General features: G+C 37.8%; 2 protein-coding genes across 2 annotated transcripts; one reads left to right on the top strand and one right to left on the bottom strand.

The window, feature by feature from the left end:
* Window positions 1-35,315: 35,315 nt before the first annotated feature.
* On the bottom strand, window positions 35,316-39,517 carry LOC18425484 (Pectin lyase-like superfamily protein). Its single transcript, XM_006830027.4, has 5 exons — window positions 39,202-39,517; window positions 38,943-39,111; window positions 36,435-36,641; window positions 36,073-36,326; window positions 35,316-35,566 (listed from the first exon to the last, which is right to left on the bottom strand). The coding sequence occupies exons 1-5, from the start codon at window positions 39,459-39,461 to the stop codon at window positions 35,416-35,418; spliced, it is 1,041 nt and encodes a 346-aa protein (XP_006830090.2). The 5' UTR covers window positions 39,462-39,517; the 3' UTR covers window positions 35,316-35,415.
* A 6,564-nt stretch (window positions 39,518-46,081) lies between these two features.
* LOC18425491 (peroxidase 29) lies at window positions 46,082-48,749 on the top strand. The gene is made up of 3 exons (XM_020662044.2): window positions 46,082-46,292; window positions 47,306-47,663; window positions 48,187-48,749. The coding sequence occupies exons 1-3, from the start codon at window positions 46,095-46,097 to the stop codon at window positions 48,585-48,587; spliced, it is 957 nt and encodes a 318-aa protein (XP_020517703.1). The 5' UTR covers window positions 46,082-46,094; the 3' UTR covers window positions 48,588-48,749.
* Window positions 48,750-72,089: the final 23,340 nt, after the last annotated feature.

Raw genomic sequence — 72,089 nt, 5'->3', positions numbered from 1 at the left:
ATGAAAAACGTCAAACTCGTGCGATGTAAAAGAATCGAGGCAGGTACCGTCTAACCCCATATGACGCAAAATCACGACCACCCTGTTCAATGAAAGACCTCAAACTCATGCGACATAAAAGAGCCGAGGCAAGTACTGTCTAGCCCCGTATGACGCAAAAGGTTGGGTGTATCTAGGGCACAACCACCCTGTTGGATAGAAAACATAAAACTCGTGCGGCGTAAAAGAGCCGAGGTAGGTACCGTCTATCCCCATATGACATTAAAAGGTCGGGTGTATTTCGTCTATCCCTGTATGATGTAAAAAGGTCGGGTGTATTCCGTCTATCCTCGTATGATGTAAAAGGGTTGAGTGCATTCCGTCTATCCCCGTATGATGTAAAAGGGTTGGGTGTATGGTCCATCGCTGCATGACGCTAAACTGCTAAGGGGGCTCTATTGCTGCAGGACTTAAAACTGCTAATCAACTTTGTTTTCAAAATATCTTTCTATTTTCAAAATTTTCACTATATGTCTTGTGTTTTCAAAACTTTAATTTCTTTGTTAAAATCATTACCTGTCCCTGCTCTGGGTTCTATTTCAAATCTCCCTCTACTTTCAAAATTTCTAAAAGACTTTTAAAACCAAGGAGCTTCGACACCCATATATGATGATTACCGTGTTGCCGTGATTGCCACGTTGCTGCCTTGTCTCTCTTTTCGGAATCAGCCAGACATGTCTCTTTCTATAGGAAGCCTTTCCTATAGACAACCTTAAGAAACCCTAAGGAAATCAAAGAAGATGTCAGGGTTAAAGATTCAAACTGCAATACCCCTGAAGTTAAGTGGCATGGCCAAAAAATCCAACTCGAGCTTCAAACTTGTGTAAATCATCGACATCTCACGACGAAAACCCTAGGAGGAAAAATGCCCTAGGTTGGTGAGCTCGATGAGCACAATGACTTGGAGGGATTAGTTGGTGTGCCCTCTGACCACATGACCTCAAGATGAAATTTAGAACGTCTACATTGTCTTTGATGTTCACCTGCCCCTCGAAGGACAGGGGACTCCAAATTGTCTACTTCTTTGCCACTCACCCGTCCCTCGAAGGACAGGGAGTGCCAAAGAGGAGAAACTATAAAGATCCCATTTTAAATCTTTCAAATTGTATGGTTTCTAAACCCTTAGGAGCATATTATCCTAGTAAACCCAAAATCCACAGTTAACAAGCCTACCCTGTGACCCAGAACTAGTTCGCCTGCCCAAAACCTTGCAGAACTCTTGTTTTGACCTGGAATCCGGCAAACGCCCTATTTTACCAAACAAATCATTAAAAATAGTAAACAAATATTTTTTGACCCAAAATTTCTATAAGAGTTTCACAAGAGGCTGAGGAATACACCCAAAGTGAAAAAACTCAATTTGGATAATTTTTTGGTTTGGACGACACCAGTGGTGTCGCCGGGAGACACTAGCAGTGTCGCTCTCACCATCTTGTAAATGCCCTATTTTACCAAAATATTCATTAAAAATAGTAAAAAGATATGTTTTGACCCAAATGTTTTCTAATAGCTTCACAAGAGGCTAAGGAACACACCTCAAAAGAAAATTGTCAAATTCGAATATTTTGGTTTGGACGACACTGGCAGTGTCACCCACCTTAGACTGGGCAACACGCCTAGTGTCACCCAACCCCTCTACCCCAAATTCTTTTTTACCTATTTTAAGTCATTTTTTTAATGTATTTTTTTTTTACACTAGGTGTGTCTCCTAAATTCGTACCCTTTTTTTTTTATATGTTTGACTCGGGATTTGTTGGTCATGGAAGTATATCCTTTCCAACAGGTCTTGGGCCCTTGTATATCCCTTTTTTGTGGCTACTTAAGGGCAGATGAAGTTAGAAATGGGAGATAGACAGACTTCTCTTAAAAAGGATGAAAACCCTACGAAAGAGTTAGCTTCAGAAACCCTAACCTTAAGCCAAAAGCCTAGATCTCTAGGGCACAACCCCAGATCAAAAACTATTTTCCAAGGCATAACAACCCTTCTACACCAGAGATCTGCTGGTCAGCATCCGAATCAGAGAGGCAAAGATGACACTGGTGCTGATACGGGCTAGCCCTCGAAGGCTCGAGTGTCCCGGGCATCTGGCCCTGTTTGGTATTGTTTCTTCACTTTTCGTTCTTCTTCGTCTTACTATTTTTATTTTATTTAGTTCGCTTTAAAAATCGTATTTTAGTATCTTGGATCATGCTGGCTCTACTACAGGTCTGAGAGTAGATCTACTCGTTTTCGGGCAGATCTGCCCTCAGATCTGAATTCGATTTGTCCCACTTTTTCTACCATTGCATTTTCATAAGTTTAAGGCATTAAACTACTAGAGATATTTATCGGAAGATCTGTCAGATTTTCATCGTAAACAGTTAGGAACCAGAGAGTTTTGATGATCAAACTAGGTATGGACCTGGACTGGATCAGTGGGGCATTTCGAGCTAGATCTGTTCAAGAAAAATAAAAATAAAAAATAAAATAAAAACGGCCCCCTATCTCCTTTGAAGGCCTTTCTTAAAAAAAAAAAAAAAAAAAAGTCTCCTTTTGAGGGCCATATTTTGATTTTTGTTAAAAAAATAAAATAAAATATTGGGGTTTAATATTCTTGATAACATTGTTTGGATGTCCTTCTTGGACTTTGATATTCTTGATACTCCATTTGGATCTCCTTTAAAAAGCACAAATATGCGTTCGTATTTATCTTATTTTTCATAGAACGTTTCTTTAGACCTAATCTTGCGTACAAACAATGCTAACAAGCAATTCTTGGTACAAACAATGTTAACAAGAAACTGTAACAGGAAGATCCTCCACACAAAAATTTGTTTGCCTCATGTCATTTTATTTTCTTTGTTTGCTTCATGTCTCCTTAACTAGTTGGTTTTATTTTCTCCCCTCTTCAATAAAACATGTAAATGTACATGTGCACCTTTTCTTACCGTTTCTTTCCTTGTTGTGCATGTTAATTTCCTCTACTTGATTCACCCCAAAAACAAAAAAAGTCTCTTTGCTTCTCAACAAGGTGTCTTCAATAGTTAGCCTTTCTTTTTCTTCTCTATTTTGATAGCTTCCTCTACATTAGAATTGCATTCAAATATATAAGATTTTACTTTTGCTTTCGCTTTATCTGGAAAGAGATTAGATTTTAAAATTATTTAATCTCTTGTTTTATCCGTAGAGATAGATTAGGTTTTTTTTTTTCGTTTTAATTATTTATTTTTTCCTTTATCCATATCTTGCATATTAGACTAGATTTTTCTCTTATCTTATCTTTTTAGATTGGACCTGATCTTATTTGACTTGATATTATCTTTTTAGATTGAACCTGATCTTATTTGACTTGATATTATCTTTTTGATCCTATCTTTTATTTTCAGTCCTATTTGTATAATTTTAAACTTTCTTGACTCTATCTTCTTCAAAAAGTATTTTTACCTTTTGAATTAAAAAAACAAAAAAAAACTCTTTGTTTCAGAAAGAAAGAAAAAAAAAACACTTCTCTTTTACCAAAAAAAAAAAATTAGCACTTTTTTAGACGTCTTTGTTTTCAAAAAAAAAATTATTTTAAAGCCCATCTTTTTCAAAAAAAGAAAACAACGAAAATCCTAAAAATCAATTTTCTGAAAAATAAAATTTCTTTTAAGGCCATCTTGCTTTAAAAAAATATATTAAAATTTTTAGGCCTTTTTCATTTTCAAAAGAAAATTTTTCTTTGCAAAAAACAAATTTAAGGATTATTTTGTTTCAAAAAGAATATATCACTTTTGCTACAAAAATTGCTTTTTTTTTAAGCCACTTCATTTTTTAGAAAAAAGAAAGGAAGAAGATAATATTTCTTTAAAAAGAAATCACCTCTCAAGCCTCTCCCTCTCAAAAAAAAAAAACTTCTTTCATTTCTTTGCATGTAATTCGGCATTTGCTACTTCTTTCTCTTATCACTGAAAAAAACAAAAGAAAAAAAAAAAAAAATGCTGGGTCACCTGCACCATCTCTAATTGTGCCTTGATCGAGTCACCCTCGACTCGAGGTGCGGTCAACTAGGTGCGTGTTGTGCCTGGTTCCACTTTGATTTATTGTATACCATCTTAGGGGTTGCTTATCCCCACATCAGAACTGTGTTGTTGGTCAGTCAAAAACCCACCCGAAGCACACTTCATTTGGCACGATTTGTGCCAAGTGCTCACATTTTTCTTGCAATGTGTGCCTGCTTGCTTGCTACTTTATTTTTGCTTGTGCGCTTCTTTATATACTCTTGTACACACCGGACCAAGAATGCCTAGGAAACCAAAAAATATTTTCGAAAACCCCCAAAATCTGCAATAACTACATGAGGGGACCCTAGCATTGAGAGCCGAGGCGGTTGGGATTCACGTAACTTTAACTGTGAGCATCCCTCCATAATCCTTTTCCTCAAAGCAACTCCACAAATAGTAGGACCTGGTGAAATGTTGTAACAAGAAGCCAGAACCTACGTGGGGACCTACTCAGCCTAGCCACATTTAAATAGTTAGGAACCCACTAAGACCAAACCTACCCATAATCTAGGTCAAAAGTTTTCGAGTGTTGTGCTTGTTTATTTTAGTAGCTTAATCTCAGATCTCAGTCTGGATCCGCTTCTGGTCTGACCTGAATCCTCTGGGTCCAAGCCCCTGCTTGTACCCAGCCTAGCCCAAGTCCGAACCAGGTTCACACCTAGGTCCGAACCTAGGTCCACTTTTGGTTTAAGCCAAGCGCTCGTGCCTAGCTCAATCTTGATCCAGTCCAGGTCAACACTTGGTTTGATCTTCAAACCTCGCTCTTGGTCCTAGCCCCGGCTTGCACCAAGCTCAGTCCAGGTCCGAACCAGGTTCACCCCAGGTCCAAACCTAAACTCACTCTTGGTCCGAGCCAAGACTGGTCCCCTTTCAGTCTAGATCTTATTATAGGTTTTAGTATCGGTCTGAGCTTAGAGTTGCCTCTAGAGCTAGACTAGGCTTCTCTTAGTTCAAAGTCTGAACCAAAACCCATTGAGTCTAGTAGGTTTCATCCAGCCTAGTCCTAGCATAGATCTTACTTATTATACTAGGTCTACCTTGAGGCTTCGAGTCTTGATCTCACCGAGTTTAAGAATCATGGCCCATGATCATAGCAAAGCAAGGTCCAACCCTATGGCCCCAGCTTAATCTAGTCCAGAGAACCTAGTCAATCTGAGAGGTACAGACACAGTGCTCCCTCACAAATCATCCATAGCACTCGTGTCAGTAAGCCGATTCTTGACCCACATAGAACTAAACCTAGCCGTCTAAGCCACCTTCAGGGCCTTCATTTGGATGTCACGAGCCAACAGGTTAATAAGGCTTGTAACACCTTGAGTAGTCAAGGGGTCAGGCCTGGGGCAATCCTCCAAGACATAGAGGTTAACCTCAAATCCAGTCAACACGACAAGAATAAGGCCCTAGCCCAAATCTCTGATTCAGCCGATCTCAGCCATATGAACCCTGATGGTCAATTAGCAGCCCAACATTATAGTCTTGACAATCAGTCAGTTAGTTGGGCCCTTAGGTTCACAGACAACTAGGGAAAGTCTACCCAAGCAACCCATCACCAGTAAAGATCAGGGTTTTGACCTAACTCGATATAAAGACAATTCTAAGGTGCATGCTTACTTTCAAGATCTGTTGAATAGAGGGTACACCATCCAGCGTGGTCAATCTGGGAAAGTGAGGTCGGAAGCTCAGGTCATGGGCCAAGTCCAACATTTTGGCTCAAACCAAAATAATCCTAAGGCTGTTAGCTTGCCGATCCAATCCACTACGGCCTAAGGGTCTAGTTCTAATCATCACTCGAGCCCAAGACTACCTAGAGGGCAGACTCCCTCTAGCAGTAGTTATGGCATTCCTTTACTCTTTCAGTTCAGTACTGGCATCAGAGAATACCCTAACCCTAGGGATAGATCATCCAATCAAGGTCAGGGTCAGGTAGACCTAGCCACCCAAGGTTAGAAATCTAGTCATCATAGCAACTATAATCATCCATCTCAGATTCTATCCTGCAGGCCTCCTTGCATGGCCAAGTTGTAAAACCTCCGAGTAATAGGTATACTCTGACCCAATTGAACTCGAGTAAGTCTACAAGCTGACAACTGGCACATCAAGTTCAACACATTCCTCAGGATCAGTCCTTGGGGCAACCCTCTACATGGGTCCCACAGCTAGTTTATATGAGTCGCATACTACAACGTCAAGTTCAACAGACCATACAATCGAGTCAGCTCACAGCTATAACGACGGCTCAAGTCGCTCGTATGAAACACCTCCAAGACTCTTTAGAGAAAATGGGAATATGAGATTTCTCAACTACTAAGAGTTATGTACAAGACATTCTAGGAAACCTAGAAGATCTACCAGTGGGGTTTGTGATGCTCCAGTTCAGAAATAGATTTTCATTGAAAGAGGATCCTGAGGCACACATCAACACCATCTTATTGATGGTCCACAAACTACGAGACCGGCCCAACCAACTTAAGGTCATGTTCTCGCATAGCTTATCAAAAGAACCCTTGATGTGGCACCTAAGATTCATGAATGATAACCCTCAAGCAACTCCTGATAAAATGTTCAGGCAATTTTCCTCCTGCTATAGGGGAGGAAGGCCAAGACTCGTCACCCTTGGTGAGTTAACTTCCACCAAAAAGAAGTCGAGTGAGTCTCCTCCTTATTTATAACCAGATTTAGAGAGGCCGTTATGCGAGTTATTGAAACTCCACTCCCTGAAGCCACTAAGGTAAGCATGGCATTAGAGAACATGACTCCGAACTATGTCATGTTCTTCAGTATGGGGCAGTCCCTTACTCATTTGATGTTATTCTTGAAAGAATATCACGATATGAGTGAGCCAAAGAAGATAAAACCACAGCCGAAAAACCCTCTCAAGAAGGAGAAGTGAACATGATCAAGAAAAGCGACCCTTTTGCAGACCATTCACAAGAAAAGACTAAAATTTATTCTACCATTTAGAGAATGGAGACTTTCACACCAAGGGGATTCACTCCCATTGATGAACATATGACCGATGTCATTAAGAAGTTTCTTAAGGCAAGGCTCATAGAATTACTGACAGCGGCCAAGATTCCTCCTTTCCGTGGAGGTGATACATCTCGATGGTGCGATTGGCATCAAAACTATGCCCATAAAACTAAGGAATGTCGATCTTTCAGACATAGAGTTCAAGATCTCATCGATAATGGCATGATAAGTTTCAAAAAGGAAAATTTTGACGACAAAGAAGAATAAAAAACTCTAAATGTCTTGACAAAGAATATTGATGTCAACTTGATTAACTCAGGAGAATCACAAGCTATGCCCAAACCCAAAGAACATCCACAAAGGCCTTGGATCATAAGAAGAAATCAACTAGAAAGCCCAGTAGATGAAGAACAAAATGAGTATAAGCTCACCTAGGAGTTAATAACTAAGGATACTCAAGATCAAAGCATTGAGGAGGACCTTAGCTCCAAGCCCATAACCGAAAAAGGAGAAAAAGAAAGGGGTATCGTATATGGAATTTCACTCCAAGACACATTCCCAAAAGTGGCACAAGAAATCCCCATCATCAAGAGTCACACTAGGGCATATGAACCCTTCAACCCATACTTCCAATTTAATACAATAAATGGTTTATATGTGTGTGGTAACGAATCAAACTCGCAAGAGCAATATGAACTCGAGCATAAGCTCAACCAAGGTTTTGAAGCTATGAATTTTGAAGCCCATGATGATAAGAAAAACCTTAATTCTGGGATTACAACTCATGAGGGAGCAAATGAGCAAGTGCTAAAAGAAAGCTCTTCACCCCAAAACTTAGACGACCCACCTAACTGGGATCAATATGATGAGGACGCCGTTTTAGAAATTGATGTGATCCAAATCAACGAGAAGGGATCATCTTCCAAACAAGGGGTCAACACCTCAAAATCTCCCATTACGCTTCCAAACAAGGGGCCAACACCTCAAATATCAAAAGAAGTCGAACCTTTGGAAATTCTAAGGGGGCCACCAGGACAACCTTCACCAGACGTCTTCACCAACCCACCTATATGGGATGAGGAGCCAAGCTTAGAACATTTATCCAAGTCACCTCTCGAAGTGAACCCAGTTATAGATGATGAAGAAGCAAACAGCCCAAATTTGATTATTCCTAAAGATTTGACATCTTCACTAGAGTTCATAAAACTCGAACCTTTGAAAATTCTAAGGGGCCCACCTGGGCCACCTTCACAAGATTTCTTGAATGATCCACCAATCTGGGATCAAGAATTGGATATTGAAAATCCGACCATGTTACCTTCTCAATAGGCAGGCTCTCTAAAAGTAATTAACGACATGAGCACAACTCCGATAACCAAAGCGCCGCCATGTCAAGAGAATTCATCCTGTGAAGAACAAGTTCCCAATGGAACAAAAAGCCTTGTAGGGACAAACCCATCACAATATTCAGTAGGGGCAAACTCCTCTCATGAAGAGGATACAATAGGGGCAACTAATGAGATTGAACCCTTGTTTGTTGATTCCCAACACGTCATAAGGTCATTTAGTACAACAGGGGCAACTAATGAGATTAAACCCTTCTTCGTTAACTCCCAACATGTCGTAAGGCCATCTAATACCATCTCAACCACTCATCTTGTACGAGAGTCTCACCTAAGAAGGAGCCTACCACGGAGTTAACCTCCGAAAAACAATTCAAAATTTGTAATGAAAAAGACAACCGAAAAGGAGTTGGGTGATCACTCACCCCTTGCAAATAACCAAATGAGGCATTTATGCCTCACACTTCAAAAGGCATTAACGCCTAATGTGTAACATAAAGTACTCCATTAATAGGAAAACCCTGATGAGCTTATCCGTCGATACAGAAGACTGAGGGATTAACAAACTGAGAGTGATTTTTAGTCCCAAAATCAAGGTTCAAGTGGAGCAGCAAAAAGGAAACGTTCAACAGAGATTCAGTAACCATTGTCAAAGGGATTTTGGACACCAACCTAGGTCAAGGGAAATCAGAGGAAGACCGATATTAGAACCTTCTTGCCACTTGGAGGAGGGAAAGATGATCGAATTCTTACATGATCTTAAGGAGAATTGCTAAAAAAAAAAACAAAAGGAACCTTTGACTCTTCTTCTTCCTCCCCCTCTTTCGTTGTCATTGTTTTCTTCTTCAAAATAAAAATAAAAAAAAAATCTGCTAGACTGAAAATTCGAAAGGAACCCCAAGCACTAGAAAAAAAGCTACCGGGCGAAACACCTGAAAAGGACCTCGGAGCAATGTAAAAAAAAAAAAAATCCACTGGACTGAAATCTGAAAGAAACCCCAAGCGTTGGAAAAAAGGCTACCAGGCTGAACACCCGAAAGGGACCCTGGAGCGAGGAAAAAGAAGAAGTTATCTCCTTCCTCCTACTCTCCAAAGTTTTTTCTCTCTAAACATATTCTCTTCCTCCCCCTGAGTCAAAGTGGTATTAAAATAAAATCAATAAGCATTAGCCTGACGGAGCATTGTTAAGGACCTAAATCATCTGCAACTTCTAAAGGTGAGTTGTGGAGGAGCGAAATCAGAATTCCAAAGAGATTCGAACACCCAAGGGCGGTATCCTGTATTTTCAATACTATGTTTCGCTCGATACTCCAAATAAATCTCCTTGAATTGCAACACAATAGCTGAGGTTGGAAGATAAAGAAATACATGAAGATTCATCATCTCGAAGATTCAAGTAAGGGCTCGATACGCTCACATAAGGTCCACCAGAGGGGTCACAAGTGGTTAAATTGTAAGACCTATATTAAAAGAAAACCACCCCCCAATAGGGGTAGCAAAAAAATAATAGTAATAATAATGAAAAATAATAAAAACTCCACGATCATATGAGTATAACTACCAACTACACCGTCCATCGTTGGATGATGTTAAACTACTTAGAGGGCTCTATGGTTGCAGGAGTTAAAACTACTGACCAAAGTTTGTTTTTCAAAATATCTTTCTCTTTTCAAAATTTTCATTATATGTCTTGTGTTTTCAAAAACTTTAATTTCCTTTCTTAAAATCGTAACTTGTCCTTGCTCTGGGTTCTATTTCGAATCTCTCCTTCTTTTCAAGATCTCTAAAACATCTTCTAAAATGAAGGAGCTTGGACACCCGTAGATGATGATGTATCGTGTTGTCGCCTCATCTCTTCATCTATCTCTCTCTTCAGAACTGGCAAGACAAGCCTTTTTCCTATATAAGCCTTTGCCTAAATAGGAAAGACTTATAGAAAGCCTTAGGAAACCCTAAGGAAATCAAAGAAAATGGCAGGTTTAAGAATTTGAAATTGTGAAAATCCCTGAAGTTAAGTGGCATGGCCAGAAAATCCAACTCGAGTTCAAGCTTGTGTAACTCACTAACATCTCACGCCGAAAACCCTAAGATGAAAATGCCCTAGGTGGGTGAGCTTGGGAGCACAATGACTTGGATGAATTAGTTGGTGTACCCTCTAACCATGAAATATCCAGATGAAAGTTAAATGACTGCATTATCTTTGCCGCTCACCTGTCCCTTGAAGGACAAGGAGGTGTCCTTAATCTCCCACCTTTTTAAGAGGTGCACCAGCTCTCTTCTTTTTATCCTACACGTCCTACCTTTTTAAGAGGTGTCCCTAGTCTTCCACGTGCCACCTCCTTCCCCAAAAAAAGACTTCAGTTTTATTTTTCTTAGAGACCTAATAGGGATCTAAAATAGATAACTACTAAAACATTGGGATTTGGTAGCTGTGGAATGGATAACTTCTAAAAGCTGGGGATTTGTTAGGTGTAGAATGGATCACTACTAGAAGTTGGGGATTTGCTAAGTGTGGATCATAGGATGGGACCATTGATTGTGGTGGTCTATGGTTTAGGGGTCTACTAAAATAAGGTGGTCCTATGGGTTTAGGAAAACCATTGAATTTGCTAATTTTAAAATGGGGTGTCTACAATACCACAGACAGGGAACGTACCTCGAATTATAGAGATAGACACCTTGGCTTCTTGCTCCGTGAGCTCAAACACCTGACTTTGAGTCCTTGGTCGGTTCTCTGGCCCCTTTACTAAACAATCCTTGATCAGGTGACCGGGCCTACCACATCGAAAACATGATCCCGCCTTCTTATAGAATTCGGTTGCAAAGTGGTTACTCAACCCACAATATGAGCAGGCTAGGCGTTGGTTACATCACCCAAGAAGGTCTCTTGGATTTTTGTATTTCCCTGATTGTTCCTTTCCTGATTGTAATACATCAAATATCTTCTCCACTTGCCTCCTCCATCGCTGAGCTTTTTCCATATCCCCATGCCCTAAGAACACTGGAGGTGCTAGCCTTCAAAATTTCTCAATTAGACCACTATCTGTCTGGTCTGGGGCAGGGGTAGCCAGGGCCGACATATAATCTTTCATCATCTAAGTCATGGCCCCTAAGGTATTGAAGAATTCTCCAAAGGCCTCGGGGTTCTCATTACTAGAACTCGCATTGTTGGCACGCGTCCTCGTCATCTTGACCAAAAACAGGAACACCCAGTTACTAGCCTATCCAAAGACTCTTCTAAGACTCTCTAGACCAAGAATCCTATCATGGCTGCTTTGATACCATTACTGTCACAACCCCACCCCCAGACCCCTGTTGTACCAACCAGAGAGCAACTGAGTCCGGGACTGCGACAAGAGGTAGCGATTGCCACTCAAGTGAGAGTGCGCTCAACGCCTTTAGAAAGACGGAATCAAAGCAAACCATGAAAGAAAACAAAAACCCAAGCACAGGGATACAAAAAGCTGGATAAAAATAAAACCAATTTCTATATATACAGGCTCCAAAACATTTTATTTACAAACAAGTACAAGGAACTACAGTCCCAACAAAAAAAATACAAGACTACAAACAAAACAACTAAGAGGCCACCACCAATAAACACGTATTATTTGCATAAAACGTTTCTCGTCGAGCCCTAATCTTCAACCGCTAGCCACGATATACCCAACCGCCTGCTTTCAAAAACCACATGCTATCACTCTACACAGAGAAAATAAAAGGAATGAGTTATAAAGCCCAGTAAGTAGATCAAACATCATGTATTCCCGTCTATACAATAACCATCCCCCAAGATTCATACAGGTGTCATAACATTAAGTCATGTAGCACAATTCTTTAGCAATGGAGGAAGAAGTGTAAATTGGATGTCAGAAAATCATATATTGCATAAGCTAACAATCTACCAGATTTTTATTTTTTATCAAAAATAACTCTTAGTAATTCTAGCAAAACACATAGTGCATACAGGCAATCCTAGTGTCACCTACTCCCGAAGTAGAAGTCAAGCCAATCATGTTACATGGGACTTCTACCTAGACTCAGGAGGGAAGACAATGGAAAATAGATGACCCAGTTTATATTGTCTTTACACACACACAATTCCCAATACGCTTTGGGGGCTTTTGATAGGTTGTGGTGTTGCAAGACACGACCCTCTCCTCATGCCTTTCTGGGGAAAGGGTGCTACACTACCAATGGGTAACCCAATGCGTAGTGCCCATAAAGATTTGTGCGGCATGACCCTTCCAAACTTTCATATTCACATCCTAACTCCCTTCCTATCATCGGGAGTCAGGGCAAGATGTTAACTGCTGGAATAACATTTATATTATGTCACAACAAATTATACTACCAACAGATGACCTATTGTGTAGTGCCTCATTTGGTAGTTTCATATCTTGCTACCAATGGATATCCCATGGTGTAGTGCTTCATATCACAGTTTTCCACCACCAATGAATGTCCGATTGCATAGCATTTCATATCACATTTTTATCATATCAGATCCACCACCAATGGATATCCCATGGCGATCACTTTCTTATTATAGGCATGTCTTATAACAATCATGTACATGCATATCTCAAAAGAATTCATTCAGTCATGCTTAAGCATGACTCATCACAATTATTCAAGAGTTCGTGAGCATTCACTATATCATAGGCATTCATTCATTCATGCTCAAGCATGACTCATTACAATTATTCAAGAGTTCATAAGCATCCACTATATCATAAGCATGCCTCATTTCAACTATGCATATTCAGTAATTTATACCATAACATAATTTTCAATATGATAACCTCTTAGAAAATTTGGCCTAACTTCTAATCCATAAAGAGTTTTGTCATGATCCCAAAAACTATTTGATAATAGAGTCATCCACCTTTTATTTAGAAGTGGCTTAGTATTAATCAAAGACAATGGTTAGTGAACAGTCTCTCATAAAATATATAACATTTCTGGAAATTCATTGCAACTAGCAGCAGTGATATTGTCATACAAACTGGGGTCTAATTCTCAAACCATCAAGAATTTCAACATAATTCCAAAACAAATTTGAATTAAACACAACCATATTTTATTTAAAAGTATATTAAAATAATTTGAACACTATTTGGTCAGTAAACAATTCAGTACAATACATGCAAAGTTCTGGAAATTCATTGCAACTCATAACAGTGACATATCATACATACATAATTCTCAAACCATCAAGAATTTCAATATTATTCCAAAACAAATTTTCAAGCAGACACACTCATATTTCATTTAAAACTGTTTTGAATTCATTTTCATATCGTTTGGTTTGTAAACATATCAGTACAATGCATGCAAAGTTCTAGAAATTCATTGCAACTCATAACAGTGACATAGTTATACAAATTGGGACATAATTCTCAAACCATCAAGAATTTCAATATGATTCCAAAACCAAATTGGAAGTAGACACACCCATATTTCATTTAAAACTCGTTTACATTCATTTGGATGTCGTTTGGTTAGTAGACAGTTCAGTACAAAATATACAAATTTCTGAAAATTCACTGCAACTCGTAACAGTGACACAGTCATACAAACAGTGGTATAATTCTCAAACCACCAAGAATTTAAACATGATTCCATAAACCAATTTGAATTAGACACACCCATATTTCATTTAAAATTAGTTTTAGTTTATTTGGACACCGTTTAGTCAGTAAAACTTTCAGTACAAGACATGTAAATTTCTGAAAATAAACCGCACCTTGTAACAGTGACATAGTCTAAAAACAGGGGCATCATTCTCAAACCATCAACAATTGCAACATTATTCTAAAATAAAATTGGAAGTATACACACCAAAATTTCATTTAAAACTTTTTTTAGTTCATTTGGACATGATATGGTCAATGAAAAGTTTAACAGAAAAACCTATAAAGTTCCTTGAATTTCATTTCCAAGTTTTGGCATACTTTAAGGAATGCCAAAACCAAAATAACAAGTTATTTTTCTTATTAAAATAGATTCACAATGGTGCCTTCCCACCATTTTTCATAGCCAACAGAAATAAATTCAATGCTCAATTCATCATGCTATTAAGAATCACAGTCCTGAAAAAACAGGCATATCTAACATAAATATCATAAGATGCAACCACATCCATATTCAAAAAAATCAAGCTTATAACCAAAACTATAAAGACATGATTGTTAGATACTTACATACACCCAACAGTGTCCAAAAAATCCCCACACAGTCCAAAGTCCCAACCTCCCGAAAATGGCTTCAAGAGGTAGGGATTTCTAAGTGTTTTAAAAAGGGGGCTCATGAGTGAGAGAGAGCAAAGTCCCAAGAGGGGTGAGAAGGGCTGTATTTATAAACCAAGAGGGGAAGACAGCTGGTAGTAGCAACCAAGTGGCTACAAGTAGCATTCAGTGGCATCCAAGTGGCTTATTGTGGCATCCAAGGGGTAGACATGCATAAAAGTTCCCTAGGCATGCGTGCTTCAGCAATAACACTCAGGTGGTGTTCTCTCTCCTCATCACGCACGACAACATTCTTTCTCCTCATCGTGCACGGCAGCTTGCTCTCTCTCCTCGTCGTGCATGGCAGCCTTCTCTCTCCTCGTCGCGCACGACAACTTGCTCTTCCTGTCCAAGTCATGCACGATGACATCACGAGCCACCAGGAGCAGAACCAAGGACACCAAAGCCCCCATGAGAATGCTGCGAAGCTCCGCAAAAACCTAGACTAAAAACAATCCTCTTCCCTCTCTTACCTGCAACATGTTCCAGGACACCAATCTTTGGCTTCGCTTTCCATGCTTCTGGAGGCGAGATCCCCAAGAGGAAGTGCTCGAAGAAGCTGGAGCACGACGAGAGCCCGAAGAAGAGGATCTCCACAAACCTGGAGCCCAGAACCTCATCTCTTGTACTTTCTTTTCATTGATCAATGAAAACACCGTTACTTGTTCAAAATAATAATAATAATAATAATCCAAAGATTCATGCAATACAAAATTGGGAGTTAAATTTGTGAATATTGGGAGCACAATCGTTCTCCAAAAATAGGAAACATATGTTTGGTTTGCTTCATGTTAGGCGCTCCTCGGCGTGACCATGCATTTCGAGTATTGCGGGTTAAATTTCATCGAAGACAGTATCCGAGATAGTGACGTTCAAGAGATAAGAATTGGCTGGAACTAAATTGGTTCTCGGATGTTACGAGGCTTGGTTTGTCTCTAAAATCCTTTTTGTATATCCAGTTTTTTCTTGCTTTTTAGCCTATCAAATGTTTTCGTAGGTCCTTTTAAATCCCCATCTCATAAATTTTTATTTTTTTTATTTATCTATTAATATTTTTTAGATTGTTGAATCAGACTGATTCAGATTAGCCTCGGATCTATTAATATTTTTTTGGATTAAACAAGGTTGCATCCAATGGCCAAAATTTATTATATATACATGAAATTTAGGGTGAGAATTAATTTTTATAAGGAGATTTAAATAATAATAATAATAATAATAATAATAATAACAATAATAATAATAATAATAATAATAATAATAATAATAATAATAATAATAATAATAATAATAATAATAATAATAATAATAATAATAATAATAATATATGTTGAATAAAATTAATTTACAGTTTAAATTTCAGGTAAATATACTTGTAAAATAAGAAAAATAAAAAATAAAATAATTTTATAGCCTGAGATGATCTTAGATTTAATCAAAATTGTATAAGAGTGTTTGTGCATCTTTAAGCGACGCTCTATCATCTTTTTCGCAAACCGAGGTTGACTATACCTATTGATCGATAATAGATTATATGAGTTGGTATTTTAAGCTATTTAGAAATTACACATACCGTCCCTTTTGAAAAACCGATGTAGACTTTATCTCTTGATCGATAAAAGATTATATGTATTGGTATCTTAAGCTATTTAGAAATCATAGTAACCTTTACTCTTGTGTAAGTTTGAGAATGCCATTAGTGATTAATCGCAAGGGCAGGAAGACTTGATTCATGTGTTTTTATTTGTGTCGGTATTTTAAGCATTTCTTGATCGATATAGAATATATGTGTTGGTATTTTAAGCAATTTAAAAATTACAGTAATCTTTATTTTAGTGAAGTTCAAAAGTGCCATTAATGATCAATCACAAGGGCAGGAACACCTGATTGACGTGTTTTTACGGATGTGGAAAGGCATACTCTTGGTCAGGCTCCTTTTCTTGGCTTAGACCAAAATGGTGGTTAGTGACGGGGCAAAAACGTGTTTTGGCATGGTAAGTGGCTTGGCAAATGTACCCTCAAGATCATGTACCCAAAACTCTACAAGAGGTTCAATCAAACAAATGTTAAATTCCAAGCATTGGCCACTATTGGTGGAAATGGAGTTTTATGGGACATCACGCTTGACATGAGAAAAGTCGACAGAGAATGGAACAATAGTTCCTAACCCTACTATCTTGGATATATATAGCTTCTACTATTGTCCGAGGAGGCCGGATAAATTGTTTTGGATATTGGTACCCAATGGCGTCTTTACGGTCAGTTCTCTATACGATAAAATCTGCCGGGACTGCTATATTGAAGATAACAAGGTATATCATTTGTGGAATTGCAAGGTACTATACATAGTGAAAACTTTTATGGGGTTACTTGGACAACAAAGACCTCTCACCATAGACCAACTTCATAAAAGAGGTATTATCATAACTAAAGTGTGCTTATTCCGTAAAATAATAAAGAGACTTCCGATCATATCTTTATTCACTGCCTTTTTGTGTCGGCTTTATGGGAATGGATCCATAATTTATCAAGGTTGGACCTGTATCAGCATAGATGCATAGGTCAAATGTTACAGCATATTTGAACTCTTAACTGACTGATTATTTCGATAGTCTTATTAATGGCTATTCTCAAGAATGTTTGGAACGATAGAAACTTTAGGACTTTTGATGGCAAAAGGAAAGACATTTCCAAATTTCTTAAATCCATTAAGTTTTTGTCACAGCGTGGCCACATGCTATATCTCCTTTTTATCCATTAAAAAAGAAAACCTCTTTACTCACTTTAAGGAGATATTATAATTTAATCGAAGGCGCATATTCGATCAAGTTAGTGCAAGCCGCCACCAGTAGGCTTGGTCAAATTAAATTTTGATGGCAAGAGCAAGTAGTAGGATATGTAGGAGTTTTGCGAGACTCAAATGGAGCCATTTTGTGGTACTACCATGGTCGTACGCAATATTGTGGTATCAATGAAGCAGAGTTATGGGCTATAAAAGTGGGTATGTCCAAGTTAAATCCTATCCATTCTCACTTGATTATTGAAGGTGACTATGCGAATGTTATTGCATGGTGCATCTATAGAATTTCTAGAGAAAGAGTTCCCTTTTGATAAAATAATTATGCCCCACATAATTCTTGTGTTAGTTCTTTCAATGCTAATACAATGATGTAATATACACTTTATTATCTTTTTTTGGATAATTCAGTGGGGATAACGAGCCCCTACCCGTTTTTTAAATTATTAATGGTTTTTTAGTGCTTTAGGTGAGAATAGAAGCCTAGACCTTAGCTGGGGCACAAATAGTGCTACCACCATGACCCTAACCCGATTCTCTCAAAAGGTAATACACTTTCTCATCTTGTTTGAATTTGGTTTCTATTTCTCCCCTTCAAACTTGGCCAAGGAAGCATTTGAAGCCTGAGTTTGAAGCAAAGATGTTGAAAAAAATTGTTAGAGGAAATAAATTGAGTGATGTAATACAGGGGCAACCTTTTCACACACAAAATAATGGTCTAACTCAATGTGCTTTGTGTGAGCATAAAAAACATGATTAACTGTCATATAGAGAGCACTAATATTGTCACAAAAAAGTGTTGGTGGTTGAGGAAGAGGTATCCCAAAATCTCGAAGAATAAAAGAAAATCATATCAATTCTCTAGCAGTGGATACCATAGATCCGCATTCCGCTTCAATACTTGAATGAGCCACATTAAATTTTTCTTAACGCACTCCAAGATATGCAGTTGGAACCAAGATAAGCGCAGAAACCAATGGTTGGACGGTGAATGTTTGGACACCCAACCCAGTCTGTATCAGAGAAAGCATATAACCCGAGGGAACTATTAGATAAATTTTTTGTACCACAAGACTGTGTATCACTGAGATAATGAAGAATTTGCTTCACTATTTGAAAATGTACAATTGTTGGGGCATGCATAAATTGAGAGACTGTATTTATACTATGGGATAGGTCAGGCCATGTTATGGTAATGTATTTGAGTGCACCAACAACGCTCCTATAAAGAGATGGATAAAGAAATGGATCAGAATTCTCATGAATATTATTTTTCATTGCTATGAAATAGGTTTGGCACCAAACATCTGAGCATGATCAAGAAGATCCTGGGCATATTCACTTTGCGATAGAAAAATTACACCTGAAAAATAAGATACCTTTATGCCAAGAAAATAATGAAGAGGTCCAAAATCTTTCATTGCAAATTCCCTTCCAAGTTGGGAAATGAACCAATCTAGACGATATAAATTATCACCAGTAACAATTATATCATCAACATAAAGGAGAAGGATAATAGTTCCTTGAGTAGTGCGATAAATAAATAGAGATGAATCAGCTATGTTGCAATAAAACCCTAATGATAATAAATAGGCACTAAATCGATCAAACCAGACTCGTGATGCTTGCTTGAGACCATACAAAGCTCTTTTTATTTGCAAATATGATTTGGATATTTTGAGATCACAAATCTAGGAGGTTATTCCATAAATACAAGTTCCTTAAGAAAGACATACAGGAAAGCATTTTTCACATCAAGTTATCTGATAGGCCAGTGGCGCACAATAACTATAATGAGCACAATCTGAATACTAGCAGGCTTAATAACATGACTGAATGTCAAATCCAGCTACCTGATTGTATTCTTAAGCAACTAGTCTGACCTTATGTCTCTCTAGACTACCATCATACTTTAATTTAGTCTTATAGACCTAACAATAAAAGGGATGCAAAACTTGAAAACCAAAAAAAAATTGCTGAGAGAGAGAAAGAGAGACGAACCTTCAATAGAGGAACAACTAACATGGATGCTGAGATTGGGATCGATGATTGATCTGATACCATATAGAATTTTTTGAGAAAGGGGAACTCTTTGATAAAATAATTTTTCCCCATTCAATTCCTGTGGTGGATCTTTTATTGTATATATAGTGGTGACACAATGATATAATATACACTTTCCTATTTTGTTATATGCAAAATACACTTTCTTATCTGGTTACATTCTCCGTTCAAATGGAAAGAGAAATACACTTTCCTATCTTGTTTGAATTTTTTTTCTATTAGCATCGACCCATAGCATACAATTTGGTCATGGACTTCAATCATGGATGAGATTGTTCAAGCCTTACAGGGTAAGACAATTAATTTTCAAGCATATAAACAAGGGCGCAATAGAGATGCAGGTCAATTAGCCAAAAAAGCAATGTCGTCCTAGATATTTGTAATCTTGCTCCCTTTCGTCCTATCTCACCTATTTCGTCTATTCCCCCCTTTTTTCGTCTCTTTTAAAGGGCTTTTTCTCAATTTTTTTTTTCATGTTTTGTTTAACCTTGTACCACTTCATTATCTCAATAAAATCTACTTACCGTTAAAAAATAATAATAAAAAAAAGACGTGATTTTATAAGAAATGTATATAAAGAGACTATTTACGTTTCGTACAAGGTGGTCACAATTAATCTTCACCATAGGATGTGAAATTGGGTGGTTGCATTTATTTCATCGACCAAGCTCAAAGTTCAAAATAAATTTTCTCAAAATTTGTGACACACCCAAGCTATCAGATTTCATATCAGATGGTTGTATGTAATGTTTTTGAGAAATGATGGTTGTAGGTAATTCCTACCTCCTTATACCAAATGTAAATGATCTCATTGTATATAATCTTGTTTTTATATGTGCAGGTATTTTAACCTATTTTTTGATTGATACAGACAATAGGTGATGGTATTTTAAGCTATTTAGAAATCACACTATCCTTTATTTTTGTGTAAGTTTAAAAGTGTCATTAATCACGAAGGCATGAAGAACCGATTGACATGGTCGCTATTTTAAGCAATTTCTTGATCGATATAGATATATGTATTAGTATTTTAAGCTATTTAAAAATCATACAACTTTTATATTTATGTAAGATTAAAAGTGCCATTAATGATTAATTACAAGGGCAGGAAGACCTGATTAGCATGTTTTTATATGTGTCAGTATTGTAAGTAATTTATTGATCCATATATAGCTATGTATATGTAAAGTGTGAGTTTCCTTCATAACTACGCATCTAAAGAATAGATCTTCAAAGGTACGGAGTAGGCTCGTCCATATACTTTGTCGTTATGAAATGACTCTCTGTGGAATTAGGGACTCTCTGTGATGAATGGTGGGTGCTCTCTCTCTCTCCACCATGACCACCAAGGGTTCTCTCTCTGCCGATATCTTAGAGAAAGAAAGGTGGGAAAAGAGAAAATGGAACCAAGGCTTCTCTTTCTGCGGATTTCTAAGAGAAAGACAGGTGGGAAAAGAGAAAATGGAGGAGTCGACCATGAAGGGTTCTCTCTCTCTCTGTGGATTCCTTCTTTCCTTAATTGTTGCAAGCAACAAACAGATTAGATCACTTCTCCACATGAGAATATATTGGGGTGAATGCATTCTAGAGAGAGAAAGAGAGGGAGGAGAGAGAGGATAAGATCTTCAATCCACATTCCTCTTACTCTCCTGGTGTCCTCAACTTTGTCCCTCTCTATCTTCTTTGGACTTAGAGACAAGTGTGGGTCTAGCCTCTCTCTCTCTGCTTTGCACTTAGAAACCAATTATGGCTTGAATCCGTTGAATCATCAGAGGGAAAGCTGTAAGTGTGTGAAAGGAGATAGCTTGTATTACAAGACTTCTCCAGAAAACCCACCCTTTCTCACACTAAAATCAAGTTCATAATAAGTTGTGTGGCTGATAATTTTCCCTTCTTTTCCCCTTTATTTATTTCTTCCTTTTTCCTATAAATTACTTCTTTACAATTGATACTTCTTTATCGATTACTGTGGGATTTATAGCGCATTGTATGTGTTTTTCTGAAGCATTTCTTTGAAAAACTTCTTTGTTCGAAATTTTTGTTTCTTTACAAACATCTTGATTGAATGTCTTAGACATTATACATGGCTTTTATTGAAACTGAGAAGGTAATTTAGAACGAAAATGTGAAGTACTCATTGGAGATGCTTTGGAAATTAAGCGCTTGTATATGAGTCTGTACTTTTTGATTTTTTTGCATGTTGGAAGGTAATTGCTGGAAGCGATTCCATTTGAAAATTTTAGTTATTTATATGGTTTTAATGGTTATTTTAGCTAAACTGAAGAAACCTTTGAAATTTAAGTTTCTATCCTGCACTTTCAAGCTTCTGGCCTGCATTTTTGGGCTTTTAACTCTTAAGGGCTAAAACATCTGTAAAGTAAATTACCTTTTCTTTTTTATTTTAGAAGGTACAAGATGAAGTACACAAGGGTTTACTGTGTTGGCATTTATTGATCATAGTGATGGTCTAGAGATTCCCCTGTTTTCCCGCAAATAATATGCATGTTTCCTATTCTAGAATATCAAAGATGTTTTGTTTGTTGTGACCCTTTTCTTCTTGAATAGTTGACTTGGATTGCTTAATCTTGAATTTAATGCATTAGAAAAGTATGTAGCATTGCATAGTTAATGTCAACATTTGGATTGGGAAATATGAACTTTAGAGTTGGTGGTGTGGTTTCAGCAATTCTGATGAAATGGAGAAATTTTCCAAGAAGGGATTTCATGCTAGAGAAACACCATTCAAAATTGCTGAGTCAAGTGATGTTATAGTGACTACGCTACCTTCCTCATCCAATGTAAGATCTCATGACCCATCAAAAAGATGGTGCAATGGCCATGTTTGACCATGTTCTTGTATTTTTCTATACTCATAATGTTAATATGAAAAGTTGTGAGTGTTCGCGTTGATTTAAACTTTGACAAGCTATGTGTGTTAGCATTGGTCGTGCAATGGCCATGTTTGACCATGTTCCTGTATTTTTCTGTACTCATAATGTTAATAGGAAAAGCTGTGAGTGTTCGTGTTGATTTAAACTTTGACAAGCTATGTGTGTTAGCATTAATTTGACCATCTCAGAAAATTGCTCTTTTGATTGAACTTGTGATCTCTCATTTGCACCACGTTTTTTAAAGAATGCTACCTCACGCAACATTGTTTGTACATGTTTCCCAGTACTTTTTTTTATATAGAATGTTGCCTCAAGCACTATTTTTTGTATATGTTGGCCTTTTCTAAGGATAACCTTTTTTTATAGAGAATGTTGTCTGAAGCACCATTTTCTGTATGTGGCCTTTTTCCATTGGGCTTCCAACAAATGTAATTTTCAACTAAATAGTAATACAATCAAAGATTTATTGCATTGAATAGTTGGGGTCTTTAATGATTGGAATGCATTCATGGATTTGAACAGTTGGGGTCTTCGACGAGAAGCTTGCCATTTACTTTGAGTTGTCACTCAGAGTTAGATGATTTGCGATCCATTAAATTTATGATAAGATCTCTCTCTCTCTCTCTCTCTCTCTCTCTCTCTCTCTCTCTCCATGTTGTGTGGATCATCATCGTATTTTATGTTTGGAACAAACCTCTCTCTCTCTATTCACATGTAGGGACCACACAATTGCATGAATAAAATTCAAGTTGAAAAGAACTAAATAATCCAAATGAAAATATATTGATAAGAAAACTTCTTTCCAATGAAGTGATGCAACATAATTCAAGCTGATTGCCGTAAATTTGGATGAAATATAAGAAGAGAAAGGGCAAATCGTTTAGTCATTTCTCTCAAATGCTGCAAATGTAGATTTTCAATACATGCTTCTTAGAATCCTCCAAGAGAGAAGCTTGTGTGTCTGTGCCCCTTTTCCTTTTCAACACATGCTTCTTAGAAACCCCTAACAAAGCCTTGCTCATTGACAAATTTCGTTAAGAGACTTGCTTGATGGATTGGTTTGGAAGAGACCAGCTCATAATTGTCATATGCAACCAAAAAATTGATATCATCGTGAAAGAACAACCGATAGCTTTTCAATCTGCAAAAATCTACATCAATTGATATCATCATTATTTATGGAATTCCCATGAATAATTACATTTTCCACCTTTTCTAGAAAAAATGTGTGATTAGAACCATCCAATAACCAAAGAGATATGGCTTATTTCAACATTTCTGTGTGGAGTTAACAAAGCTATTTTGCTGATTCTAAATGGGAACTAGATCAATTGACTTAAATTAAATGAAAGAAACATAACATAAAAGTCAGGTTTCCAACTTCTGCACCAACAACTCCTCCAGAGACATGAGAATCCAGCATCATGCGGACATCTAAAGAACCTAGATAAAACATCTTTTATCAATACATGACCTATGCGTAAGTAAAACTAACTGGAACCGTGCCCAAGTAAAACACCCAAAGGCAGAGAATGTTTTTATTTTTTATTTTTCAGTTTCAAGGTACATGCTATTAACAGTAGCCATGTAGCGAATTATAATTCATTTTATAACAAGCTTAGAAAGTTCCAATTCCCATAAGGAAATATTGAAGAGGAACTAACTACTAATTAAGTTGTATGAACCTACTACCAGATATGAAGCAATGTTGCTAATGAAATCGCTTAATAGTGGACAAATGGTTTGCAGTGAGAGATCTTGCATTCAAAGCGCCTAATTGTGATGTTCTTGTGATAAATGGCCAAATTGAATGTATTGGATATAGAAATTATGGAATGCAATAATTTCAAGTCCATTATAATAAGGAAAAAGAAAAAAGAAAAGGACTGAAGGAAAATTAACTCAATTTTCATTTGTACAAACCTTTTTTCTATTTCAAGGTATGTTTGGAAATAATTGAAGCAATCCTTCTAGAAATTAGTGGATCAATAGTAGAAGAATCTATCAGCAACCATGGCCCCAAGAGTGTTCCACCATGAAGCAAACCATTTGGTCCAGTATATACATCGAACACCTGCACATGCATCAGGAGCATTAAACAAGTCTAGGGAAGAAACAAGGTATAATAGAACAAAAAATAATAACAAAATATTGCAATGGTGCATCACAACTCCAGCTGCGCAAGCCTTTTGATATGCAGGATCAAGCTTATTGACGAAAATGAAAAATAAAATTATTGATTTTAGGACAATCAATTGTTCTCCGCTACATTCAAAATGTTCCTTATACTTTCTAAATAACGGCAAATATCCAGCATGATCACTAAATCTAAAACTATTGTTTTCATTTGTCAAATATATACTTGAAAAAGTTAGCCATGTTCCGTTTCATGCTAAAAGAGCATTGATAAGCAAATCCAAGTATGAAGCACCCTCAGAAAGGAAAGCAGTAGTCCTAGATCCTTAAATCAATGCTAACACTCACCGCTTGTCATATTAACATTATGAGTACAGAAAAATACAGGAACATGGTCAAACATGGCCATTGCATGATCGTTTTGAAGGGTCATGAGATCTTACATTGGATGAGGAAGGTAGCGTAGCCACTATAACATCACTTGAGTCAGCAATTTTGAGTGGTGCTTCTCTAGCATGAAATCCCTTCTTGGAAAATTTCTCCATTGCATCAGAATTGTTGAAGCCACACCACCAACTCTAAAATTCATATCTCCCAATCCAAATGTTGACATTAACTATGCAATGTTGTATACTTCTCTAATGCATTAAATTCAAGATTAAGCAATCCAAGTCAACTACTCAAGAAGAAAAGGGTCAAAGCAAACAAAACATCTTTGATATTCTAGAATAGAGACATGCATATTATTTGCAGGAAAACAGAGGAATCTCTCATTTTGATCAATAAATGCCAACTCATTAAACCCTTGTGTACTTCATCTTGTGCCTTCTAAAACAAAAAAGAAAAGGTAATTCACTTTACAGATGTTTTAGCCCTTATGAGTTAAAAGCCCAAAAATACAGGCCAGAAGCTCGAAGGTGCAAGATAGAAACTTAATATTCAAAGTTTTCTTCAGTTCAGCAGAAATAACCATTAAAACCACATAAATAACTAAAATTTTCAAATGGAATCGCTTCCAGCAATTACCTTCCAACATGCAAAAAAATAAAAAAGTAAAGACTCATATACAAGTGCTTAATTTCCAAAGCATCTCCAATGAGTGCTTCGCATTTTCATTCTCAATTACCGTCTCAGTTTCAATAAAAACCATGTATAAAGTCTAAGACATTCAATCAAGATGTTTGTAACGAAACCCAAATTTCAAACTAAGAAATTTTTCCAGGAAATGCTTCAGAAAAATCCATACAACGCTCTATAAATCCCACAGTAATCAATAAAGAATTGTCAACTGTAAAGAAGTAATTTATGGGAAAAAGGAAGAAATAAATAAAGGGCAAAAGAAGGGAACATTAACTGCCACACAGCTTATTCTGATCTTGATTTTAGTGTGAGAAAGGGTGGGTTTTCTGGGGAAGGTCTTGTAATACAAGCCATCTCCTTTCACACACTTGCAGTTTTCCCTCTGACGATTCAACAGATTCAAGTCAGAATTGGTTTCTAAGTGCAAAGCAGAGAGAGAGAGAGAGACACCAAAGCAGAGAGAGAGAGAGAGACCAAGACCCACACTGGTCTCTAAGTTCAAAGAAGACAAAGACGGACCTAGTTCTCTCTCTATAATGCAATCACCCCAATATATTCTCATGTGGAGAAGTGATCCAATCTGTTTGTTGCTTGCAGCAATTAAGGAAAGAAGAAATCCGTAGAGAGAGAGAGTACCCTTCGTGGTCGACTCCTCCATTTTCTCTTTTCCCACCTATCTTTCTGTAAGAAATCCACAGAGATAGAACCCTTGGTTCCATTTTCTCTTTTCCCACCTTTCTTTCTCTGAGAAATCCGTAGAAAGAGAACCCTTGGTGGTCACCGTGGAGAGAGAGAGCACCCACCATTTCTCATGGAGAGTCCCTAATTCCACAGAGAAAGAGAGAGAGCACCCACTATTCATCATGGAGAAAGACCCTGCTGGTTCGAAAGAGGGATTCGATTTCAAATTCAAAATTTGAAATTTATTGAATAATTTTTTGTTGCTTGCATGTGGACTATCAGATTAAAGTAGATCTTATGGTTGAAATAAAACTACCTTACCGTCTCATTCTACTATAATACAACCGTTGCATTAGATCATTTCTTATATATATATATATATATATATGAAGATACTACAAAATGCCTATAGGCGAAAGTGAACAGTGATTTCGCCTACCTTCATCACCATCTAAACTTTATCGCATTGTCAATATATATATATATATATATATATATATATATATATATATATATATATATATATCTATGAAAAAGATAGGGTGCACAACTTAGCTTAGATAAGCTAAATACACCAACGGTCCAGATTGAATCTGGGCCGATCTAACAATCACGGATATCCGATAGTATTTGAATTTTAATTTTTTTTTTTGCAAATCCAAATCGCTTGAAATTTTAGGCTTCTGTTCATAAATAATAGGTGAATTTTAAAAAATTATTAAAAAATATTTTACATGAAAACCATTGAGCAAAATACCCCAGTAAATATTTGGGGGTATTTTGGTCAATTAGTTTTTTGTAGATAATTTTTTTATATATTTTTATTAGGTGCGCCTTGATGAGAAGAACATAACCTAAAATTTCAAGTGATTTAAATTTGTAGAAAAAAATTAAAATTCAAACACTGTCGTACATCCATGACCGTCAGATCAGCCCAGATTTAATATGGGCCTTTGGCGCATTTAGATTATCTAAGCTAGGCTGCACACGTTAGCTTTTTCCATATATATATATATACCTTTGTTTTTTATATTTGTTATTTCCACTTTGCTATATTTACATATATACTTTTTTCCTCTTTGCTATCTTTACATATATATACTCTTTTCCTCTTTGATTTCTTTACTTATATACATTTTTTTCTCTTTGCTATTTCCCCCTTGTTATCTTTACATATATACTTTTTTCTCTTTGATATCTTTACATTTTTTTTCTTTATTGTGCAGAGTTGCAGAGGTAAAAATGGATCAGAAATATACGGCCATCTTGGCCCATTGATCATGTCCCATTGCAAACTATTCCTTGTGATTTAACCTCTTGCTCATCCTCCTAGTTGGGACTTTAATCTTTTCTAAACTAATTATTTTGATTTCTATTGTTTTGTTGATTTCTAAATTACTTATTTTTGATGTGTATGCAGGCGGCAAAAAGAGATCCAAAAACTTCAATAGAATAACCATGCAAAACATAAAAGAGCAAAAATTGCCTCAATGTACCCATATAGAGGTAAATTTCTCATTCTCCGGAAAATAATGTGGATTTTAAGTCTTCTAATACATCTATGATAATAATACTATGTGGATTTAAGTCTTCTGATTTGTCTTTTGATAATAATATGGTACTGATGGTTAAAATCAAGGATGCAAAAAAAGTCCCAGGGCGTAGATGCCCAAGATAGTTTTGATGGCACACCTAACCTAGGCGCCCCATTCTGGGCGGATGTACCTAGGTAGGCCCTCAGGTTAGGCCCCAGGCCAGGCAGGCGCAGGCTGTGTGTGGGCTGAGCCGGGCGGGCGGGCGGGTACCAGGGACGTGAGACTTTTTCGACAAATTTGTCAAAAAGACAAATTCAAAAAGGTAAACAACGTTTGTAATAAGTAAAACAATTAGTCTCGTGAACAATAGAAATGTCAACTGGAGTTTACCTTAAAACGTTAAGTGCTTTCGGATCGAAGAAATCCATGCCAAGTGTAACATCTGTTTTTCTTTCTTTTATCCCAGTAGGATAAATATTATGGGTAAAGGTATTAATAAACTTTGACTATTTCAGGAATCTATCCTAGATATGAAGTTGATGGAGTGGCATAGGACACAATATTTTTAGACTTTTGTGTAACACTTGCCACCGCTAGGCAATATTTTCTCATTCTGTGTATCATTCCTCATAATCCACCGTAGTCTTGCATATGGAATATATGGTTTTCTTGTGCTTGATCACCGTACTGCCCAAACATTACTTCCACAGTATTCTCCTTGATAGAGGTGTATAGAAAATGATCAGGAGAAATAAGCACCGGTGTGTTTGACAAATGGCCCCTGATTTGGTCAAAGGCTTCTTGGCACCTACTGTCAAGAAGGGCTTTTTCCTCTCTTTTGGATTTCTCAGACAAGGATGAAGAACAAAACCCTATCCCTTTCTCATAGGCGCTACTCCTTTCTCTTTTCGGAGTTCGCATATTTGGTATATCTTTAAACATGGATGAAAAGACAACAAAAAGCTCTATAGCCTTAATGCCACTCATTTCTCCTCTCTCCCCTTTTTTTTCTCACTCATCCCAAAACCCTAACCCTCTCTTTCTTCCCTGAGGTGAAGACCGCCAACCACTTGATGCCCTAGAGTTTTAGCAAGTGGGAAACACTTTACTTCAAATTGATAATGGGATCCCTTCTTTAAAAAATCTTTTTATGGATAGAATAGATATAAAGGGCACTTGTCTTGTAATTTTAATGAGAGACTCAGTGTGTGAGAATGCTAATCCTAGCCATCCATCTCCTGCCCTACCATCATGAATCAAGGGTACCATTTTCCCTAAGAGGATTTCTGACCTTAGATCCAACTCTTAACCACTTTGTAACCAGACTTTTCATCCTACAAAAGGATTTCTTAACTTAGGTTTGACTAAGCAAACTACTAACAAGACTTCTCGTCTTCTTCTGAGCATTGGCCTGTGCACCTCGCGGCTCAGAAGACAATAAAGCTTGTGCACCTCGCCTAGGCCAACGCCTAGCACTGTGTAGCTGCCAAGTTACTGCACCCCGGGGCCGAAATGTTCTTTGTTGAGGATTTTTTTGGTTTTTTGAAACAAAAAAAAAAGAAAAAAAAAAATTTAAGGTGGGTTAGGGGTGCATTTCAAAACTGGACCCAATTAAATCCCATTTTAAAGAGAAAAACCTAAAACAAATAGATTTTTGCTATTTCCATAAGATCGAAGGGTTTCTAGTTACGAAAAATCGATCCAAACATCATCCACTTAAATTATATTTAGTTTTGGAGTGTTTTTTAGGTTTATTAGAGGGTGTTTGAGAATATTTTGACACTAGAAAACATCTCTAAAGTGAAACGAATAATTGAAGTAAGTGTAAATTTTTTTTAGATTGATTGTATTATTTTAAGATGTCTTCTTAAGGATCTAATCGAAGTGATGATTTGGTAGGAAATATGGCTATTACCCAAATCCTTTTGATAAAAATTGCATAAGATGAAATATGGCTATGACCCTAATCCTTTCGATAAAAATTGCATAAGATGAACCAGACAGTTTTTGTGAATCGGGTAAGGTTTTCAACAAAATTCAAAAAATTTATACAAAACCCAAAAAATAAGGAATTTTGTTTGTAATACATTTTTTAAAATGTTTTTCATCATTTTGGAAAATATTGAAAAATTTTTTGGCCATTAATATTTAATTTTATATTTTCCCATCATTTTTAAAAATTTCAAAAATACCCTTGAGCACAAATCGATTCTTTAAAATCCATCTTTTTCATTAATTTTCAACTTCATTTGGATGTGTTTTATTTAATCATGCTTTAAATATATTTTTTATTTTTTTATTAGATTTTTGTATTTTTTATTTTATTATTTTTAACACTTTTTTTATCGCCGAGGACTTGTCTAATTAAGCCGGTTGAACCGGTCGGTTTACGGATTAGTACCGAGTTCGGCCCATGCCGTAACCCTTCCAATTCGATTTTTCCTATACTGGTGGTGAGTTTATTTGGAAGTTGATTTTGATTTGGCCTTTTGGATCTTTTATTGTGGTTCTAAGGATCATAGTATGGTCTATGGTTTAGCAGGGGTGTCAAGTGGTCTACAGTTTATGGACTCCTCAAAAGGAGGTTTATCACCCGTTCTTACCATCAATGGAGGCTGGACCGCATGACTACAGATGCGGTCCAAAAAGAGCAAAGCATTCATCTTAAAGATGGATCCAAGTAGGTATTTCATTTAAAAACAATGAAAACTAATAGTTCAAATGGGTTTTTACTAGAATTATTATTTTTAGTTTTTAAAATTTACTTATTTTTTAATAGTAATGGTTTCCTTGTTAGAGATTACATGTCATTAAAAATTAAGTCCAAAACTCCATCTCATAAATAGATTATTAATAGACCCGCATTTCTACTTATGCGGGCTTGGCCGCATAGAAACCGCGTCCATCTATCAATCTGCTTACAATACATCGGTCGTACTTCGTTGGCTCAAAAGGCTCACAAAAAGCATGAATTGAGCCATGTGTAGCATGAGAGAAATAACTGCACTTGCAAATACCACCATCTCAATAAACACCACTCTTCTTTTTGATTTGGGCTTTCCTTGACTTGATATGGTTTTAAAAACCACTTGACAAACACACTTACATTTACACCACGAAAATGCCTTACGACGTTACAAAAACCAAGAGCCACAACCCCCTAACCCCTGGTTTTTTTTGGCTTTCTCCATCAAGACCATTAACTTTGCCAGGAGGAGAAGTAACAAATGACTCGTTACATCAAATCCTTTAATTATCGGGAGTGATTTATGTATGGACCCTAAAAAATTTTTAAAATATGAAATGCTCCATTTATAAGTGGAAATTACCATAAATGGAAATTACAAATAATGGTAGTCAACCCATCTTTTTATTTTCAAAATCACCCTTCAGTCCGAGGACATCCTCGGACCGAATTTTAAATTTTTTGTTAGTAGGAGACTACCTTAAAGCTTAGTGCACTGACCTACTAATGAAACAAATAAAATAAAATAAATTCGGACCAAGGATTCTTCTTTAGACCGAAGGGAAATTTTGAAAAAAAATAATAAAAGGTAACTTGACCGACCTTCTTTATAGTTTCTGCCTATAAATGGAGCATTTCATATTTTTAAAAAGAATTTAATGTCTGTATGTAAATCACACTAAGTGTTATACGCATGAACAAAACAATATCCATCTGTGTGTTTGTGACATGGACTATGGCCCTAATGCAGAACACTAAAAGCATGTCCCTTGTGTTGTGCTGCCATCTCACAAGACAAGCATGGGCATTCTTACTAGCTCTTTGTACCCTACAATACCTTTGACAGTGTCCTAATTTTTTGAAGTTGTAGCCACTTGTATTAGGGAGATAATGCTTCAGGTTACATGCTTCGATATTCAGACCAGAGATAAAAAGCTTGCAAAGGGACCCTAGGGTGATTCACAGTGTACAAAAACTCCATTATCCATGGATTTTATGAGCAGTTAGGGGTATCGCATACTCCATTACGCAGGACTTTGCCATTATGCAATGATCATGTGTTGTTATCTGCTTCTTACACTCTTAACGTAATGCGTCTCAAGATTTCAAATGGGTTGGGCATGAAGCAATAAGAGTATTGTCGAAACTAAGCTCATGCAATATGGGTGGGGCATGGAGCAATAAGATTATTATCGAAACTAACCTCATGCAATATGGGTTGCTCAATAGCTTGCGTTAGAGACAAGTTGAACCATCTAACTTATCTTCTTTCAAAGCACCTCAACCACAAGAGTCTTAGCAGACAAAAGTTTTTAGAGTAAAAAAATAAAAGAAACAACAAGGTCAACTAGCTACAGACGTGGAGCTATCTAGATGATAGAGGGTGTTACTTCCAAAATTTTCCAAAGCAGACACAACATCTTTGAAAAAGGTTATATAAGGGTGGGGCCCTAAACAATCACATTAAGGTGCTAAGGTGGGGCCTAAACAATCAAATTAAGGTGCAACTCAAAAATTCACTAGAAGAGGTGGTTTTGACGATGGAAAACCCTCAATTCGATCATCTCGGCTTCAAGATCTATGAACATAAGAAAAAAAATAGTCTCTGAAATACTGCATCTTGTAATGTGTATCTAGACCGTCAATTTTTAATATTTTCAGGTGCCCATAGATCTACTTGATTTGCACTATTTTTTTATCTTTAAATTTTATAATTACACTATTTTTTTATTTTTAAATTTTATAATTAGAGTTAAAAAAAAATTTTAGGCCATCATCATAAAGAATTTTTATACTGAAACAATATATTTCGGCATTATTTAAAGGCACACCGCACTTTGATTGTTTAGGGCCTCAGCCTTATGCAAACCACACTCTTTTATTAATGCCCATGTATCTTTTGGACTTACACTTGCTTGCTCTAAATTTTTTATAAAAAGAAACTAGACTATACTTGAGCAAGTCGCAATTAGAAGGTCCTCAAGTTCGGAATGACATCTGTACACCCCAAAATTTAGGGATCGAGAGTTCGAGATCCAATATGTTGAGGAGCTTGACCCAACTTCTTCTTTACTTAGCCTTAAGTTGAAGCTCTGGTTCGCAAGAGGGAGAATAGAATCAAGCACAAAAGGAATCTGGATCCCATATTGGTGGAAACTCAGTTAATTTACCTATGAACCCTACTATGATGCAAAGGAATTTGGATCACATGTAACTCAACATCTTGATCCCCAAATAGGAAAGGTTAAAATCCCAAAATTTAAAAAAATTGTAGACGAGCTAGATCCCCTCCGTGAAGCACGAGGTGATCCATCCCATGGTTCGGAGATCCTAGTAACTAAACTAGACTAAAAAACAAAACATATACCTTACGCTAGGAATATTTGCAGCCATGTCCAAAAGATGGTGCTCTGAAAGTTGTCAAATCTGTAGGAAAATCAGCAATCCAGAATGTGTCGAGGATCACACCTATGCAATCTCCATGTATCAATGGCACAACTTTTAGAAACCAATTCCCATACTTCAATGCAGAGTTCTAAGACTCGGACGAGATCACTCGGACTCGGCCGAGTAATTCTGCCTCGCTCTAAGGGCGAGCCCAATTTTGGGCAAGTAAAGTGTACAACAAATTTGAGAAGTTTATTTATATGATGTGGCGATATTTAGTAATTGATTATGTTTGAGTGGGTCTGTGGGTAGCCCTAACCAACCGCTTTTTGGTTGAAAAATCTATCGCCCAAAATATATATATATATATATATATATATACATAGAGAGAGAGAGCCGAGGCTCTAAACAATCAAATTAGAGCCTACCTAAAAAATTTCATTAAAAGAGGTTTTTTTTATTCCCTAGTATCCTCAAATTCATCATCTCGATATCAAGTTGCATGGACATAAGAAAAAAATGGATTTCAAGTTTTGAAAATAATATATTTTGTAATGCATTTTTGGACCGTCAATTTTCAAGATTTTCAAGATTATCAAGTTTTTCATAGATTTGTCCATCTACAATATTTTTTAAGCTTTAAACTTTATAAATAAAGTTGAAAATATATTTTAAGACTATCATAAAGATTTCCAATATTGAAACCACATTTCTCGACACTATTTGAGGGTAGGCTCTAATTTGAATGTTTAGAGCCTAGGCTCCATACAAACCACACCCTTTTTTTAATACTTGAATTTGTTTTCCCCATATCCATACGTCTTGAAAATTGGGAGCGTGTATAGGAAAAGTCTTCTCAATGCCTATAGGTGAAAATGAATAGTGATTTCGCCTACCCTCATCACCGTCAAAGTTCTTCACACGGTCATGATTGTCCAGTAGTATTTTATTTTTCATTTTTTTCTACAAATCGGAATGACCAAAAATTTGGAGCGTGTATCTATATATATATATATATATATATATTCTAAACTTCACAACCCTTCAAATTATAAAGTTTCAAGTTATATATATATATATATATATATATATATATATATATATATATATATATATATATATATATATATATATATATATATATATATATATATATATATATATATATATATATATATATATATATATATATAGGGAAGGTATATAATGAGACCATTTACCTTTTGTACAAGGTGGTCACAATTAATAGCAACCATTGGATGTGAAATTAGGTGGTTGTATTTATCAAACTTATAGTTCAAAAGAAATTTTCTCGAACTTTGAAACACACTCAACTATCAGATTTCATATCGGATGGTTGTAACTAGTTGTGACCTCCCTAGACCAAAGACAAATGGTCTTATTGTACAAAATGCCTATGAGTGAAAATAAACAGTATTTTCGCCCAACTGCTCGGCGCCGTCCAATTTTTTCGGACAGCGTGGATTAAAGACCGTCATGGACATAGCATATCCATGGTGGTTTGTCATGGATATAGCATGTTCGTGGCAGGAATATTTTTCACACAAATTTGATGCAAAAAATAGATGGGGACCGCCACGGCTCCCATAGGTCCATGGCCGTTTCTAGGCAAAACCATCACAGACATAGCATGTCCGTGACAGGGCGAAAACACTGTCGCAATTAGCTTATAGATGTCTTTAAGACTTTTCCCGCAAAACACCTATGAGCGAAAATGAACAGTATTTTTGCCCATAGACTCGGTGCTGTCCGATTTTTTCAAACGGCGTGGATTAAAGACCGTCACTGACATAGCATGTCTGTTGCGGTCCGTCACGGATATAGCAAGTCTGTGACAGGATTTTTTTCATACAAAAACTGTACATGGACTGCCACGGCTCCCGTAGGTCCGTGAGTGAAACACTGTAGCAATTATCCTATGGACATTCTTAAGAATTTTTCATATATATATATATATATATATATATCAGAGTAACAACAGTAGCACAATAGTGTCCTTATGCTCCAATGTGGCACAACAAATTGTAGATATGTAATTGCCTTGAAATTGGTCCTTTGATCAATCACAAAAATATAAGGGAACATCCAATCATTTATGAAATCCATGATTAAATATAAAAATATTCTTTTAATGAAAACAAGATATTAGGTCAATTTCAAGCTGCACATCAAGAAAGCAGAAGAAAAAAATACTAGTAAATAGGCAACCATTCTTTGCCATTAATGAATTTGATGCCCAGAAAAGGAGCGACCTCTGTGTCATTCAGCTGCCTCGACCATGTAGCTCTGAAGGTGCGGTCGGAGCCAGGCCCATGGCATTTGTATTCACCATACAGCAATTTGCTACAATAGTACAGATTTGATTAATTTTCCCAAAAAAGAAAGTAAATATGTTCATCTGTGCCAACTAATGAAATACCTAAAAGATAGTCTAAAACATTAGAAGAAAATTTTAATTTTTACTAGCTGAAAAATAACAAATATCAGTAAACTCATAAAAGGAAGAATAAATTTCTAATACAAAAATGTTTTCCATATTTCTATTAATTATTCTTGTACATCTGTAAGCAATTTTCAGGGTTGATAAAATAGAATTGAAAGCCCAAACCTATATTGCCATAAACAATGAATTCCTCTTAACTTGCAGAGGATGATGATTAAGAGGGTAAGAAAGGAAATGGTATATTGACTCTCTGAATTTCAAAGGAAACATAAATACTATATTTGTAATCCTCAATCAAATATCAAGATTAAATTCAAAGATAAAAGGTAAAACAACGAAAAACAATTGATTATGTAGAATAAATAGAGTTCTATCAATACACAAGGGGAGGGATAGGAATACATACTCTGGGTTTGGACTTCCATCAAAGCTCCAACTGCTCCATCCCTCTGGTACAATTGTTTTGGAGAGATAAGTCTTAGCAAAAATAACCCTCGCATGCGCGCTTCTTACACGGCCTAAGTAAACATATCCGACCCCGTAAACCCTGCCTTTTAGGAAAACAAAACCACTAGTCTCATCTGGGCCTTGTCGATTTTGAGATGTTATGGATCCATGGATCTTCGACCGCTTCTCAGCAAGAACAAACACTTCATTGCTCTGCACATGCCACCACAGATACTAAATTACACGATAGAATTCAAGACATAATTGCAGCACAAAACATTAGTGTTTGTGCATATATGTGTTCGAATTTTGTCGATATACCAAGAAGAGGGATTGGCCGCGGCCGAAGATGAAATCAATGGAGCCTTGGATATAGCAAGATTCATAGAAATGACGACCCTTGTAGTCGAAGAGTGTGTTGTGAGAGCTGTAGAAGCCACAGTGATAGAATGCAGACTTGTCTCCACCAACTAGAGCTGCCACTGATTGGTTAAATGGAGTTCCTGCTGTACCCACTGCTGCATCGTTCTATTTCGTTTTCCAATATATAACAAGAAAAATAAACAATTGTTAGTTTTTTTTTATTTTCTCGTAACAAGAATGGAGGTGCTATATACTTATCAACCAAGAGAAAACGCCACCTCCCATTATGAAAAAGAGAGCATTTTCTATTATAGAAGCATGGAAATTTGTGAAAATATGCCTAATTTATCAAGTTCTAATATTTTGCTCTTTTTCAAGAATCTCAACTATGTCAACTCACAAACATGTGTGTTTTGATTAGATCTTTGAAATTAAGTAAAAAATAGAAAAGTATTAAATAAGGAAAAAGTTTATGTAGAGCCGAGGCTCTAAACAATAAAATTCGAGCCCACCTCAAAAATTTCACTGGTTGTTTTAATGCCCAAATATCCTTAAATTGATATCTCAACATCAAGATGCATGGACATAAGGAAAAAATGGATTTCAAGTTTTGAAAATAATGCATCTTGTAATGCATTTTTGGACTGTCAATATTCAAGATTTTCATATTTTCTTAGATCTGTTCAATTTATACTATTTTTTAAGCTTTAAATTCTATAATTAAAGATTAAAATATATTTTAAGGCTATCACAAAGATTTTCAATATTAAAACGATATTTCTTGATGCTATTTGAAGGTAGGCTCTTATTTGATTGTTTAGAGCCTATGTTCTATACAAACTGCACCCATTAAATAATTCATCTCTTACGTACATCTTGATAAATTTCTCTAATGTTTTTTAACTAACCTAACAACTATGACTCAGCCCTGGTCCGAGGAGTAACTCAATCAAACTTGGTCAAGTAGGGTATGGTGCACAAAAGGCCCTAAAAGATAAAAATAAAAAATTCTTAAAAATAAAATAAAAATTGTAAAAGTGAATCAAAACCAAAGGCAACATAAAACATCCACCAATTAATAAAAATACATAAATAACATCAAGAAAAAAAATGAATTATGGTTTGAGATATTTTAGAAAATCTTTATATATATATATATATATATATATATATATAGAAAGCAGAGCAGCTCCAGGGAGATGAACTATATATATATATATATATATATATATATATATATATATATATATATACAGAGAATAATGATCCTATGAGACCCTCCCACACCCATGTGTGTAGGACCCCAAAAAATCACCATTAAATTTGGTACAGATCTCTAGAAAAGTCAAGTCCCACACCCATGTGATAACTTTTTTAGAGATCAGCACCATATTTAATGGTGATCCTTTGAGGTCCTACACACATGAGTGTGGGAGGTTCTCATAAGATCATTATTCTATTAATATATATATATATATATATATATATATATATATATATATATATATATATATATATATATATATATATATATGGTTTATGACTAAGAAAACTCACAAATCAATGGAAAAAATCCAGATTACATATAACTTTTACACATTGATTCTATATTATATATTTAGAACAATTTTTATTTTATTTATTTGGTCCAAGTTGCACTCGAGTACTCAGTTGGGCAAGAGGCAGAGACTCACCCAAGTTTGAAACTAGTACATTTCTTATAAAAGAAAAGGAGAGATAACTAAAATTTCCATTAAAAAGAAAAACAGAAGGAGACTAATAAAAAGGGAAAAAGAAAAAGATGTATACCCCCTCTTTAAAATCATAATCTCAATGGTAAAAAGTAAATGGTCTCTTTATAAGCTTCCCCATAAAAAAAAATAGGTTGAAAGAGACATATCAACCTCCATTTATACAAGAAAATTTGTTTCATGCCGTAGGGACCGCATTTTTGTATTTGCGGTCCCTGAGGTCAAGGATGGATGCAAATAGGTGGTCCATCAAAAAACAATTGAAACTATAAGTTCAAATGTTTTTTTAATAAAATTATTATTTTTAATTTTCAAAATTTATTTATTTTTTCATATTCATGATTTTCATGTTAGAGATTACATATCCTTAAAAATAGATCGAAAAATCCATCTCAAAAATAGATTTTAAAAGGATGACTCATTTCCATATGGACAAATAGAAACCGGGTCCTTTATACAATAGGTTATTAGAGAAAGACAGGTCAACATTGTAATTAAGACAATAAAAAAAAAAAATTGTAAGGTAGGCGTTAAGATCATTTTCTTTTAAGATGTACATGCTTTCTATCAACCTGATGGTTATTTGGGATTATGATTTTAAACAGAGAAATAGACTATCTTTTTTTTCAAATATAAAAAATGAATGCAAAGTTTTTCCCATATGAATAATGAAAAAATGCCACAAAAATATAAGAAAAGCAAAGGAAACACAAACCTTAAAGCTAATACCCCAAGCAATGAAATTGGGTGCATAAACTGCAAAAGTTGCAGACTCAGATGTCTCATTCTTAGCCCCACTGTCATTCCAAACTATCCACGTTTTCCCCTTCCCATTTCCTCTCAAGAAAATGTAAGGCTTCTTCTCTGGTATAATCACCTTCTCTCTATAAACAATAATAAGCAAAAAAAAGAAATAAAATAGTTTTATTTTCCATTTTTATAGAGAGAATAGATTCGAGGGAGGTTAAAATTACCTGTATACCCCTGCCCTGACGTGAATGGTGACCCAGTCGGAATTGCCTTCGGGCACTGAATCCACCGCCTCTTGCACGGACTTGAAATCTCCATCGCCATCGAGATCGACCTTAATCGTATGGCTACTAGGAATCTTGGAAGAAAGCAATGGCGAGTCTATCACCCTCTTCTTCTCGGAGTCCCCCTTCGCCGGAAAACCACAATTTCCGGCTACCAACACTGCCAGGAGAAGCACGGAGACCGCTTTGAAGGACTGCATATCGCCGGCAAGCTCGCCGGGAAAGTCCGGGATAGGGAGCAGAAAGATTTTAAGACGGGTTTTCCCGGCGACAAGAGGATTTAAATGCGGGTCCCACATGTTGGTTAAAAAAGCAATTAGGGGACGCCACGTGGTCGTCTGAGAATTAGAGGCGAGTTCAACGGCGAGGGTAAGGGGGATTCTGCTGGTGGGGCCCTCGCCATCGAAAAATAGGCCCTGTGTCGTTTGTCCCAACCTCTCAGGTTTGGCTACGTAACACTTGTGCTTGAAACGGATTTCGACAATGCCATGGTGAACGGACCCTATAAAACAAAACTTCCCAGGTTTGGCTTAGACAATCAGGCCGCAATCTCTTATAATTGTCGAATGTGAAATTAGATAGTCAGATATATATTATAAAATTCAAAATTTTACTAGTCACACCTCCAAATTGCTATTCTTCATATGTAACAATTAAGATTAGCCGTGACTTTTTTTGCACTAAAAATAGTTGTCTTAATGCATACTTTTGTATAGTATTTTGAAATCTTTCAATCTAGATTGAGAATCGTTGATCTAGAATAGAAAATTCCCTAGACCAAATTCATTCTTTGTCGGAATTGGAAGAAATTAGATTCTTATGGAATCACCCTGTTTGGCTGGGAGAGGAGCTCATACATTGTATTTTTTATTATTTTTCGTTTTGTTATGGACCAATCTCACATTTGAGAATTGGTCTGATTCACTAGTCTGGATAGATAATTCATCAATCCAAACCGGATTTATGGAAGACTGGTTTACTCGAACGATTTTGTTTTTCAACATTACTTTTACCAAAAAGTACATGAAAAAAGAAATGGCAAAGCCCATCACTCGCCCTACATGTAACATGTCAATTACAAATTATTTTACATGTTACGTATTTCTTAGATTAGACGTACTTGCTAGTTTGTGCCCCCAATGTTATGTCACATGCACGAAAATGCCCATCATTATTTTATGGAAAAATAGTTTATGCGTTGTTATTTCGTATAAAAATAGTTTCTATGCTAGGGATGCAATTCTACATCTATGTTTCTTGAGGCATCAAACATCCATCTTTAAAATAGATGACAGGTCCTCTTATAAAAACACAAGAACTAATTCTAAAATTCTTTTTTTCAAAACTTATATTTTGAGCTTTGGAAGTATATTTATTTTGCAGATTAATGATCTCCATGTTGGAGATTATATATTTCTATAAAATAAAGTCCAAAATTCATTTGAAAAATATATCATAAAGAGGGGATTCATATCTGTCTTTTCAGTAGGTGTCTCAATGTGAGTCAATTTTTTATTCCTAAAATATATCTTGACATCTTCTTGAGCTTATTTTGAAGGATCCATTGAATCTATCTCAGTTATACACTTGATTTTATTAATTAAAAGGTTTTTTCTTCAATGAATAGCCAAGATGGGTTTCTAATTGCCCTTACATAACATTGTTTGTGTTCTACTTGCTTTAGGCATCATCATCATGTTCAGATACTTTTTCAATTAATTTGAGTCGGCTAAACAAATCTTAATCCATCATTCTGGCGACTTTAATCCTTGACAATAATAGTTTGGTGCTTACCATTTGCTTTATATTTTCTCCCTTCCCTCAACGCCACCACCTATAGGCTTGGCCTATCCTAAAGTCACCAGGAAAAGAAAGTGTAGTGATCTTGACTGGGTCTCTATAACCATAGATGCTCCCCCTTAAATTTCAACAGAGGGAAATTTCCATTCAAAAAGCAATTCAAGTGATCCTGAAGGGCAATTCTACAACAAAGACTAGGTCTCCATGAGATTTCAGCAAAAAGAAATATTGCTACTTTTGATGCCATTATCTCTTCGTTATGTTCTTTAGAGATGGGAAAGAAAGCAAGTGGTCTTTAGGAACAACAGGTGCCTGTGAATTTAGATTTTGGGTATATAATCAGAAAAAATTAAACACCAAGAAGATTCCGAGAGATGAAAGGCTGATAGCTATAAGATTCAATAAGTAACCAAAAGTTTTGTCGAAATCCAAAAGGCTAAAAACTCCTAGACTAGAGAGAAAACAGGCCCCAGATTAAGATTATTATGATTGTTAAAGCAAAATCATGGGTGCATCACAGGCTTATGAAGTTTACTTTTAGCATAGATACAAAGATTTGAAAAGAATATAAGAATAAGATCTGGGTTGAGGGGTGCCACAACATGGCGTCTAGAAATCCATTCACACCAATTCTTTAAATACAAAAAAATGGAAAAAGGCAACGATAAGACAATGACCAAAATATCAAACATGCCATCCATGTCCTATCTTCTCTTCCTGAAATCAACGTTGAAGAGTTAGGGTGGATCGTACTCATGCATGAAGAACCCCATTATGATGATCGCCCCTTAGAAGGAGCACAACCTATGATACAAAGGCTACGGATATGGATGTTAAGAGACGAATATAAAAAAAGCCATTTGAAAATCGGCTTTTACGGCATGGAGTTGATGTATCGTTTAGATGGGAGGTGATATATTAGTCAGTAGAAAAGTACTTTATAGGGAGATTCCAACAAGAAAAATTAAGAAAAAATGTCTAACTTTCGTTTTTGTTATGGACCAATCTCACATTTCAGAATTGGTCTGATTCACTAGTGTGGATAGATAATTTGTCAATCCAAATTGGATTTCTGGAAGACTGGTTTACTCAAACGATTTTAATTTTCAACACTATTTTTACCAAAAAGTACATGAAAAAAGAAATGGCAATGGACTGGTGGCCCGGCCCATCACTAGTCGTACATGTAACATGTCATTTACAAATTATTTTACATATTACGCATTTCTTAGATTAGACGTACTTACTAGTTTGTGCCCCCAATGTTATGACACATGCACGACAATGACCATCATTCTTTTATGGAAAAATAGTTTATGCGTTGTTATTTCGTATAAAAATAGTTTCTATGCTGGGGACGCAATTCTACATTTACGTTGCTTGAGGCATCAAACATCCAGCTTTAAAATAGATGACAGGTCCCTCCTATAAAAACGTAAAAACTAATTCTAAAATTCTTTTTTTCAAAACTTATATTTTTAGCTTTGGAAATATATTTATTTTGCATGTTAATGATCTCCATGTTGGAGATTATATATTTCTATAAATATTCATACATCAAAACAACCTTCTATAATGGGTATATAAAGTGCACCTTAATCCTACATTTTTAAGTTGCAACCTTATATAGATCGTATTCCAAGTTAAATTCTAGAGAAAAGTATATATAAGGTTGCAATCTTATACTATTGAAGTAAGGTACACCTCAAAAAACTTACAGTTAAGAGTATTCCCGCATAGGGGAACCCTCCAATGATGATCACGACTTGGAGAAGAATGAACAAAAAAAGAATTTCAAATCCAAAAAATAGTGCATCTTGTATCAAATTATCTGGACCGTCTATTTTCAAGATTTCTAAATATTTCTTGATCTACTCGATTTGTACCATTTTTGAAATTTTAAATTTTATAACTGAGGATAAAAAAAGATTTGAAGCCAACATAAGGTTTTCAAAGCTGTAACGGCATCTCTAAGTAAATTTTATAGGTGCACCGTACTTCTACATTATAACGAGGCAACCCTAAATTCTATTGGATTTATGTAAGAGAACATTAACATAGGCACGGCACGATGCCCTACACTAAAACCTATATACATCAACGTCCATTTACCTAAGAAAGCCATGCAATCAATTGGTCCTTTTCCATCACCATTTCCCATTTTTGCCCATCTACAAATTATTAAACTCCAGACAAGCATTAATTCGCACCAGTCCCAAATTTGCCCACATATTCCCATATACCTACACCACGTACCCTTCCAATCAACCTCAATTTCCATTTAATGTTCTTTTTGTTCGTGCAATGCAAGAAAACATAACCAAATGGGTTGGTATTGCATGCTTAGAGGTTCACAAACGCCTTTTAATAAATCCAGATTGAAGCAGGCACATCTAAGGGCCAACAATGCATTTAGTTTTTATTTTTTCAAAAATAATATTGATCATAAATTTTGATTCTAGCTTCATTTTTTTAAATTAGAATCAAACAAAAATAATAATAAGTATTCTGATTAAATGATATTAACTAAAATAAATTTAGAGTTATTTTGGTCATTTTTATTTAAAAATATTTTTAATTATTTTATAGATATTGACTAAAATAAATTTAGAATTATTTTGGTCTTTCTATTTAAAACTATTATTATTATTATTATTTAATTATTTTTATAGAAATAAACCTACACCCCAAAATTTAGATAAATATTGTCTTTAAATAACCATAAAAATAAAATATGACATTGCTTTTTGGCCATCAGATATGACCTTGTGAAATCGCATTCGTTGTAGTCCACATGATGTGGGCGAGATATTTTTCCTAAGTGAATTACCCTTTGGTACGTACTCTCAAGGCTCAATCACCAAATTGTAGCATTGTCGATTACACTAGAATATAAAAGGTATTGGGTACTGTGAGACTATTGAGTGTACAAGGATGTCATAATCATTTTTAGCTATTGAATGTGAAATACAATAGTTGTAGGTGTTTTACAAGATTTGAGAAATTTTATTTTAGATTTTGTGTCAAAACAATGACACATCCTCAGCCACCTGATTTCAAATCTAATGGTCAATGATGATTGTGACATTCTAATATAAAAAAGATAAATGGTCCATTTTATACTTTTCCGATATAAAAACACCCACCTAAAAAGAACAAGAGAAAGCTCGTTTAGGTTATGAAACATGAGATCAATTGAAGATTAGTTAGCGATTAATTGCCAATTTGAATTCTTGCAGCCTTGGAACCCATAGCTAAGAGCGGATTGGACTAGCAATTCGACTAGTCGGACATCTTATTGATGCATTGGCTATTTGGCTACAGATTAAAAACTGGGATTGACAATTTCGACTGGCTAAACAAAATGGGCAATTTTTTTCTTAATATATTTCATAACTTTTATTATTCACTCTCTTATACATTTAAAATCTAGTCAAACTAGTTTGACCAATACTGAGACCAATTTTTTGACCATACCCCTCACAAGTTTGTGGCGGATCCCATCCTCGTAGATTAGGCCCAAGCTGGTAGATACCTATTATAAAGAGAAAAAAAAATAAAGTGGTTTCTTTTGGAAAAAGAATGTGGTTTTATTCTCAAAAATCAATGGAGAAAGAGTTGATAGTTAGTCCACGATTAAATGGGGATTCCATTATAGAAATAAAGGCAACAAGTGGAGGGATCCAAAAATGTGCAAAAATAATTGTAGTTGGTGGTGGTTGGAGAAGTACGGTGCAGGCACAACTGTTGGCTTCTCATGACTCTCTATGTCTCATGAAAGATGACAATAGCTTGCCTTTTGTGTTTTCTCTCACTAGAAAGCTGTTTTGTTCAAAATCAGACATAATTTCCCTTTTCTTGTCTCAAATCAATAAGTGTCCTGCTTCTCTCTGCGTGTCTTCTCTGTGTGTGTGCAGCCTTAATTTCATTCCATGTTTTATTCAAACTGTTTGGGTTAGAGGCAGAAAACATAAGGGATATATATATATATATATATATATATATATATATATATATATATATATATATATATATAAAAACACCTGGAGCATATTCTCCAAGATTTTTTTTTTAGTTTTTTAACGATCTCCTCCCAAAAATTTTTTATTTAAAATTTTGGGATCCACCTTGGATTCACCATATTATTACTTTCTATCGGTGATTTAAAATTGGCAGTTTGGATCAAGAGTTGTTTATCCGGTTTAGGAATTGGTTTAGACGAACCTGATTTTTTGTCAAAACTAGGAATCAATCTATTTCGTATGAACTCATGGAGTTCCGTTAGGAAATTGGGCGAGTCTGTCAGGGAACTGAGCCATCCATACGGACCACAAACTTGCCACACAATATTTTTTTATGTTTTTTCTTTTTTCAAATTTTCTATATATATGGGCCGATTATCACATTGGAGAATTATCTAATTCGCCTACCCAAATCAACATTTCGTCGACTCAGACTGGTTTTCGGAACAACCATTCATCTGGCCAAACCAATTTTTTAAACAATGCTTTCAATGATAGAAAATTTGAGTTTTGAGTACCTAAAATCTTAGATATAAGTATATAACCATTCAATTTATGGTCTTTGTTAAATCTTAGGATGATATTTTGTTGGGTGTGAATTTTTATTTATTTATTTATTTAATTTTTTTTTTGAGGTTTGTCTCTAGATTTATCATGAAAAGTTTTTGTAAAATTTGACGTTGGTAGCCTGCTTAACACAACCCACCTCCTCTACTCGTGCTTAAAATGTGTTACGGGAAAATTTAACGTCCTCACGTTTCTTGGACTCGGTTGGCCGTTTCTTGGACTAGGTTGGCCGGAAGATTACATTTCCAAAATTTAGTGGGGTTCTACTTGAGGGTTTTTTTTGGGGAGATAAAAGGGTAATAAGGTAATTTTCGTTGGAGTAGTGAGTTAACTCCATCTCTACGAAGTTGCTGTAAACAACTCATTCATCTTGTCCGTATAAATATTTGAGCGCATGCGGCTTTTAGAAAGAGAAAAGTGAAGACTGTGTTCTCAAAAGTTGGAATGGCAAAGCTTTTGCTCTTCCTTTTGGTGAACTTTCTCACTCTAGGCAGTGGGGGCTCTTTGTCTTATGATTTCTACAATACTTCTTGTCCGGATGTGGAAGATGTAGTGAGAGAAACATTGGCACCCATCTTTCTCACTCATCCTACTGCTCCTGCAGCTCTACTCAGGCTTATGTTTCATGATTGCCAAGTTCAGGTAGACCCATCTCTCTCTCTCTCTCTCTCTCTCTGTGTGCCTGTGTTGCATGTGTGTGTTAATGGCTAAAGTAAAGGAACAATGTTGATTTGCATAGTATCACCAGAGTTCAAATCTCTTCGTCGAGTTTGGAGAAAGAAATTTTCATGAAGTATAAAACAGTTATACCTACCATATTTAAATGGGTTGTTTCTCTGTCAAGTTTTTGAGTCTTTTTTGTTATCTTTTCTCTATATATAAAGGAAGAAATTTCTTTTGAGAAGGCAGATGCATCAAGCTACATAAATGCATAGTTTTGGAAAATGTTAGTTGAATCTAGGCATAAGGAAATATTTGAGCCATTTTATGTTTACCCAACTAGAATGCCATGATCTTCACTTTTTGTTTCATAACTATGGTTAGTGGCCAAAATATGTCAGTTAGATCACTATGGGTGAAACGGGGGCAAAAACCTTGCTGATTTGTTCCAATCTTGTAAAATCATAAAGTTCATCATTTTCAAAACAATCATGGCATTCTCCTTATTTTCATCAATGAATATTGTCTTGAATCTTGATTATGTGCATCTTCTAAGTTCTATGCACATGAATTGTATATGCACCAGAGTTTAGTATTACAAATGTCATTGCTCATGCGCGCATAGCACACTTTGCATGTTCCACACATTCTATGAACACAAGGTAAGAAAATACCCACATATTTATACCACTCAATCCTCACTCTTCTTCAATGTCGGACTAAAATCCACACCTTTCTCTCCCTCATGGCTACGTGAAACTTAGGTAAACTACAATAAAAGCTCATGTTATTTTGAAATACTTAGAAGTATTTCCCAAAATAAAAATACTAACAACATTTACATCATTAATTATGCATAGTATCTTTAAAGCATTGAAATTAGCCATAAAAATAGTATTATTAGAAGCAAGTAGTAATAGTATTGTTGTTCTTTCTCTATCAGTTGAAATGGATCCATATCCTTATAACTTTAGAATTACTCTAAGTCTCCCCAGGGCTGTGATGCATCAATCCTGTTAGACACTGATCACCCTAGAATAAGCTCAGAGATGATCTCTAGCAAGAACTTCGGAATCAAGCATCGTGAATCGATCGGGATCGTAAAAGAGGCGGTTGAGAGTGTCTGCCCTAACCAAGTGTCATGTGCTGATATTATCGTCCTAGCAGCAAGGGAGTCTGTCGCCGTCTCCGGTGGGCCCTATGTCGAGGTTGCACTAGGCAGACGGGACTCGACCATTACAGATGCCACACTTGCCGACACGTTTCTTCCTTCTGCGAATGTTGGCGTAGATGAAGCACTTAGGATCCTAACCGCTAAGGGGTTGAATCTCGAAGAGTCCGTCGCCATTTTAGGTAAATTCAAAAATTCAAAAATAACTAATAAAAAAGTAGTTAGACTTGTTCTAACATGCCATTCTCTTGTTATTTGAAAATTTCAATCATAAAAAACCAAAGCTAGGGTTTGAACGTTGGTTTTAATGATGTGAAATTTCATAAGTACTGATTTATGGTGTTTTGAGTTTTGACAATAAAGTTCCTAAAACTTGCAAACTGAAAAATGTAAAATTTGTTTTCATTTTAAGATGATTACATCACTGTAATGAAGTGAAATATTTCATAAGAAGTCTTCTTTTTTTGTCTTTTTTTTGTTCTTTTTGAGAATATCCTTCCCAAAGAGTCTTTTCAAAAGAATAGTGTTTGTCATAAATGAGCATCAAGGGAATTTGATCATATCCTCTGCTAGATGGAAGCATAAACTCAGAAGTGGCCCCTTCTTGCAGCTTGCAAGAACTTAGAAATCTCTCTCTCTCTCATTATAACAATTGTACAGTACAATTCAACATCTCTCAATGCTGAGCATGTGGAGCTCTTGCAGGTGCACACACTCTAGGAGCCACGCACTGTGTGAACATCATTAACAGATTGTACGGCCCGAAAGCAGACACCGGCATCATCTTAGATTTCAAAATGTTGCTCCAATTGAATTGCCCATTGGGGGTCACATTGGCTAGCAACGCAACCTTCGTGGCTAATGATCCGACGTCCTTAGCCTTCGATAACCAGTTCTATCAGCAGATTCTTACAGGGAAAGGGTTGCTAAGGGTCGACTCCGAGATGCAGCACAGCGCATTCACATCACCTCTCGTCGCACGATTCGCGGATCACCAAGATTACTTCTTTCGTGTTTTCTCCTCTGCATTTTTGAAGCTCTCATCTTATCAAGTCTTAACAGGAAACCATGGCCAAATTCGAAAGTGGTGTGATAGAGTAAATTGAGCGCTTGTTTCCTTAATTATTTTTTTCCGTTCTTTGAATTTTGGAAGTTGGTATGAGAAGATAATTCAGTAGAACCTAACTGTTTTCTGCTCTCCATGTAATGCACCCATATAATTTAGGGTATTTTTTCCCTAATTTAAGCAACCATAAATTTCATCTTTATACATTTTTTTGGTGTTTTACTAAGTTTAAACTTCTTTTCTTTGCTTCTCTTTCTTTTCCACAACCCGCTTAATCTCTAGTCGCCGAGAATTAGGGTTTGGGAGCCATCAAACATAAGCTTCTCCATTGTCAAATATGGAAATAAAGGAGAAACCATTAAATTTACAAAGAGGGTGTGAAGAATTAAGTGAGAAAATGAATATTTATTTTTCCATGTAGTTTAGTTGGGATTCCGGCCAAGAGCCAATGACTCTACTAGTCGAAGAAGTAGAGAGAGAAATGGAGAGACAAAGAAAGGGGTCATATTTTTGCCCCTCGTAGTAGAGGGGGATAGAGGGAAATGAAATAAATAGTACTTGGTCGGTCGAATATTGTGCTTACCTGTCTCGGTACTATAGGACTTGGGTATGCCTTCCCATGTGCCTCTCGGTACTATAGGACTTGGGTATGCCTTCCCATGTGCCCAAGGGGGTACCTATATTATGTGAACACGGACATGTGTGTATATTTATGACACGTATACGAGTATTCGAATCATGAACTCAAAAAGTAAAATCTAGACAAGATGCATCCATATAATATACAAGTATTTACATAGATACATACGTCTATATATACATCATCATTGGAGCATTTTTCAACTTATTTGGGGTCGACTACATGAAATCATAGTCTATCATTGTGCTCTATCAAGGGCCACACCGTCAATGAGGCCATAAGTCCCAATATTCTTTCTCAATACTTCTAACCATGTCCTTTTGGGCTTACCCCTTGTCATTTTTTAGCCTTCCACTTTTACTAATTTGCACATCCTAACATGTATTGTACTAGGTCTGCACTGCACATGGCTAGTCTACCTAAATCTATTTTGTCTCATCTTATTGCTATTCGAGTCATATGTAAGATCTCCTGAATGTATTCATTAATAATTATTTCTTTTTTTATCTTGCCACTCATCCATCTCAATATCCTTATCTCAGTTATACTCATCTTATGGGTATGTTGTTTCTTGATTCCCCAGCATTCCGTCCCATAAAATAAAAGCTGGTCTCACAACTGTCCTATAGAACTTCCCTTTTAGCTTTATTGGTATGTGGCGATTGCATAAAACTTTGGTTACACATCTCTATTTCACCCATCCAGCTCTCATTCTATGTGTGACATCGTCTTCAATCTTTTAAAGTTCCCAGATTATCGACCCAACATATTGTATATCTATGTATACATATATTAAAATATGTGTTGTTCACATATACATTTAATACATATAGCAATTCATGCCATACAATAATAGTAAAGCATCCAAAAAATAAATATAATTAATTGATAGTCCAAGTTGAGGCAAGAACAAGTTCAACACGTTATATAATAAAAGTACTACAAGCTTTAAATTCCACAAAATTCTAGCACAACTATTTCTATAACAAGAGTACTACAAAGTTTAAAGAATATCAAATATTAATACAAACTTTCAAAATTGGAAAAATTCAATTGTTACGGCAAGGCCATGTACAATAAAATTTATGCTATTAGTAGAAAAAAGATAGAAAATAAAGAAATTACATGACACATGGTACAACGAGAATGGAAGAAAAAAAAGTTGAAGAAGAGAGATGAATATCCAGTGGTCAACAACTTTGAGAGGGAGAAACCAGTGGTCCGCAGCTTGCAAAGGGAGAAATTAATTAGGGAGGGAGATACTCCAAAATGTTTCATGGTAGTTGAAATAAATTATATTTTTATCTATAGTAACAGTAATTTATGAAAACCCAATTTTAACAAATAAAAATACTTCTTATTTTTTATTCTAAACTACATATTTTATTCTAAAATAATTTTTTTTAAAAAAATAAAATACTCTTCAATACAAAATGAAGTTTCTAAAAAAATGAATTACTTTTTAAAAACGGAACATGTCTAAAAAAGGGATATGGTCGTGGGCACTTAATAGAGGTGTCGTATGCATGTCCAAGAAAGTTGACACGTGTGCAGGTGCCAATCAATTGTCTACACATTTTCAGACCCCTGTATACGGTGTCTATGTTTCATACATGGAAACTTGCCTAGACTGAGTCCAAGTCAACTGAGACAAGTCCCTTATTATTGATCTATATATATTTTTAGTGGATTTTGGGCATTTTGTAGGTTGCGCTTAAATGTCATAGACTCTGATCTTGCTCGGCTCTTTAATACGAAAATCCAAATTCTCTGCTTCTATTTGTTGAAAATTGATTATCTTTCTTCTAAAAGGACCCAAGTTTTTTATCTATTATGGCCAAGGACTCAGGTCTCTTCATTTGGTTATCTGATTTGAAATAGCAAACCCAAAAAATAAAGATTTTTCTTCTCAATAGATCTTCAAAAAATATTAATCTTAGAGCTAAAAAGATTGTAAATTGTGGAAATATAGAAACTTGCACTAATTTTTAGGAACAATATTTTCCTTCCTTCTATGTGTACCCACATTAGGAAGGTGGTTCATTACATATGTTAGTTTCTTTAGTAGTACACTACTTTATAACCCTATAAAGGGCTCTTGTTCACATCTCCGATAAACTGAATAAAATATCTTCCATGGGGGCTTAAGGCCCAAAGATACAGAAATACAGTTTCTAACATGGTATCAGAGCCAAGTCACGATTTTGTATTCGTATCTCAAGCATCGAGCATCTGTTTCCAGCTTCTCTGATTGGTGACGTCCTCAATTTGATTGCGTCACTCTGTTCATTAGGCACCGAAACCCTACCCTAGGTCAGCGCTTCATTCTCTCTCTTGTTCACCCCACCAAGTTTCTCCCTCATCGTTGTTCTTCGAAGTCTATGCCACCAATCTTTTTTGTTCTTTCAGTTGTACCAAATTTCGTAGGCTTATCAATTGCTCCATTACCACTTGTCTTTTGGCATTTATCATATAAAAAATCTGAGTCTGAGGAATCCTCAGATGATATCGTTTCCACTTGACCAAATGTTTTAGTTCTCTTCATAATGAACTCAACCCTCAATAGCCAGCGCAAAGCTAGGGTTTCTTGTGCTACCTGGTTAAAATCTTGCCATTTGAAGGGAGTCTCTCTTGGACTCTCTGTTCTGTTTTATGTGGTTCTTGTCAAACTAGCCTTTATCTATAAATTGCACCTTTAAACGTCAATGGTTCAGATTGGGTCCCTTGTTCAGTGGGAAGAGAATTGGCCTCATCTGTTCCCTTTTCTGCTATTGATCTTACATGCCCTTGGGTTTGAGTGCGACTTAAAATTGAGAAATAAATCACTCCGTCTTTATCTACCTTTGGAAACTTTGCAAGACCTCTCACAAGAAGTTGAATCTCACAAGAGTACGTAGGGTTAGTGGTCTATTGTATTACTTTGGTCTTGCACTTATGACCTGTTTTTTTCTCTCTTCTCCTTTTCTGTTCTTGTTTTATGGTTTTGCCCTACTCTGATCTGGGTTGTCTTCTATTAAGCCTTCTTTTCATGGATATTAAACACTCCGAATCTAAGGTCCAACTATGCTTGTTGATCCGCCGCTGATTTCTATTAGCTCTTCCAAGTGCCTCCTATTTGATGATTTATTTTTTTAATTCTGGTTGATAATCAAGTTTTCCGTTACTTGATCATGTTTAATGATTGAGCTTTTTGTTACTTAATCCTATTGGATGATGGAGTTTTCTGTTACTTCATCATGTGATGATCGAGTTTACTCGTTCTTGTCGATTTCTGATGCCTATGTTTAATGATTGAGTTTTTCGTTACTCAATCCTATTGGATGATGGAGTTTTCTTTTACTCGATCATCACAATATGTTTAATGATTGAGTTTTCGTTACTCAATCCTATTGGATGATGGAGTTTCCTTTTACTCCATCATGTGTGATGATTAAGTTTACTAGATCATGTCTATTCCAGATGCCTGTTGATTTACTGTTATGCGAGACTGCTTTGTTCGAGATATCAGTTTCTATGGATAGCTAACTTGCCACTGCTCAAGCTTCTTCTTGCTGAGGCTTGCCTTCAGATGTTCAAACTCAAGTTGCTCTCTCTTAACTCATCTTGAGTTTGAGGAGAAGTGTGGAAATATAAAAATATGCACTCATTTTTTGGAACAATATTTTCTTTCCTTTTATTTGTACCCATATTAGGAATGTGGTTCATTACATATATTAGTTTATTTTGTAGTACACAACTGTATAACCCTATAAATTGGAGCTCTTGTTCACATCTTCAATAAGCTGAATAATGCATCTTCCATGGGGGATTAAGGCCTAAAGATATAAAAATACAGTTTCTAACATAAATAAAAGATTACCATTTACTCAAGATAGGGAGAGAAAATAATCCTATTCAAGATGTCCTCTGTCTCATTTATTCAATCTTAGAAAAACCCTCCTTCAAAGCTAAAACAATGAACTCACATATATGATAAACATGAGATAAATATCATTGGATTTCATTGGTAAAGATAATCTAGGGGATTAGAGACAATTTTGAGACCATAATTATCCCTTACTTTTCTAATAATAATACTAATAATAAATATAGGGAAATTTATCGAAGTAAATATGAAGATTAACAATTTAGAACTTTACCCTTATCTTTTGATTTAATTTCAAAATACCCATAAATAAACGACCTTGAGTAGGAATAGTTCCAAAAGTGTAAATTATTAAATAGTTCATCTATTTAATAATAAATGAGAAAGCTGTCATATTTTTAGTTTTAAAAAATAATTACATGTAAAACATTAAGGATTAGCTTAATACTTTTTTGGACATGGACCTTATTCATTAGCTTCTATAAGCATGCTTTCCAAGTCCATTATTTGGAATTAGGAAATTTTATGAAGATTTGTATTTGAAAAATAAAAAGGTTAATTGTTTGCTAAATCTATCCATGTATCTATCTATATCTATAATTATAATTATGATTTTAAATTTATTCCTTCATCATAGACTTTTTCTAATGTTGTCAAATTCGCTTTGCTTCGGTCGAAGATATCGAAGCCTTTGATTTTAGGCATAGGCCAGAGCGAAGCGCAGCCTGGTGCTGCCGCTTCGGTGTCATATTCAGGTTTGCTTCAGGCTGGTCAAAGCTTCGGCCACTTCGGCCTAAGCAATAAATAAATAAATAAATAAATAAATAAATAAATGAATATATATATATATATGTACATGTATTTTTTATTTTATTTTTAAAATTATTTTTAAATTTTTTATTATTTTAAATATTTTTATATAAATATTTAATTTATTTATATTAAATTTAAAAATATGAAGTCTTCTCCTAATTGTCTGAAGCACCGAATTGCTTTATTTTTCTTACCAAACTGAAGAAGACTTTGACACAAATATGACAACATTGGTTTTTCAATCATTTGGAAAATTAGGAAAAGAAATTTCATGAATCTACTTCAATGATGTTTAAAATTTAAATTGTATTTCTAAATACATTCTTGGTCTAAATTTCTAATATCTTCTTACCTTAATATATATAAATTTAAAATGTTCTTCATAAATAGTTTAGAGTATAGTAATCAAAGATTAGTGAGTGGTTGATCTCTCTCTCTCTGCACACTCCGAGTTCTCTCCTTAAATATCTCTCTCTTAGGGCAAGCAACTCTCCATGCCTGGGCCAGGACAGCCTTGACTCTAGCCCTGCCGCTGAGAGCTAGCCCAAGTCCAACCCTGGCCTTATTAGTATATTTAAATTATTAGTACATGAAAATAAAAAACTAAAACAAATAAGATAGTATATTTAAATTCTATATCTGTATTAGAACCTTATTTATTAGGACTCTACAAGGAGAAATTAATTGCATGCATTTCAATGCTTGATTTGCAAATAGCTGTAAATCTATTTGTATCAAGATATGATAGTTTTATTTCCTGCGATTTATGATCAAATCAAGTAAAAGCCGATGATTTGCACCACGATGATGGACAACTAAACATCCCAAAAAAATTTCATACATAATATGGATTTATTTGAAATATAAGTCAAACATTCTATTGTTAACAATGTGGAAAATAAATTAGAAAAGACAATCCATTTCTCTTCTCAAGTAATGGGTGAATGTTCTAGGAATCTTTTTTGTATTCCATTTTTGGGTCTGTTCATGATAGCGGTCAGACATTTTGATACATTTCAACAGGTTAGATGAAACACAGATATATTGCTTACTTGAATAAACTAATTACTCAAAAAATCAATAAATTTCTATGAACTATAGAAAATAGGTTTAATAAAAAGGGTGTGGTTTGCATAAGGTTGCAACCTTACACAATCCAATTAAGGTGCACCTCTAAATTTTATTATAAATGTAATTTTTCTATAACAAATTCTTAGAATGGCTTGAGAATATATTTTTATCTCTAATTATAAAATTTTAAATTCTAAAAATGGTTCAAATCAAGTAGATCTATAAAAACATAAAAATCTTGAAAATGGACGGTTCAGATAATGTGTTGCAAGATATGCTATTTCTCAGACTCGAAATATTTTTTTCTTTTTCATATTCATACATCTCAATGTCGAGATGAACAATTAGAGGGTTTTTCAACATCCAAACCACTTTTTATGATGGAATTTTTAGGTGCACCTTTAATTCTACATTTTAAGGTTGTAAACTTATACAAACTTTTTTCTTTAATAAATGACAAAGTATTCAAAGATACCATTTAATTTTGATATAAGGAGGTCATAATTACTCTTGTCCATCAAATTTCAAATCCGTTGTGAGCAGTGTTCGCAAAATCGAACTGGAACGGTTAACCAGACATGGGGCTGGAAGTGATTTAAACGGCCTAACTGGTAAACCGACCAATTCAACCATTCCAACCGTGCAAGTCCCAGGCGGCCAAAAAAATGTTGAAAAAATTAAAACATATGTAAAAACAAATACTACTAAAATATGAAAAGCATATAAATAATGATTAAAACAAAACGCATTCAAATGAAGTTGAAAATTAATGAAAAAAATAGACTTTAAAGGTGAGTATTAGTGACCAAACTAATGTTTAATATTTACCATAATGTAAAAAATATTAAAAAATATTTTACAAATCAAATTCCTTATTTTTAAGACTTTATATATTTTTTACAATTTTTTATTTTTAAAATACCGGCCGACCACCAGGACCGCCCGAAACTGGAATCGGCAAGGGGTCGGTTCCAATCTAACAGGGCGGTTACCGGTTACATCTCCCTATTTTTTTAACAATGGTTGTGAGTGTGTCATTGACTAGACATACTTTAACAAAAAATTCTTGAAAACTTTGTGACACACCTCAAGCCATCCAATTTGACATTTAATGACTAGTAGCAATTGTGACATCCTCGAACAAAGATAAATCGAATTTTTATTTGTCATTAAATTTCTATTTAATTGAATTTCTATTTAATTTTTATGTATATTTAGATTTTGAATTATTTATTTTCTATTAGAATGCAATTAATTATTTCATTATGTTGAAATTATAGTTAGACTCAACTATAATTTGATTAATTATTTCATTTTAATTAGGGTAGAGATGAAAGACCAACTTATTTTTTCTTTTTCTTTTTCCAAAGAGAGTTTTTGAATTTTTTTTATTTTACATTTAGCTAATAATATCATTTTGATCAAACTCCACTTTATCTACCGAAAAGAGCAACTTTCAACTTCAAGGTACAACAACTCATTTGCATTGAGCTGGGAGGGTAAGCTTGTCGATATAACATCAGAACCGTCCGTTTTGATTTCTATCCCATGGCAGGAGTTAAATGGACGGTCCCTGGAACCCAACCGTTATGCAGGACACCAGACGGTGAACCTTGCTGACTGTTAATTAAGGTGTGGTTCTTTTATTGAGAAAGTGCAGAGCCTTCTTTCTATGCTAAAAAAATAAGGATTTCAAAGCCACGGAAAGGGCATAGTTCTTCTAGTTTTTTGGATGGGCAAGCTTTCTAGCCCCAAAATTAGCAGAGACTTATTTCTAGGTTCAAAGTTAGGGTTTCTCAGTCATGGCTGTATCATCTTCTTCAATTGACCTCTATTAGAGAGCACGCCAATTCTTATTTTTAGGCCCAAAATAAGATTTTTGGCCATGGAAGGATCACAGTTTTACTATTTCTTCCATGAAATGTAAACGTTGACTTCCATGAAATGCCAGACAAGATTACGAAATCTATGAACCTTATTTATGGGTTCAAATTTAGGGTTTCTCAGTCAGGCTGTATCATCTTCTTCAATGGACATCCATTGGAGAGCACGCCAGATCTTATTTTTATGCCCAAAATAAGATTTTTGGCCATGGAAGGATCACATTTTTACTATTTCTTCCATGAAATGCAGACGTCGACTTAATGGATTAAAGCTCCCAGCTCACCAGACAAACAAGGAAATTATGAAATCTATGAACCAGAGATTTTTTAGCTATCATATACATGGAGCAATTAATGTTTAGGTATTTATTTTTCCCTTCTCTCGTTCTCTTGGTAGTTATCTCTATTTTTTGAAGACAATATGATTCTTGATTTTATTATCATCACCATCATCGTCATAATCATCTAACCTTCCATTATTGGCCTTCCATTGAACCTGTATGCAATCTTGCCTTATTTGCTCGCTGGTTCAACATGAACTGTGCCATCATCGTCATTATCTAACCTTCCATCCATTGAACATGTATCTAAGCTTGCCTTATTTGCTCGCTGGTTCAACATAAATTGTGCCAGCATCATCATCATCATCTAGCCTTCCATTGAACCTGTATATAAGCTTGTCTTATTTGCTCGCTGGTTCAAGGTAAATTGTGCTTTCCATTATAGTTTGTGCTCATCTTTTAAGTAATTGAAGATCTCATGGGGAAATCAATTATTTATCAGAATTTTCTGTTGTCTCAATTGAATTTTGTAGGAAAACAGGTGTTTTTTTGGTGAATTGCTCATCCTTGATTTTCTTTTATTTCAATATCTAGCTTGTTTTTAGCATTCATGCAAGAGGGTAGAAATTTTTTATTTTTTTTTCTTGGGGTTTTTCTTTTCTAGCCTTCTTTTGAAGATTTAATTGGATATTTTGGAATTTATTCATGAAACATAGTTTTTTTCTTTAGCTACTTTTGCATTTTAAATGGTGCTTGGTGGTGCTCAAATATAGGACAAATTATACTTGTATCTTCTGATTTAAAAAGAAGATAATCACCTTATATCAGGCCTCTGGATTGAATACTCATTGAGATGAAGATTTTATTTGAGTTTGTTTTCTTTTGTGCTGCCTTTTCCCTTCTTTCTTGTTTAGGAACTTATAGTATAGGTTTGGGATCATGTCAACTGGCTAATAATACTGTTGCGAAGACCGTTATTGATGATTTGGAAGGGATTGGAGATTTCAAATCCATTCAAGCAGCTAGCGATACTGTTCCTGCTGGTAACTCTCAATGGATGTATTCATGTCAATGCTGGGACGTACTAATGAACCATCCAGAACCCAAGTGAACTGAGCCAGGACAACCGAGGCGTCTTGCCCAGGGCACGGAAAAACTTTGATGCCCATATCAACAAGTATGGGGCCACGAACTCAAAGAGTGCTCTGGGGTCGAGGCTATAGTCGCGGATAAAGTCTAGCAAGGCCCCAGATAGCTTCCAGGCTGTCGCTCCTGTTCAAGAGGAAGCCACACTACAAGCTTCTCAAGAGCGTACACTGGACCCTTCAGAGCCCTGAGAAGTCTACCATGGGCGAAGTAGGCTCAAATCCTTGAAGGGTGAGGCCACCAAGCTAGGACTACTCACCAGCCTGATAGGGCAGTCTAAACACCTTCTCAGAGATCCAGAAGGAGACGACAAGCACCTAGGTCAATCTGCCGATGGAATCCCATCCCTCAGCCACCAGTCGAGGAAGAATTCCTTAGCCCCTTCCTCCACTGCCGACCTTACAGGACTTCATCCTAGGCGCACTTACAGGATTCCTCCAATATGGGTGATGACGCTAAAAGCACCCCGCAAGGGTCAAAGCCGGGGCAAGACCTTAAATAGTCCTTGTAAATGTTCAATTCCGACGACAACGTAAAAAGCTGCCCATAACGTTCTAACTCTTTTTCTCCTCCCTCCTCCTCTATTTTCTCCACAGGTGCAGCGCGACGGTGCCCTGACTTCAACACTCTAAACCGAGAGTTTGGACGCACCAGTCTCACCAAGCCACAATAAGAGCGCCTCAGAGAGATGTTTGCCCAAGCGGCTGGATTCTCGATAGTCACCGACGCGTTGTCAACCTAAGTCAAAACCGAGTCATCTTCAGGCTCCTGCTCCCACGAGGTCTGCCACATGATCCAAGTGCATGAAGCAGCCAGCTCGGAGCAAGCACCAAGTGATCCCAGTCACAAAATCATTGACTCAGACCTTCCATTGCTTGGATCTGCCAGAGACTGGTCCTCTCCCACACTGTGCCCCTCCTAGAAGCCGAGATGTCAGGATCATGGGTTTATGCATTCGAGATCAATGAGAATCCTTCTGAGTCCTTTGACGAGGAACTCCAAAAAGCTTCAGAAGAGAAGGAAGAAGGTGGTCAGACCATGGCTGACGAGCTTGAAGAGATCAACCTGGGGGGTGAGGCCGACCTGAGGCCAACTTTCATCTCAATAAAAATGTCCCTAGAGGATAAAGAAAGTTATATTTCCCTCCTCCGAGCAAATCGAGACGTCTTCACCTGACATTATCATGAGATGCCCGGTCTAGACCCCCAAATTGTTGCCCATCACCTTGATAATGATCCAACCATCAAACCCATGAAGTAGAAATAAAGAAGGTTTAGATCTGACCTCGAGATGCAGATTGATGCTGAGGTGAACAAGCTTAGGCAAGCTGGATTCGTACATGAACTCAAATACCCAAAATGACTGGCAAATGTTGTCCCAATCAAGAAGAAGAATGGCCAAATTAGGGTCTGTATTGATTTCCACGACTTGAACTTTGCTTGCCCCAAGGATGACTTCCTCCTATCGTTCATCGAGATGCTTGTCGACTCCATAGCTCATTGCCAAATCTTCTCCTTCATGGATGCGTATTCAGGTTATAGTCAAATCAGGATGGCACCAGAAGATGAGGAGGACACCGCGTTCTTAACCTCAAAAGGTGTCTTTTGCTACACTGTGATGCCTTTCAAGTTAAAGAATGCTGGTGCCACGTACCAGCGAGCCATGACAACCATCTTCAAAAGCATGATACACAAGGAGGTCGAATGCTATGTGGATGGCTTGGTGGTAAAATCTGAAACAAAAGACGCCCACATACAAGACCTTAAAATGATGTTTGAATGGTTGCGATGTCACCAAGTCAAATTGAACCCCTTGAAATGCGCCTTCGGTGTACGCTCAGGAAAATTCTTAGGGTTCATCGTGAGGTTCCGTGGGCAGCAGATCGAGCGAGTCAAGATCAAGGCAATTCAGGACATGCCATCGTCTAAGACCCTGCATGAACTGCGATCTATCCAAGGACAGCTAGCCTACATTCGAAGGTTCTTCTCAAACCTTTCAAGATGATGGAGACCCTTTTCACACCTCCTAAAGAAGGACACTCCCTTCATATGGGACGAAGTATGCCGAGCTGTTCTCGATGATATCAAGTAGTACTTGTTGAATCCACCAGTACTCTCTATACCAGTGTCAGGAAGGCCTCTCATCCTCTACGTGACCGCCCTTGAGGAGTCACCCGGGGAACTCCTGATGCAGAATAATGATGGAGGAAAAGAGACAATGCTCTACTATCTCCCATCGAAAAGATGTGTCTATCATTGATCTTTGTGGTACAGAAGCTCCACCATTACTTGCCCGGTAACGAGGTTAAGTTAATCTCTAAGGCAGACCCGGTCAAGTTCCTCATGACTCGGCCATGCCTGTTAGGATGTTTGGCCAAGTGGGAATTATTGTTGATGGAGTTCGACATCACGTATGTACCACAGAAGGCAGTCAAAGGTCAAGCCTTAGCAGACTTTCTCGCAGCTCACCCAGTCCCTGTGGAGTCTCCCTTGTCAAGTGATCTCTAGGATGAAGAAGTTTTATGTACGTCGCTAACTCGGCCGTGGGAGATGTACTTCGACGGAGCATTTCAGTCTGATAGAGGAGGCGTTGGAGTCGTGTTCTTGACTCCCGACGGTGGAATGATTCCTCCATCCTTATCACTGGCAGAGGAATTTTCTCATAACAAAGCTGAATATCAAGCCCTCATAATCGAATTGGAGAACGCCCAGGAGCTAGACCTAGGGCAACTGAACATCTTCAGCGACTCTGACCTGGTCATCTGGCAGCTTAAGGGGATTTATGACGTAAGGAAGGATACTCTCAAACCTTATCATGACATGGCCAAATCCTATATGGCCCAGTTGGATGATTTCTCCCTGAGTCGTATCCCGAGAAGGCTGAATTCACAGGTCGATGCACTTTCGAAGCTCGGGGCCACAATTCAGCTATCTTCATTAGGGCCCACCCCAGTCTGGGTAACCGAATGGAGACATGTCGACTTGAGAACCGAAGTTGACGCAGATGATGAGAGGGATTTTTTCCTTGAATGCTCACCTTATCCATTCGGAGCTCTCCTCATGACCAAGGATGTCATTAAGGTAGAACAAGAAATATCCCAAGGCAAAGAATCCAAGGTCGAGAAGCAAAGACTGAATTCTTCATTCCGATGTACGCAGAGGTTGAACAAGTGGAAGGCTGAAGGGAGCCTAACATAGAATTCATAAAGCATGGAAGGCTACCTCAGGATTAGGTGGAACACAATAGCATACGACGGATGTCTACCAAGTACAACCTTCTTGACGGGGACGTCCTCTTTCGTCGATCATTTGACGAAATTCTCCTCATATGCGTCGATACACAAGAGGCGAGCAAGGTAGTTGAGGAAGTGCATTCAGGTATCTGCAGGCTGCATCAGTCCGGCCTTAAGCTCTACGAGAGCATCCGTAGACTTGGCTATTATTGGCCTTCATTGGTGGCCGATGCCCAAAACTATGCCAAAAGATGTAAGGTGTGCCAAATTCATTCAGGCCTCATTCATCAGTCCCTAGAGCCTCTTCATTCTACAGTGATGTCATGGCCCTTTCCCCAGTGGGGTATGAACATTATAGGACCCATCGACCCTCCTTCCACCCTGGGTCATGCCTTCATTCTTGTAGCGACATATTACTTCTCCAAGTGGGCTGGGGCAGTCCCTCTCAAATAGGTTCCAGGGACCACTGTGGCTAACTTCGTGCATCACAACATCATATACCGGTTCGAGGTTCCGGATTGAATAATCTCTGATTATGGCCCTCAACTCAGAAGCGATCACGTTGATCGCTTTCCCAACCAGTTCGGTTTCGAGTGGAAGTACTCGACCATGTACTACCCTCGAGCCAACAGTTTACCTGAGGCATTCAACAAAACTCTGTGCGGGGCGCTCCGGAGGTCAATCTCAAAGTCAAAGAAGAACTGGCATGAGAAGCTGCCTAAGGGCCTATCGCACCACCACTCACAATGCTACAAACTCTACCCCTTTTTCCCTAGTCTATGGAGGTGAGGCAGTCTTACCCCTCGAGGTTCAAATACCCTCACTCCGTGTCGCAATACAATAAGGACTAGCCGAGAATGAGAGGGTTAACCTCAGTTACTAGGAGTTGGATGCCCTTGATGAAAAGAGACTAGAGGCTTAGCAGAACCTCGAGCTCAATCAAGGAAGAATGAAGAGAGCCTTTGATAAGTCTGTTAAGGTTTGCTCATTAGCTTGTGGGGACCTAGTCTTAGCGGTCAAGAGACCTATTGTCATGCACGGGCACCGTAAAGGAAAGTTCGAACCCAAGTGAAAAGGCTCATTCATAGTCAAGAAGGTCACACCAAATGAGGCCTATATACTGACGAACTCAGATGGAGAGGAGGCAATGCCCCTATAAACGGGCGATACCTAAAGAAGTACTATCCGTAATGTATATTCAAGAAAAGAGACTCAACACAAAGCAAGCAAGATACTTCGAACAAATTCTAACTCTTTTGATTGCAGTAAAAATGAGTTACAAGATGCAAGCCAAGAATCCCAATGTTAGGAAGGTTACAATTCTCCCATATCTGCGGGAAAGAAAACAGTTAATGCCAAAAGTGTTGCTCTTGCAACTGAGGATAAGAGGACGGTTACAAGCCAAAAGAAAATGCATTCCTCATGAAGAAGAAGCAAACCCACCAAAGAAATGCTCTCCTCATGAAGAAGAAGCAAAACCACTTGGAGACGTTAGCTTTAGTTCATCTGACAAGTGCCACCAAAGAGGACACTTACAGGTCAAAAAGAAGGAGCCAACCATTCCCGAATCAGCTTCAATTCATCTTACAAGGCATGGCTAGCTTCCAAGGAACCGACCCATGATGGAACGACATGGACTTCACGATTGTGCTGGAGGACTTGGCTTCAACCAGACCGCGGCGGCAGGGCCTCCTTGTTCGCCATCACTCTTGACCCCCGTGGGACATCGCTGTCCATGGTCATCGCTGCGCGCAACTCAACACCATGCGCAGCCATCTTTGTGCGCAACACAATGCCGCGTTCTACCATCACCATGGGCAGGCCAATGCCACGCGATACCATTGCAGCGAGCTGCGTGCTCCTGAACATGGCTATCATCGTGCGTGTTCTAAGAACATGTGAAGGCAGCACTGCATCCAACTTAATGTCGCACATGCCCTTGGAGTGCCCAAGTTCCCACCGTCTCCAACTCTCGGGAGACATTAAGTCCCACGTCTCTTCGGTTTCCCCAACCATCGCTCCTTGTCGACGGTCCACATTCTCATAACCTTTCGAACCTTAGGGTTTCACCCGAAACACTTCTTCGCCCGCCGGGAACCCTTTTATGACCCTGCTCTTTCCCCTATCGGCGTTGCCTCTCCCTGACAGAAACACTCCTCCGCCAGCTGGAAACCCTGTCTGACCTTGTTTTTCCCCCTTTTCCGACAGCTGAGCGTATCGCAAAAAACCACCAGAACTCTTCCCTGAGACCCTGCGGGTTTCCCCTCTCCTTGTTTTTGTGCTTCGACAGTTCACCACAAACTCAACAAAATTCTACTGAGTTTCTGGTGAGCCCACTGCTGCTCCTCCTTCTCTCCCCCTGATAGCCAGAGGACCGTCAAACTCCTCCGACTTCTCTGCGACCTCCCTTTCAGCCACGGGACTACTGAAGAAGCACCGAAACTTTGGCAGAGCACCACTACAAATCTTGCTAAGGCCTCGAAAATGTCCGCAATCATGGTACAAAGCTTTGCAACCTCCTGAAGCTCACCAGAAAACCTCTTGAAGACCTTTGCAAATTTTTGTCGCGAAGTTCTCCTCAGAAATCTCTTGCCAGAAGCTCAAGCTCTCTCTCTCTCTCTCTCTCTCTCTCTCTCTCTCTCTCTCTCTAAAACTGTTTTACCCTTCGGTAAAACAGTAAAAGGGGGTTCTTCCCCTTTTATACTCAGCAGTGCCATAAAATGCCCTTGACAAATCTAAAAAGACACTGCCGTCCTCATCTTCAGACGACAATAAGACCAGGCCATGACGGGTCATGCTCGAGGCCCGAAAGGGCTATCGTTGTGCGCCACATAAGAAGCCATCGCCGTGTGCCTTTATCAAGGGCCATCGCCACACGCCTACTTCAAGGGCCATCACCACAAGCCTTGGTCAAAGGCCATCGCCACACACCTTCGTCAAGGTCCATCGCTGCAAGCCTTCGTCAAAGGGCCATCGCCGTACGCCTTCGTCAAAGGGCTATCGCCGCATGCCTTCGTCAAGAGCCATCGACATGCGCCTTCACCCATAGGCTATAGCCGCGCCCTTCGTCAAGGATATAATGCCATGCTCTTCAACAAGTACATAACGTCATACACGCACCATCTAAGCCTAATGCTACGTGTACCATTCAACACTTAGCGTCGCGATCATGCCACGACACTTCCCTCTGTACCATTGTTCTGCCTCTTTAGGAAGTTCATTCCCTGCATCTCTTCACTACACAACGGTCTGTGCTACATGACCTTAAACTGCACAGCCATGGTCTAAACTATATGATCTTAAACTGCAGCGGAGGTCTAGTTGCACGACCTTAAACTGCCTAGTCCTCGTCTCACGACTCAAAACTGTACGACTGTGGTCCAGCTGTGTGACCTTAAACCATAGCGCATGTCCTGGCCACATGACTTGAAACTGCATAGCCATGGTCTGAGCTACAAGACCCTAAAACTGTAATGCATGGCGTGAAGAATAGTCCATACGCATAACTCCAACCGAGATATGGGCCACCTACTCCCTAAAGGTGTACTTCATCAACACCCCCATTAGAGTTAGATGCATGCACGGGTCGTACCTACTCCTTTAATCCTCAATAGGTTTCTTTTGTACCAGCATTCCACTGAGAGTCACATCTTATTGTGACCCACTATCCCCAGGGATTCAGGGCCATTCTTATCCCTTCAACCCTCAGTAAGGTTCATCTATGCTCTGGGTTGTCGTTCTCAATAGAGTTACATGCATGCCACTATTCATTAGCCCCATAGAGTCATACTGGCCCTCTTAATCCCCAGTGAAGTTTGCTTCTGCTCGTCACTCCTCATAGTGCCGCCATCTTGACCTCTCTATGCTTGTGTATAGCCTTAACTATCTTTATCCCCAAGGAGTAGAGTAGCTATCCACAAACCTATCCCACATGCAGCTTTACCTTCATGGCGACCCACTTACTGGTCCGCACTGTATGAACTTAAACTGCATAGCCATGGTCCGCACTACATGACCTTAAACTGCACAGCCATCGTTCGCGCTGCATGACCTTAAACTGCACAGCCATGATCCGCAATGCATGACCTTAAACTGCATAGCCATGATCCACACTACATGACCTTAAACTGCACAGCCATGGTCTGCACTGCATGACCTTAAACTGCAAAGCCATGTTCCGCACTGCATGACCTTAAACTGCACAGCCATGGTCTGCACTGCATGACCTTAAACTGTACAACCATGGTCCTTGCTGCATGACCTTAAACTGCACAGCCCTGGTCCATGTTGCATGACCTTTAAACTGCACAAGCCATGGTCAAAACTATATGACCTTAAATTATAGCGGAGGTCTAGTTGCACGACCTTATACTGCACAGTCCTGGTTGCATGACTTTACACTGCATGACCAATGTCCAAGCAATATGACCTTAAACCATAGTGCAAGTCCTTAACGCGTTACGTTAAACTGCATCACTCAGGTCTAGGACGCATGACCTTAAATACACCCCATACATGTGCACACTCCTTTTACATGTATCTTCATGCATGTCTTCTTTAACCGACCCATTCATGTGTGCACACCACCTTTATTGCCTCCTCAGTTAGTCCACATACGCGCACATGCCCTTTACGTGCATCTTCACACACGCCTTCCTTAACCGACCCGTTCGTGTGTGCACACCATCCATCATTCCCCCAGTGAGTCTTACCCATGCTCACAAAACGAAAAACCGTTCCACAATCCATATTCATCAACAAATAGTGGGTCACCACTTTTTACCCACCGTCATTCATCATCCGTCCTTCACAAGCAACCTCATGCCATCTTCCCAAAGTGTATTGAAACCATCACCATACTCACTCCATGACCTCCATAGACTGTCATGCATCACCACTATGGTCCAGCTGTATGACCCAAAACTATAGTGCACATCTTGATTGCATGACGTTAAAAGGCTTCAGACAGGTCCCGAAGGCATGATCTTAAACACCCCTTCATAGAAAAAAAAATGGGCGTGGTGTACACCTGAACAAGGGAATGCCATGAGGATAAATGATGGATGAGCATGGTCTTGAAACCATCAGGAAAAGAGTTTTGTGGAAAACAAAACCCAAGCACGGTGGAAACCCCAAAAGGGCATCGTGAGCAAAAATTGAAGAAAAGAGTGGACATGACCCCAACATCATGGGTAAAAGAGCCCAAAAAACGAAGGAAGTCGGTGAAAACCATCTCTACGGCGCCACTTCTCATGTTCAAGTGAAAACCCACGAAAGGGTGCTTGGACCGACAAAACAGGTTGATGCACTACCGCCGCCTCACCTGACATTCAATTTCCAAACAAGTCACAAGCTTGGTTAATGAGGTCTTCCTAAAATCCTCAAATGCCAGCATCCAGTCACAACACAAATTGGCTCATTAGGGAGTGAGAGCAACATAAGATCTCCCACATTTCAACATGAACAACAACAAGAGTCCTTGAGGGCGAGGACGATGACCAAAAGATCCCTCCAAAATGCTAAAGACCATCACAAAGGCAAGAAACTGATCATGCCAGGGTCTAACCTGCCAGATACTTCAGGGTATTCCTGGCCAAAATCCCCTAGTCAACAAGGGCCCAAACTTTTAGGTAGGTCAGAAGCCCTCGACTGAACCCCCCTAGACGAGACCTACAGAGATACCCTGGTTATCAAAACAAAACTTGGTCTAGCAGTGAACAATGTTGACCAAAGGTTCATAGCAATTGGCCTTTAGATAGGCCTGATTCTGTCCGAGGAGGTCCCTACAGAGGCCTCATGCTTCAGAATCACAAATAGTCCCTCGAGGGTGAGGACTTCGACAAGATCTCTCAAACTTCCCTCTTTTGCACCGTTCTCCTAGAATGCTTCCAAGCCATCACTCCCATCCAAGAGGAAATCCCACTACAAGTCCCCTATGAGGATACCCTAAACCCTATGAGCCCTCAACTTCTCAGGCATGGGAAGTCTACCAGTGAAGCAAGCTCAAGTCCCTGAAGGGTGAGGTAGTCCGTCAATCCAGGGCTACTCATCAGCCCAACAGGACGGACCAAACAGCTCCTCAGAGATCTAGAAAGAGACAAGCACCAAGGTCAGCTAGCCGAAGGAACCATATTCCTCAGCCTTCAGTCAAGGAAAAATTTCTCAAACCCCTTCCTCCATTGCCTACCTTGCAGGGCTTCATCCCAGGCGCAACTCGCCTTATCCTTTTGTCCAATCAGGAGGACGTCCCTGCATCATCAACTACTGAGGGCTCATCCAATCAGGGTGACGACGTTAAAAGCACCCCCCAACGGTTAGAGCCGGGGCAAGACCTAAAATACCCCCTGCACACGTCCAATTCTGGTGATGACGTATAAAGCTGCCCGAAATATTCTAACCTTTCTTCTTCTTCTCCTCCCTCTTCTGCTGTCTCTTTCATAGGTGTAGCCCGATAATGCCCAAATTTTGACGCCCTAAATAGAGAGCACAAATTCACCAACATCAACAAGTTGTAGTGGATGCGCCTAAGAAAGATGCTAGCCCATGCGGCTGGATTCTTAACTGTTGCCAACGCCCAAGACTGAGCCATCTTCGAGCCCCCGTATCAAGGAGGCCTGCCACATGATTCAGGTGCATGAAACGCCAGCCACCTCCGGGAAAGTACCAAGTTATCCCAATGAGGATGTCGTTGACCCCACGATCATTGAATCTCAAGTCAGCCTTTGTGGTCCGATGGGTCGACCATGTTCAAAGCTGACCCTTTCATTATCTGGTCCAATAATAGTCCAGGAATCGTCTCCCACACTAGAGCCCTCTTGGAAGCAGAAATGTCAGGATCGTGGGTCTCTGCGCTTGAGATTGATAAGAAACATCCTGAATCCCCTAACGAAGCGTTGCAAGAAGTTCCAGAAGAGTGGTAAGAAGGTGGTGAGGCCACAACTGACGAGCTTGAAGAGATAAACTTAGGGGATGGGGCCGACCCAATGCCATCTTTCATCTTGGCAAAATGTCCCCGGAGGAGAAAGAAAGTTATATTTCCTTCCTCTGGGCAAATCGGGATGTCTTCGTCTGGAATTATCATGAAATGCCCTGTCTAGATCCTCAAGTCACTGTCCATCATCTCGACATAGATCCATCCATCAAACCCATAAAGTAGAAATAAAGAATGTTCAGACTCGACCTCGATATGTAGATCGATGTTGAGGTGAACAAGCTTAGGCAAGCTGGATTCATACGTGAAGTCAAATACCCAAGATAACTGGCAAATGTTGTCTCAATCAAGAAGAAAAACGGCCAAATCAAGGTTTGCATTGACTTTCAAGACCTGAACAGTGCCTGCCCCAAGCACAACATCCCCCTGCCTTTCACTGAGATGCTTATTGATTCTACAGCTCATTGCCAGATCCTCTCCTTCATGGATGGGTATTCTGGTTATAGTCAGATCAGGATGGCAACAAAGGATGAAGAAGCCATTGCATTCTTGAAGCCAAAAGTTGTCTTTTGCTACACTGTGATGCCTTTCGGGTTAAGGAACATCGGTGCCACGTATTAGTGAGCCATGACGACCATCTTCAAGGACATGATGCACAGGGAGGTTGAGTGCTATGCGTATGACTTGGTGGTAAAGTCTGAAGCAAAGGACGTTCACATGAAGGACCTTGAAAAGGTATTTGAACGGCTGCAGTGTCACCAACTCTAGATGAATCCCTTGAAATGCAGCTTTGGTGTACGCTCAGGAAAGTTCTTAGGGTTCATCATGAGGTATTGTGGGCTGGAGATTGAGCTGATCAAAATCCAGGCAATCTAGGACATGCCACTGCATACGACCTTGCGTGAACTTTAGTCTCTCCAAGGGCAGCTAGCCTATAGTCGAAGGTTCATATCGAACCTCACAGGAGGATGCAAGCCGTTTTCACACCTGCTAAAGAAGGACACTCCCTTCATATGGGATGAGGTTTGCCAAGCCGTACTTAATGATATCAAGCAGTACTTATTGAATCTCCGGTACTCTCCACATTGGTGTTAGGAAGGCCTCTCAACATATACGTGACCGCTCGTGATGAATCACTTGGGGCACTCCTAAAACAGAACAATGATGAGCAGAAAGAAACAATACTCTATTATCATAGCCACAAGATGTGGGGTGCCGAGAAGAATTACCCTCCCATCGAGAAGATGTGCCTAGCCTTGATTTTTGCGGTACAGATGCTTCACCATTACTTGCTCGGTCACGAAGTCAAGCTAATCCCAAAGGTGGACCCAATGGCGAAATGATTCCTCTATCATTCTCACTTGTAGAGGCATTTTCTCATAATGAGGCTGATTAACAAGCCCTCATAATCGGATTGGAGATCACCTAAGAGCTAGGCCTGGAGCTGCTGGACATCTTTGGTGACTATGAGCTGGTCATCCGAAAGCTTAAGGGGATTTATGACCTAAGGAAGGATACTCTCAAGCCTTATCATGACACGACTAAATCTTATAAGGCCCAGTTTGATGATTTCTCCCTAAGTCATATCCCTAGAAGGCTAAACTCACAGGGTGATGCACTCGCAAAGCTCGGGGCCACCATTCAACTGTCTTCACCAGGGCGCACGCCTGTTTGGGTAACAGAATGGAGACATGTTGACTTGGGGACAAAAAATGATGTAGATGATGTGTGAGATGTCTTCCTTGAATGCCCGCTTTATCCATTCGGAGAACTCTTTACAGCCAAGGATGTCATTAAGGCAAAGCAAGGAATGCCCCAAGGTAAAGAATCCAAGGCTGAGAAATAGGAGTTAAAATTTTTTGACTCGATATGTGAAGAGGTTGAACAAGTGGAAGACTGGAGGGGGTCTATCATGAACTTCATAAAGCATGGAAGGTTGCCTGAGGATCGAGCAGAACGCAACAGTATACGACGGATATACGATGGGCCATCGCAATCCCTCTCAAGCAGGTTCCAAGGGCCACTATGGCCAACTTCGTGCATCACCACATCATATATCGGTTCGGGGTTGCGGATCGAATAATCTCTGATAATTGCCCACAGTTTAGAAGCCATCACATTGATCGCCTAGCTAACCAGTTTGGTTTTGAGTGGAAGTAATGGACCATGTAGCACCCTCGATTCAATGGTTTAGTTGAGGCGTTCAACAAAACCTTGTGTCGGGTGCTTCGAAAATCACTTTCGAAGTCATAGAAGAACTGAAATGAGAGGTTGCATGAAGCTCTATGAGCTTATAGTACCACCACTCAGAATGCTATAAACTCTACTCCTTATTCCTTGGTCAATGGAGGTGAAGCAGTTTTACCCCTTGAGGTTCAACTACCCTCACTTTGTGTTGCTATACATCAGGGACTGACTGAAGATGAGAGGGTCAAGCTCCGTTATCAAGAGTTGGATGCCCTTGATGAAAAGAGACTAGAGGCTTAGCAAAACCTTGAGCTCAATCAGGGAAGAATGAAGAGGGCCATTGACAAGTCTGTCAAAGTTCGCTAATTCGCTCGTGGGGATCTAATCTTAGCAGTCAATAGGCTGATCATCATGCATGGACACTATAAATGAAAGTTCGAACCAAAGTGGGAAGGTCCTTCGTAGTGAAAAAGGTCACACCAAACAGGGCCTATATACTAGCCAACTTTGATGGAAAAGAGGCAATGCCCCCCCCTATCAACGGGTGATACCTAATGAAGTACTGTCCATGATGTTCTTTTAAATACAACATATGCTGTCAAAGGAAGAAAGAAATGGAAAAGAAGAGCATTAAACCAACTCAAAAGAAATTCATTTCTTTTATTGCACTAGAAAACGTGACAAGCAACATTCAAAAGCTCATTATCAGGCAGGTTACAAATATAGTAGCAACATTTTCTCTTGCTTCAGAGGAAAAGAGGTTGTTTGCGCTAAAATGTTGTTCTTGCTTCATAAGAGGACCAACCATTTTCGAGTCAGCTACAATTCATTTGACAAGGCATGGTTTTTCAGAAGAGGGAAGATGTACCCTGATAGAGTCTACCTCCTTGAAAAGGAGTTGGCCTATGATGGATTTCCTTCCTCGAGACAAAATGGACTTCACTGTTGTGCTGGAGGACTTGGCTTCCAACAGACCACAATGGTCGTGCCTTCTTACTTGCCGTCACTCTTGACCCCCACAAGGCACCACCGTCCATGGTCATCATTGTGCGCAACTCAACACCGCGCGTTATCATCACCACATGCAGCTCAATGTCGCGGGTGACCACTGTCATGCGCAACGCAACGCCGCGAGTGACCATCGCCATGGGAAGTCCAATACTGTATGCGACCATTGCCACGAGCAGCATGCTGCCGAGCATGGCTGTCGCCGTGCACAACTTAGCACCACGTGAAGGCAGCGTTGTGCATGCGACTTAATGTTGTGCATGCTTGCGTAGTACCCCAGCTCCCACCATCTCCAATTCCGCGGGAGCATTAACCCTTGCACCTTTTCGATTTTCCCAACTATCATCTCTTGGTGACGGTCAACCTTCTCAAGACCTTTCGCCTCCCTCGCAATCCTTTAGGTCTTGCCGAAAGCTCTTCTCTGCTCACCAGGAACCCCCTTCTGACCATGTTCTTTCCCCTTACAGACGGTGGGGAATACCAAG

This window comes from Amborella trichopoda, chromosome 10 (genome assembly GCF_054954075.1).
Source record: "Amborella trichopoda isolate Santa Cruz 75 chromosome 10, AtrichopodaSantaCruz75HAP2 v2.0, whole genome shotgun sequence".
Taxonomy (NCBI): Eukaryota; Viridiplantae; Streptophyta; class Magnoliopsida; order Amborellales; family Amborellaceae; genus Amborella; species Amborella trichopoda.
The sequence above is the reverse complement of the archived record's forward strand: the minus strand, read 5'-3'. Positions and strand labels throughout refer to the sequence as shown.

Excerpts from the sequence above, each read along its gene's own strand:
- LOC18425484 (XM_006830027.4), bottom strand. The coding sequence starts at position 39,461 with ATGCAGTCCTTCAAAGCGGTCTCCGTGCTTCTCCTGGCAGTGTTGGTA. Across the intron at positions 39,112-39,201 it reads GTCAGGGCAGGGGTATACAG|AGAGAAGGTGATTATACCAG; the intron begins GTAATTTTAACC and ends TATTGTTTATAG. Across the intron at positions 35,567-36,072 it reads GATGGAAGTCCAAACCCAGA|CAAATTGCTGTATGGTGAAT; the intron begins GTATGTATTCCT and ends GTACTATTGTAG.
- LOC18425491 (XM_020662044.2), top strand. The coding sequence starts at position 46,095 with ATGGCAAAGCTTTTGCTCTTCCTTTTGGTGAACTTTCTCACTCTAGGC. Across the intron at positions 46,293-47,305 it reads TTCATGATTGCCAAGTTCAG|GGCTGTGATGCATCAATCCT; the intron begins GTAGACCCATCT and ends AAGTCTCCCCAG. Across the intron at positions 47,664-48,186 it reads AGAGTCCGTCGCCATTTTAG|GTGCACACACTCTAGGAGCC; the intron begins GTAAATTCAAAA and ends GAGCTCTTGCAG.